This window comes from Pipistrellus hanaki, assembly GCF_964339955.1.
Source record: "Pipistrellus hanaki genome assembly, chromosome: 18".
NCBI classification, from domain to species: Eukaryota; Metazoa; Chordata; class Mammalia; order Chiroptera; family Vespertilionidae; genus Pipistrellus; species Pipistrellus hanaki.
In genome coordinates, this window is record NC_140520.1 from 11,157,523 (window position 1) to 11,228,861 (window position 71,339).

Genomic DNA, 71,339 nt, shown 5'->3' on the forward strand with positions numbered 1-71,339 from the left:
AGGCATGATGAGAACCTGGGATATTTTCAGAGTGACATGAGGAGCTACGGTACCCATTATGTTTTCTGACAAGTATCCCCCCTCTGGCTATGTGTGGCCACGTGACTTGTTTAGTCAACAAAATGGGAGCAGAGGTGATGTGGTCACTTTCAAGCAGAAGCTTTAAACAAGAAAACAAGGTTTGTTGGGTTAAGCCACTGAAATGTCGGTGCTGTTTGTTATCTCAGCACAACCTTGCCCAAACTGACTGATACAGATTCCAAGAAAGATTTTTTGGAAAGAGGAGTTCTGGTAGGACCGTTCTGACAGCTGCTGGTGTTCAGAATAGACCCAAAGCAGAAAGCAGAGAAAACAATTAAGGAAAGATTGCTTTGATCTAAGTGAGAGATTAAGATGATGGTCTAATACTGGAGGTAATGAAAAGTGGTCAGATTCTGGATACATCAAGTTGAACCACTAGCATTTGCTAATGAATTGAATACTGGATGGAACAGAAAGGTTTTTGATGTGGGCAACCAGAAGTTTTGAAAGAGCTGCCAGCCTTCCAAACCTCCCACCACCATGCAAGAAAAACACACTTCAAAAAAAGAACTAAGTTTTTTGTACGGCAGGCAGAATGCCTGAATTTTCACCGTGGAAGAGTTATTCCTCTTGGAAAATCAATGCCCCCTTTTCAAGGAGCTTATTTCACAATGGAAATGCCCACTAGAGAGGTTGCTTACTGTGGATTGAACTTACAACTCAAAGACACCCTTGAGACCTGGATGGTATGGCTCAGCGGTTGAGTGTTGACCCAGGAACCAAGAGGTCACCAGGTCAATTCCTAGGCAGGTTGCGGGCTTGATCCCTAGGAGGAGGCATGAAGGAGGCAGCCAATCAAGGATGTTCCTCTCTCATCGATGTTTTTATCGCTCTATCCCTCTCCCTTCCTCTCTCTCTAAAAATCAATACGAATGTTTAAAAAACAAACACATCCTTGAAATCATTTAGTCCAAGCCTCGTGTTTCACTTGAAGAGACTAAGGTCCAGAGGGGTAAGCGATCTTGCTCAAGGTCATGTAGAAAATTAGAGTTGAGCTGATATCTAAAGAGGACTCCTGCCTCCCAGTGTATCGCTTTCTCCCTGGCTCTTGTCCGGCCTGGGCAGGGGGCTCCTGGCAGTACTCGGGTCTTGGAGGGGATGCAGGGAGAAAAGGAGCAGCAGGTAAAAGGAGCGCTGTCTCCTTCAGTATTTTGTATGGACCAGTCCTGAGCCAGACTCCAGTCCACCTTCCTTCAAGGTTGCAAATCCTTCCATCATTTAACCTTGGCTATGCTTGTCCTGAACCCAAAAAACCAAACCCGGGAAGAAAAATTATTTTTAAAAATGAATAAAATGCAGTTCAACTGTGTGTGTGTGTGTGTGTGTGTGTGTGATGGGACACATTCCCTCTCTGGACCGCAGTTTCTTCGAATGAAACACGAGGCTTGGACTAGGTGATTCCAAGGGTGTGCTTGTTTTTATAAATATTTGTATTGATTTTTAGAGAGAGAGGAAGGGCGAGGGATAAAGAGAATGTGCTCCCTCCATCTTCTCTGTCGTCTTCCTGCCTGCCAGCTCTGTGCCACCCTCCTGCACAGCGTTCTTTGAGCTGCTCCCCATGGGTCGGGCACAGCTAAAAGCAGCCAGAGCCGGCACTCCTCTCCGCAGCCTGGCACACCGGCTCCTGGCATGCCAACCAGGACCGTTTGTATTACGCATTTTTAATGTCATGCTTCAAATCTACAAGCGCCTGACTATCATTTTTATTAGGTTTTTATTATTAGTTGTACCTTTTAAAACCGCTATTTGAAACCTTTCACACCGAACCCCTCTGTGGTTTCTGACAATCTTCGACAATGCCCATTTTTAGTGACTTTTGTCCTAGGCTTTTCCTCTGGGGTCCGGGAAAGCCACGCTGCCTTTTTAGGTCATTAGGGACCAGACCTTCCCCGTGAGTGGCAGAGGCAAGAGGCAACAGGAGGTGCAGACCTGGGTCCCCCCTTCTAACAAGAGGTAATGAATGATCTGCAGAGAAAAGCATTGCCGGAGAGATTTGCAGTCTCAGGGCCCGCATAGCAGCCCAGAGCCAGGCAGCCGAGTGGCAGTGGGCAATGGTTACCAGGCCTCAGTTTTGGAAAAATGCGCAGGATAAACCGAAATGGTGTTAGTTTTTTCTTCTGAAGTTTAGATGAATATTTGCATTACATAAAAGTGCCGAAAAGCATATCAACGCCTATAAAAATGTTAACTAAGACAGATGATTTTGCTTTCACGGGGGGAAAAAATGTCCCCATAAAAAGGCATAATCTGAGCCTCGTTCCCCCGCGGAGAGGTCTGTAGTGCTGTCCTCCATGTCCCGGGGGAACCTCCCTTTCTCCCGATGCACACGGCCCCTGTCTTTCCTCCCGCACATGAGACGAGCCTGGGACGCCTGCTGAAGCCGCACCCGGGACCATGTGACATTGTGCGCCGCTTCTCGGCCTGTTTGGTGTATTAACGTCTAAATCCCATTAATGACAATGCCAGATGGGCTACCTGCAGTCTTTCCCTGCCTCTATACCTAACAGATGCCAGCTATTATGAAAGAGCAGTGCTTATGTTTCATTAGAACAGAGATTTCTCTGGAACAAATATCCTGAACGATGGCCCATTGCTCAGAATAATCGCACATGCATCCATGTCATGACCACGATGGAAAAAAAATTCTGCCGGGTACTGTAGGGGCTCCGATCTGCCGATGCAGAGATGGAAAAAAGCCACAGAGCTGGTCTCAGGGGGCCCGATGTTTGAAATGACAAGATCCCAACACAACAAAAGAACTGTAGTTGGGACCTCATCTAGAATTCCAAGTGGGGATGGTAGGCTCACCCTATGGGGGTTTTTTTGGTTTTGTTTTTGTTTTTTTATATATATATTTTATTGATTTTTCACAGAGAGGAAGGGAGAGGGATAGATAGCTAGAAACATCAATGAAAAAGAATCATCCACCAGCTGCCTCCTGCATACCCCCTACTGGGGATGCGCCCGCAACCAATGTACATGCCCTTGACTGGAATCGAACCTGGGACCTTTCAGTCTGCAGACCAACACTCCATCCACTAAGTCAAACCGGTTTCGGAGGGATTTTAGTTTCGTTTTGTGTTTTTCATTTCTGCAGCTCTTTGGTCAGGAGCCTAATGGCTTCTAGGTCCTACCACAAGGATGACAAACAGTCCTCCAACAGTCTCCTTTTCTCTGTGACAGCGCAGACTCACGTCTAAGGCCTCCTCCTCACCTTCATCACGCCAACCGGATCTGACAAGGAGACCAATAGTGACACCACCGGGTGGACCAGGGCTTCCCTGCCCCGGAGCCACATCGGACACAGCGTTTCGGCCAGCTCTCTGCCCACCTGCGGACCCTTGTTGCGAAGCAGCTCTCTATTTCCTCTCGGTCCAGTGGGGCGACATCAAAGACAGGAGCTTTTCTTCGGGGGCCTCTTGTGCAGGCATTTTTTTTTTCCCCTCACCGCAAAAGGTTTTGTGGCTTTTTTTTAAAAAATGACCTTGTTGCTCCCACCGGCTTGGTCTCTGGCTCTGGGTCCAGAATGAGGGTAATGGTGAAGCTGAAATGTGTTTCTGGATTCTGCGGTTTCAAAGCAGTGACGCTTTCCAAACCAGAGCGGGCCCCGCACAGACTGTCAAGCTGGCGAGGTCGGCCCCTTCCCGGCTCGAGCTGAGCAGGAGGAGATGCGTCCATCCTGATCCCCGTACGGAGCACTCGCTGTGTATCGGGAAACGCCCCCAAAGTGCTTCGCCTGCCTGTTTCCGTGTTTCCAGGTGCACCTCTGATGGGGACCTGCCTCCTCTCAGGCATCTGATGCTCAGAGAGGGTAAGGAACTGGCCCAAGGTCACACAGAGAGTGACGGGATAAAGGACCACAGGATAAAAGAAACGTGAAGGCCACAGGCCCGATCTCTATGCCTCTACAGTCACGTTCTTTCTGCTACATAATGCAAAGGCATGCTGCTTTCTAAAAAAGGCAAGGAAGAACATTTCTTGGAAAAATATATAACTTAGCTTCAGCCAAGGTATTTCCAGTCCTCCCACCCCATCCCAGAAGCCCGGGACTCCCTTCCTTCCTTGCTGGAGGGGTTGCCACTCGGGGGCAGCGGGGCGAACACCTGCTCGGTGGCCAGGGCAGCCTGCCAGACATATGCCTTCCCTGACGCACGTCCTTCTTCATGGAGATGACGTTTTGAAAGTAAAATTGTACCCTGTGCAGAATACGCAGGACGGCCGTGGCTGTGATTAATCTGCCAGAGACTGTACATGTGATGCAAAGAGGAAGAAATACACTCCCGCTGAGGAGCAAGTAAAATGCTTGCCTCCAACCCCAAACAGGGGAGGCACTCAAGAAATGCTGTGGTTGCCGAAACCGGTTTGGCTCAGTGGTAGAGCGTCAGTCTGAGGACTGAAAGGTCCCGGGTTAGATTCCAGTCAAGGGCATGTACGTTGGCTGCAGGCACATCCCCGGTGGGGATGTGCAGGAGGCGGCTGGTCGATATTTCTCTTTCATCGACGTTTCTGGCTCTCTATCTCTCTCCTTCTCTGTAAAAAAATCAATAAAATATATTTAAAAAAAAAAAAAAAGAAAAGAAAGAAAGAAATGCTGTGGTTCTGATGCTGATGATTACACATTGGTGGTCCTGATGTTATTGCAACTGAGGAGGGCCACTGTTGCAATCAGCACGCCAGCAACCGGCCTCCATCTGGGACGCAGAGCGAGGGGGAAAGGGGCTGAGGACAGTCCAGCCCCAGAGCACCTGGGGACCTGGACAAGCCTGCTGCTTTGCAGCCTCGTCTCCTGTTGTCCCCAAGCATCTGCCAGTCCCTCCCTCTTTAGCCTGTATGTCACCCACGCACCGCTACAGACCCTCCAGCTCAGCCCCGGAGCGGCAGCAGGCTGCGCGGGCGCAGGAGGAGCTGAGGACTGACCGGCCCCAGTGGAAGAGCAGCGAGAACCGCAGAGGTGTCTGAAGACACCACCCGTGAAGACCCGATCTCACTGTCCACCTGGTGGGCCATCGTGTCATTGGAGGTCTTTGGGGGACAGCGTTGGATGAGTCTGAGAACTTGGAGGCTCACCCGTGCTCGGGTCGGGAGAGCGGAGGACAAACTCTGATCAACCAGCACCTGGGATCTCATCACCTGCCTCCTTCCCACACCGAGCTCACCGAAACCACTATTTTTTTTCTTTTTTTGCTCTGGGCCTGGCATACAGGGTGGGGCAAAAGTAGGTTTACAGTTGTGAGTATGCAGAGCACAAATTATGCTTGTATTATTAGTGAGGAATTATTGCATTATTTTCCATATGAACAACTCTAAACCTACTGTTGCCGCACCCTGTATAATGCACGCTACATTAATACTTATTAAATATTTCCATAAATAATGTCAGATGGAGGGAACAGCTTGAACTTTGGGCATGCACTTATTAGAACTTAAGCTGCTGTGGCTACAGGATGTTTCGTTCCCTTGCTGAGTCCCCAGAACCTAGAGAAGGCGCTCAAACCTATTTAGTTAATACAATGAGTAATACGATTGTAAGTAATCGTAGTCATTACAGCTCAACAAGGACACATCTTTCTCCCACGGCCACCCCACCTCAGAGGACAGATGAGTTAGGTGAGCTACATCTTCCCCCCTCCACGCTGATGGCTTTCCTGGGCTGCGGCGCCCCTGCTGGAGAAGAGCGGAACTGCCCTGGGCCCAAGGAGACAGGACCCTTTCCAGAGATGAGAACCACAGGCTGCTGAGTTAAGACGGAGGTCAGAGGTGAAGCTGGGGGTGGAATCATAAGCATAGGAGGAATCTCCAGGAAGACTGAGAGTGGAAAAGAATGCAGACTGAGCCACAGAAACTTGACGGAAGTTTCTCCCTGCAGGCCGTCCTCAGGAAGGAAGCTGAGGGCTGGCAACGTCTCGCTGAGCTTGGCTGGAAGAAGGCTCAGTGTTGGACAGCCAGAGCCTCATAGGCACCATCCGAGTCTCTGCCCCGCCATTGATGGCCGCCAGCCAGCCATCTCAGTGGCTTTTGCTGCGTTAAGAGACTTTCCCCTCAATCAGGACTTCAGTTTCCTTATTTACAAATAAATGGGCACTACCTGTTTATAGGGCAGGTAAAATGCTTACCCCCAACCCCACACAGGGAAGGCACTCAAGAAATGCTGTGGTTCTTATGCTGATGATTACGTTGGTGGTCTTGATGTTATTGCAACTGGTGACCTTTAAGAAGAAAATATCCCTTCGGTGGGAAGGGGAGATGAAAAAGATGGGACTCAGATAGCAGGAAGCTAAGGGGCCCCAAAGAAACGGTGGGCGCTGAGGAGTTGAATAGTGCAAGCAGGTGAGAGGTCCAGGGGCTGGGCAGCGGGAGGGCTCCTAGTTTCTTTAAGAGAAAAGACAAGCCGAAACCGGTTTGGCTCAGTGGATAGAGCGTTGGTCTGCGGACTGAAAGGTCCCAGGTTCGATTCTGGTCAAGGGCATGTACGTAGGCTGCGGGCACATCCCCAGTAGCAGGTGTGCAAGAGGCAGCTGATCGATGATTCTCTCTCATCGATGTTTCTAACTCTCTATCCCTCTCTCTTCCTCTCTGTAAGAAATCAATAAAAATATATTTAAAAAAAAAAAAAAAGAGGAGAGAGAGAGAGAGAAAAGACAAGTGAATGGGCGCAGCAAAGGGGAGGGACTCTGTAACGGTGAGAAACGGAAGCTGTCAAGGAGAGGCAGAGCCAGGAGCAGGCAGAGATGGCCCCGAGAGGAGAGGGGGAGCCGTGTTCTGCACCCCGCCTGCCTTTGCTCCTTTACCAGCCGCACCAAAGACCGCGGTTGGAGGTCTTTTTGTTGCCTCTTCCAGAGAGTGAGGCCAAGAGCGGGCTTGCCTGCAAGTCAGTAGGCTCCAGTTCTGCTCTGACTGTGGCCACTGGCACTTGGCTGAGCCCCAGTCCTTCCTGAGCTCTTGTGTCCTCCTCCTGGTGGCCGGAATGATTATCTGGGTGACTCTGCAGCCATGTCATCACTCTGAGCTTTATAAAATATTTCCTCTTCTGAAGTTTTTCTCCACTCTGATTAGGAGGGAGGAAAAACAATTTTTGTGCTGAAGCTATTCCTTCTTTCAGCAACTGAGACAATATTTCTGTTTTCAGACATACTGCCAGCAGACCCGGCCACAGCGTCTGCACTGGCGGATCGCGGCTGAGCCTCCGGGCGGGTGACATAGCATGAGCACTTGGCCTTGGCTTCTGGGACGAAGCAAGAGCTTTGTGCTGGGCTGCATGCTGCTGTGGCTGCAGGCTCCGGATCCTCGGAAATAACAATTCCTCTGCACCCCACGCTCTGTCCACCATGGAAGCGAATGCAGCGGCGGCCGGTTATTTTGATACCCCGGATAAAAAGCTCTTTCGAGAAAATCCTGTTCAGAAAAACATCCTTATCCTCTGCTTGTCTGCACCATTCCCTCCGCCCGCTGCCCTCCCAGCTGCTTCTCATTCCTATAAACGCAGCTGGTCCAAGCTTTCAGGTCCTTCTCTCGGTGCCCCAGGAGAGGGACGTTCCTGCTTGGACCCATCATGCACGTGGAAGAGGCAAGAGGAGAGACCCCTGGCTGTGGGCTCTGTACTATGCCGGCCTTATCCGGAACCCGCTGGAAACCATGCCAGTGTGGATGGGCTGCTTGACAGTCACAGATCGGCTCTGATCTTTATTGGATTCACTAAGCATTTACTAAACACCTACTGTGCGCCAGGTCCGGTGCTAGGACCTGGGGAGACCCTAATACACATGGCCAGGGCCTCATAATTAGCCTCCACTCTCTGAGAACAGGCACCTCAGCCATCTCACAGTACCTGGCACATAGTAGGTTCTCGTAATTAATCTTTGGAGTATTTGTTTGTTGCCTACATATTCTTATGTTCATGTTCTTATTTAAGTTCCTTAAAATTCGGGGACAGAAACAGAGCTAGTCACGGATGGCAAGGAGCTCTTATTAAGCCAGCATGTGCCGCTAGAATACAGTCAAGAATTTGAGGAGGGCGTCTAGGCTTATAGTCTGCTTACATCATTTCTACATTTCCCTCTTATACACCACCTAAAAAGAAAAGCCACAAGTGCCCTGAATCCTTTTGTCCTTCTAGGTGATGCCACAAGGGCATATACCAAAGCTCTGCAATCAACAACTACGTTCTCTATTATTGTAAAATTTTAAACTTCATCCCTAAACTTCTCAGGCAGCTGTTATGCCAGGCTTACGGCTAGTGCTTTCCAACAAGTTTATACATGACATGACTGATGAGTGAATTTGTCCTATTGTCTGGACATTTCTTCGTTTGATTGACGATGATGAATTTCCTAACCAGTCACCCCGACTCTGGGACTGCTTCTGCACTCACCTCCAAAGGGTGCTCACCCGCCAGTCTGTACTGAACGACTCAGAAGTGGCCAAGCCTTTGCTGCAAAGGAATGAGGCCATGCCCAAGCCAAAACTGACCTCCAGTTCCGGGGCGTTCTTCCTGCCTCATCCTTCGCAGACCAGGCACAAGTGGGGTGAACTTGGGGCAAAGGGGAAATGAGGAAGAAGTGGTGGCCTCAGACCAATCTGTGTCCAGGGCCTCGGAAGTGCCTAAGAGGAGCCTCAGCTTGCTCCAGTGCCTTCCGCTGGGACTTACCACAGGAATCCCTGAGCCCACTACACCCAGGTGCCCGAGGGTGCCCTTCTCCCTCTCTGCCTCCCTCCCCACATCCCGTTCTGCCAGGTGCACCTGGCACAGGGCAGGGGCTCAGCACACAGTGTGCCAGGGAAGATGCAAAGACATCAGAGTTCAACACCAGAAAAAGTGGGCTGCGACTCTGAAAGACCTGAGTCCCCCAGAACATGATTACAGTTGGTGAAATATCCGACTTCAGGGGTATTTCTGACTTGCTAGTGTGGGGCTGGGGCAGGAGAGGGCAGGCTCTGAATCCTTCTAGCCCATCCGGTTCTAGGAGCCACTGCCCTCCAGTCACAGGAGCGCCCGCACCTGCATCTTATGGGGCTCCTCTGGGTGCTTGCTGGCTTCTACCGGGGTTACTGGAGGTGTCCCAGGTAACAAGCCCCCTGGCTTCTCTCTCTACGGTGAGGAATAACCATGCCTAAGGCAGACCCCCAGACACTGGCTGCAGGCAGAGTCGGTGGGGGCGGGGGCGGGGGCAGCTCCTGGGCCCATTGGCCACCTTGGCCAGCACCCCTGCCTGGTGCCCCAGAAAACCCCCGCCTGCGCTCAGGATGCGAGGGCCCTTCACCCCCCACCCCCGTGCGTTTCCATTTGACCTCTGGGGTTTGCACCTTCCCTGGCTGAGCGGAGCAGCCCTTTGGGGAAGGACTGATTGCTCGTCCCCAAGACCATCTAACGCCGGGCCTCACCTTGGGGCCCAGACAGGTGTGGGGCTCCGCTGGCTCGAGCAGCGATGGAGTCGGGACGGATTTGGAGTGAGGAGGAGTCTGGGAGGAGGGGCTAAGGGTTTCAGACAGTGAGTGTAAAAGCTGCTCGGGAGGCGCTCCCGCTCGGCAGAGAGCGCCGGGACGGAGCGGAGCGCAGGGTGAGTGCACGGCGAGCCCCGCGGGGGCGCAGCGCGGGGACCCGGGGGGCGGGCCGGGGCCCGTGGGGCTGAGCTCCCGGGACGTCCAGGCCGAACGGAGGAGACGAGACCTCCGTGCACCCGGAGGCTCTTCAGAAGAGCGTCCCCAGTGGGAGCTGGAGCGCAGGAGTCTCGACAGGCGGGCGGGCAAGTCGCGGGGAGCTGCTGGGTCTCTCTGGCGGCGGAGCTCGCGGTCTCCCAATGGCCCGGAGTGCGGAGGCCACCCCGGTGCCTGCAGGAGCCGCGTGGCGGGGCCGGGGACTCTCAGCTCCGAGGCCAGGAGGGGACAGCGCGCCAGTGAGGGAGAGGAATGAGCGGCGTGGCGGGAGCGACAGGGATGCGCGGGCGGGAGGGGGAGCGCCTGGACCAGCGGAACTCGGTCTGCACCGGAGGGAGGGCGAGTGCACGGCGCCGGCTGGGTTGTGCACCGAGTCTGCAAATCCCCCAGGTGAGGGGGCCAGAGGGGCCGTGCCAGGAACTGAGCAAGTGTCTGTGGGCTCTTCCGCTCGTAGCAGAAGGGCTGGGATTCATGAGGTAGATCCCCCGGAGCTTTTTTGGAAGCCTGCATGCCAAGGGGCCTCCATCAAGCAGTCCCGACTGACCCGGGCTCCTGGGTCCGAGGCCCCCTCTCCCCCCAAGCTGTCTGCTGCTGCCAGGTGTGTGAGAAGCTGGCCTGGAGGGGTGGGCGGGCAGCGCCTTGGTCCAGGCATCAAAGACCCAGAGGACTCAGGGGGCAGAGAGCGGCATCTCTCAGCCAACGCCAACAAAAGCCTCTGCACTTTTCTCATGGAAGGTGTTTTCTGCTTGAACTTCTCTCTTCTCCTGTGAATTGGGATTGGAGAGGAGCCTGCTTGCTCGGCTGGTTTTTCCAAGTTGCTCCAGGTTGGAAGTTGTGAGAGGACGGAGGATAATTTATGGGTGTTCCGTGCGCCGAGGAGTATCGCGGCGCAGCCTTTTGGGTGCTGTGGGTATTCCAGAACAGCTTAGCGCGCGCGTGTTCCCAGCTGGAAAGGGAAAGCAGTGCTCTCCGGGGTGCCTGCGCCCTGTCTGTCATCCTGGGGAAAAGGCACTTGATTAATGGCCTGGCTCCATCCTCTGGGCGGTGCGCACCCTCTGCCCGTGCCAGCCCCTCCTCCCCCACATGTGCCGCCAGCTGCCTTCTGCAGAGCCAGAATCCTGCTGGAGGGCCCCCCCGTAGCTCATCTCCAGGGTCTTCACACGCGGGAAGCCGTCAGTGAAGGCTGCCGGTGGGGAAGTTTTTTGCACCTGAAACTCTGCCTCTGCGGAGAGAGCCGCAGGAGAGAGTCTGGAGAGTCCACCTGAGGTCTGGATGGGTCTCTTCTGTGGACTGAGTCGCATGTCAGCCTGGGCAACCCCACTGTCACTCCATGACGGGAAGCGTTCCCAGAGGTGTTTTTTTTTGGGGGGGGGGAGGGGCGGCAGTGAGAGTGGTCTGGGGGCTGAGACTGGCCCTGCAGGCAAGAACACACTGAAGAAATGAGTGTTCCCCGCATTTGCGTCCTTGGAGAGGGGCGGGACTAACAGCACATGCAACCAAACCTCTCCCCCTCGCTTCCCCATGTTTGTATGCAGGTGAAGAAAAGGGCAGCTTCGAGGGGGACAGTGTTAGGAGGCACCAGGTCAATGGGCATGGGGATACGAGCTTGAGAGAACCGTAGGAGTAACAGAGGATTTTATAACCAGCTGCTGCTGCCACACCTTCCCCCTGCAGCAGCCCAGCCCCACCACAGAATTGGGAAATGGGTCCACTCGGGGCAGGCACCCTAACACTGTACCCCCCTTAGCCGTCCTCAGAGCTCCTCCCACTGCCCTCCCACATCTACCCAGAGCACCAGAGGGAGAGGAGATGGAGCTTCACACTCCCCTCGCTCCCATGGAGAGATCTGTGCCTCGGCCAGGAAGGGAGCCAGCTGCAGACACCAGCAGGGAGGGCAGGGCAGGGCAGGGCTGCAGCCTCGGGGAAGTTTCTCATCCTGCTGAGATAGAACTGATGAGAATGAGCATTCCACTTTCAAATGCATCTGAGCAGCGCTCCTGCTGCACATCCCAGGAGCGCCCCTCGCCATGGGCTGATTGAGCCGCAGAGAAACTACAAAGGAGACTCACTCCTGCTCCTCCGGACCCAGCATGGAGCCATGCAGGTGCCACACCAGGCACCAGAGCCCGGCCATTTGTCTTCTCCCAAAAAGACCTTGTAGAGGCGTCAGGGCCCAGAGCAGGTAAGTCTTGGAGACCTCTGCTGGCAGCCAGCACTTCCTGCTCTCAGGAGGCAGTGGCCGGCTTGCTGGGGATTCGCTTAAAAATGCCTGGACATCCCTGAGCAAACAGCCCGTGTTCCCAGAGGGTCTGTGTTTCTGTGACTGGAGCCTCTGATCTTCAAACCATCAGCTAACCGTCAGCTCGCAGGCTTAGCTGGTCTGAGAAGCCAGCTCCGTGATGGGCCAGTCTTACAGAACAGCATGCGGTGGTGGCGTGAAGCAAACGCATGGAGATGGAAGACCCTACCCCAACCTGCTCCCAGGAAACTTGCTTCCTGACAGCAGAGACACAGTTAACATCCTCATCCCAAAGAGCAGCACGGCCAAGATGGTCCTGAGGCAGGAGCGCGGCTGGAGAAACAGAGGCGCTGGGGCCCCCCGGCCTGTGGGTGGATGTGCCCCAGGATGGTCACTGTTGGAGCCGAGGAGGAGAGCTCTTCAGCCACAAAGTTTGGCCAAGACCAGAATAATGGCGGCTGCGATAAAGAAGAGCTTCTCGTGCCCCGCGATGCTGCCCGTATTCTCCTAAGGGCTACGTTACCTGCCTTTAAGAAGTCTCTATAGACTGCTGGCCTCCGGCACAGTAAGAATCAGACTGAAACATCGGGATGGTCTCTTGATATTTTCCTCCCGTATGTTAGGTGACTTTCTGTGGTAGTTTCCTGAGTTTTGAAACAGGAGGGAAAGTAGCTTTGTGACTTTTTGAACGAGTCACTAAGCTTCTCAGGCTTCTGTGTCCCAATCTGCAGGACCCGTGCATTGAATTACTAGTGTTCCTCCATGGGGCTAGTGGCAGTTGGGGGCGACTCTTGGGTACGTGTGACCTACTTACCTAGTGCGGGGAGTGTAGTGTCCCTACCTTCTCTACTACATGATGGAAGTCAGGGTGACAACCAAAGGTCTCCCCCTCCCCGCCATGCCATATATGGTTACATGCTTATTAAAAGGATATTTTGCTCCCAGTTGAGAACTCCCTTGGAAATTACCCACAAGGCCCTTCCTTCCAGGCCTTAATGTTGGGCATCTATTTATCACCGAGGACGGAGCCGGCCTGGGCTCCGCTCTCGGAAGCCACTGGCAGGAACGGCAGTGCTGTCACCCCACCAGGCCTCCTCCTTTGCCTCTGTCAGTGGAGTGTGACTACAAATGACCCCCATGAACACAAAACCGAAGGGAATGGGGAGAAAGGGCCAGGGGCTTTTAGAGCGTGGCAGCCTCTGTCTGTGCCATCTGCTACTAAAAACACAGGCAGGCTGTTTGCCCGGGGTGCCCACAGCTCTGGGCAGAGACCCTTCTCGCCTTCCCTAAGTGGATCACCCTGTGGCACCAGGAGGTTCCTCCCCCAAATGAGAGGATGAGGCGGCAGACCCGCCCAAGTGCGGACAGCACTTCATACCACGTGGGTACATGCTGCTATCAACTTAATACCACTGGGCCCACGCTGTGAGAATAAGTGGGAACCGATCATGTGACGTTTGAGCGAAAAGGGGAGGCTAGCAATGCTACCTGAGGGACGGTGCTTCTAGCGCTGGGCTTATCCTCCAGGAGAACAGCTCCCATGATCCTCACCTCTGACCCAGCCTCTCGCTGGAGGGCAACAGTTAGAACCCTTTGGTTATTCCTAGTGCCAAGGGCCAAAAGGAGTGTCTTAGGGGATATTACAGGGACACCTACTGGCTACTCACTCCCAAGTGGAAGGAGAGAAAACTACCAAAGGGGGAGGGCTGATAGAGTTTGGAGAGTTGACTTCTAATGAAGTAAAAAAATAATAATAAAATAAAATAAAACAATTAAAAGGCTGGGAGGCCTAATGAGATTCCCAGGGAGGAGACTGGCTGATACCGTGGTCTGTCACAGGGGAGTAGCAGGTGCTTTTTGAATTGCCCATGAGTTTGGCCAGCCCCGTTCCCTTGTGGAACATCCTTTTCTTTTCATGAGCAGCAGTAAGTCAGAGTCAGTCAGGGTTTCCCTGCAAACCCACCACCAGGCTCAGCAGAGGCGATGTGTGGGCAGCGCGTGTGGTGGCCTCTGCAGGGGGAGAGGGTCTGGCTCTGGACGCCGTGGGAAGGGACGCCCCTCACTTCACACAGAAGCCCTGCCACGTGGAGGGAGTCACAGCCCATGGCGACGGGACCCTTTCCCAGGAGCCACAGAGCATCTGCTGTTGGGTCCCGAGGGGCTGCCGGGCCGTTTTCCTTCGGCTCTTGGGTCAGTAGCCAGGGTCCATGGTGCGTATCACCTGTCTGCTTGCGGCTTGCTGCTCCAGGGTGAGCCCAGGAGGACTGCCTGGTGGAAACCTGGTGTGCTCAGCCCAGGTAGGGGGACAGGGAGGTGCTGTCTCAGGCTCTCATCGCTGAGGATGGAAGGTGTGGTTACAGTGACCCGAGGGTCTCATTTGCCCCGTCTGTGAAATGCCATCACATGGTAGGGCCTGAGCTGACCTGGCTCGGAGGGGAACACACGGGGTACCACAGCCTTGTGTCAAGTCCCCACGGAGATGGGAGATGCCAAGGGCGTCAGGCCCCCTGTGGCCTGAGCTTTGGAAGGGAGGAGCAGTCATGCTGGGCTCTGACCACAGGGAGGATGTTGGACCAGGTGAGCAGAGAGAAGAGATGAGCACCAGGGGACAGAGATGCAGGAGAGCATCTCTCGATCCCAGTTCCTCTTCTGGAAAAGAGAGAACAGTAGTACCTTCTCTGCCGGGCCGCAGTGCACAGTGGGGATGCTGCCGGCGGGACTCCAGCCCGGGCCCGGCGCACAGTGGGCACTCCGTAACCCGCCATCCTACCCCTCTCGGCAGAGCTGATCTGAGGGGGGCCTTTCTTGATGCCTTTTCACTTCAGGTCAGACAATACCACCTTTGCCTTCTTTAAGTCTACACGTTGACCTTCCGTGATGGGCATTCTCATTTAGACAGAATTTTAACCGAATTCTTCATCTGCGTTTCCTTTGCCTCATAACGTCCGGGTGAAAGGGGACCCGTGGACACTCCGGCGGCTTTCTTTCTGAGGCAGCTTCTCCTCAGGCTCTCACTTCAGAGAACGTTACGCAACGCTCTCTAAATAAGGCTCTTCCCGAGTGGGGCCGTTCGTCCTGGCAGCATTCAGAGTGTTTGGTTCCTTCCCCGCATCACGGCTCCTCCTCCTCCTCCAACGACTGGTGGCTTTAGGACTTGCTGTGTGTCTTATGGACTTTCCAGGAGAAGGAAGGAGGCGGCTGTGGACTTTTCCACGAGAGCAGGGCATCCGCACTCTCCAGGCCAAGGTCAGGGGCTGAGCAGCTGCTGCTGAATGGCATATCGCTGTGGCTGTGGTTAATGCGGGGACAGTCCCACCCCCTGGGGAGGGAGGTCCCCCCAGCTATCAGGCCCCTATGGCTTCCCTTCTCCCAATTAGCATCTTTATCACTGTCCTCACCAGGGGAGGCATGACAAATATAAATCGTGATCCTGCCCAAGGAGCTTGCAGTGGAGCTAAAATTAAAAGACCGTTAGGGCCGCTCAGGTCACGTGACTGAGGCAAGGCCACGGGCTGGTGTGGTGAGTGCAGTAAACTACAAGTGGGATGGCCATGGAAAGGGGACAGGCCCTGTGTCCCCTTTGCTTTGCAGGGTGCTAAGTCCAGTGTGGCCAGATCTTCCAACCTTTTGAGAGAAATCAAAACTCTGAGGTTGGATGCATAATTTCTTCACTTTCCAAACATCTGCGCGGCGCAAACAGAACCTGTCAGCAGCCTTTATTGCCGTCTCTTCTAGACTCGGAGCAATTGAGAGCAGTATCGGGGGAGCGAGCTGAAGAGGTGCTGACGGTGTGGCCATAAGACCTCAGAGCAGGGAGAGGTCTGAAGGAGGAGGCACCCTCTAGGAAGGCTTCCGGGGGGAGGGGCCGTGAGTGCCCTTAACAGGAGGAGCCAAAATCAGATTGTATCAGTACTAGGACACATACCATAACCCTTCTGAGCCTCAGTTTCCTCGTCTGTAAAAGGGAATCATAGGTCAGGCTCGGCGGTCATGGGTTAGGGTGAGTGAGAGAGCGCTGAAAAGCCCCTACTAAGCCCAGAGATCGATGGAGCAAGTGCCTGAGCTCACCTGCCTTTCCCTGCCCCGGGAAACGGACAGAAGGTGTAGGTGACCTTTCTCCTCCCCAGCCCTCTCCCTGCTCCTCCCAAGACCTGCGTCCATGTGCCCACTGGTCGGAAGCCTGGTACCCCTTTAAAAATCTGGCCTGGGCCTCCGCAGAGAAACACAGCTCCTCTCAGTAAGAAGGAAAAGTACTCCAGGAGGCTGTATAGACACGCACGGCAACTATTCCAGGAATTCTTAGGAATTAAAAAAAAAAGTCGTAACTGGATTTTTGCATGAGGCCATCCCGGGAACATGTTTTCTCAATTAGTGTGCACATTGCTCTCCGTGAAGTCACCGTGGCTGTGGCTCCTCGGGGCCGGCACACGCCGGGCCACCTGATCCGGGCTTCACTTTCCATGACCCACATCTGATTCGGCCAGGCCTGGCACTGCCCCCCGCCGTCAAAACCACATCACTCCCCGAATCCACGGGCAGAGTGGGGGCACACGCACCCCCCTGAATGATAATCTGGTTTCAGGTCCTGGGCACGCTCACCAGAAACTGAGAAAGACAGCCCTAGTGTTGGCGGCCGGTTGGCCGGTCTCTCGTCCTTTGGCATTTGTGTCAGATGGTGACTGTGCGTTGCCCCATCAGAACAGAGGAGACCGTTAGGTTCTGGAAACAGCAGAGGGAATAGTTGCTTTTGCGAAAGCATGCATCCACCGCCTAAAATATTACTCGTCGGGGTCTGAGATCAGCGATTATGTTTTCTGGATGGTTTCCTGGACTGACTCTTTTCCAAGCGAGCAAGTCTCTGTCAGATATTTGTAATTTCGGAGATATTTGATTGATGATGGCCCCTGACCAGAGGGACGGTCCAGAGTGCACAATTAGCAACATGCCTCAGAAGCAAAGGTGCTGCCCAGCATCCAACGAGATCTTGAAAACATTTCAACTCGGCTGTCAGAGGCCAGAGGAAAGGAAAATGTTGTTCAAAGGCCCATATGGAGATGTGGAATCAATTTACTCATCTCTCTCTCTAAATGAAAGAAAGGAGAGTATGATTTTCAACAATTAGTGGGCCCTGCATGCAGCAAGGGAAAGTATTCATGAACCTTGCTTTAGTTGTGTTTATGTTACACATATACATGTGCACACTGGATCGGGATGGAAATGTATTTTTTCACTCGGAGTCCTGGTTTTAAAAAAAAAAAAAAGCTTACAAGCTACCGGTCTAGATGACAGCATGGTTTAGGGAAAGGCGTGGCTCTGAAGCCGGGGTGAAGGGCCAGCTCTGTGGTTCCTAGTCGTATGACCTTGGGTAACACATTCTCGAAGCCTCAGTGTATAAGGTCAGAACGATGACCCCTCACAGGGCTGGTGTGTAGAGTCACTGACCAAGTTGTGCAATGTGGCTGGTACTGTGCCTGCCACCAAGGAGGCCCTGAACCAGTGAGAGCTGCTATCCTTGCCTGTCCTCCCCTCGGCCTTGTCCTCCGTCTCCTCTCTCCCTCTATCTTCTTTCGGACAAACTCAACATCATCACAAACGTGACTGCCCCAAACGCTTTCATCCCTGCGGTTTGGTGTTCTCTGGCAAGCCCAGTCATCACATCTGGTCTCTGTCCCCACCTTCCATATCATCTTCCTCCCACTTCATTCCTGCAGAGACATCTTTCTGCGATTCTGGCCCCTGGACGCGACCGTGACAGCAGTTGTCCACGGGGCACAAGACATCCTCCTCCCGCCACTGGAGTGGCACCATGGCCCTTCCTGGCCTGGGACGGGATAATCGTGTTGGTGCTCCTGTGGGTGCAGTTGCTCGGGGAGGAGCTTCTGTCCCCGCAAATGGCATCCCTTCCCCCTCAGTATATTTTTGTAAGGACGGCAGAGCTAAGATGCCATTAAAATGTTGACATTGTCAGATTCTCAAGCAGTCCCTGCCCAGAGCAGAGAGCCTGGCATTTTCTCACGAGGGAGGCTCCAGGCTGCTGCAGCGTCGGGGGCTGGGGGTCGGGGTCAGGGGGCGGTTTAGGCTTCTCCCCTCCTGTAAAAAGCTTTAGGCTCCTGGCGTGGACCCTGGACCTGACACCTTCAGGGAAACCAAACCCTAATCCTAACTCCAGCCCTCAACCCAGCTGCAGTCTGTCAGCGACCCCAGGCCTGACCTTCCCTCCCCAGAGGAGGGCGTGCGAAAGAGTGACGCACACCCAGCGCGGGGCCACAGAGGTGACCTGTCCCAATTTTCTGAGAGCCCGGCTCACACAGCCCCTGCAGGCAGATCAGTAGTGACAATCCATCGCCTCTTTTTGGAACAAGGAAGCTTCACCTTCTCCCCTCTTCTGCATTTCCCATGCTCCCCTGGGGCTCATTCCAATCCTTCGCTGGTAAACCCTTCCCCCCCCCCCCACACCCGGCCCCATGCTCACCACCGCGCCTCAGAGAGGATTACTAGTGACATCTCCTCAAATGCTGAATTCCAGTCCAACCAAAGTACAAACGCTCCTCTCTAGGCAGCTAAGGCTTCTCTATGTGAGGTTACCGGGCGGTGGGCCCCAAGGGGAGAAAACAGATTTGTTTCCAGTGTGATTTTCGTCTCTCTTGAGTATCCCTTTCTCCTAGCCACCGCTCAGGCCACTGCTCCCCATAACACAGTCATCAGGCCAGTTGCACCTTCCAGTAACTGTTTACAGCCCTTTGTCCATCACACCCAGGCCCCGCCCCTCCACGCGGGGGACTGTATTGAACCTGAGTGGAGCGCACGCAAAGCAGCCAAGAGGCTGTTTGAATTCATCTCTGTTGCACCTTGGTGGTGTTGGGGTTTTTTTTGGTTTGTTTTGCTTTAAAGGGAAAAGCAAATGCCAACTTAGGTTTTCTGTGCCCAAAAGGGGTGGGGAGAGAGGGGAAAGTGTATTTCCACTTTCTGAAACTCATCATGACAAATGGAATCAATTGTCCCCGGACACGACACACCACCAAGAATGCCTCCTAGGCATGCAACGCATTACCTTCTTTTCTCCCTGGCTGGAGAGTGCGGTGTCTGCCCTTTGATAGGGAAAGTGTGAACACTTAGCAATGTTTTTCTGTTCCTTTGTGAGGCGGCCACACAGCAAACCGAGTCCAGATTTCATGGCCGCGTGTCAGCATCTCTCTCTGTGATTTAGAAATGGAAGGAACTATTTGGGGGTGGGGCTTTTAAGCAAGCATTGGTGTTTTTCATTATTTCTGAAAAAGAACTGGACGTGTCAGAAAGTGGATGACTTAATAGAGCAACAAATATGTCTCAAAGGTTCTTTTTAAAGCACCTTCATGATTAAGGGGGGAGAAGCAATCTTAAAATTTTAAACTTTCAACTCTAGTCATTTCAACTTCTTAAATGATTATGGACAGAACTTGGACTAGCCATGCTCGGGCTTGGGAAAATTCCACGAGCCTGTCTGAAGCTTATTTCTTTTATGGATTGGGAAAGTTGTATGTAAGACAGAATAACGGTTAAGTCAGGGATGGGTTATTTATTTCGACACAGGAATACTGCAATCCAGGAAAACAGTGATTTATTTCTGGCTCAGCCTTCTCCTCACTGTGTAATGCGGGCAAGTCACAGAACCCCTCTGAGCCTGTTTCTTAATCTGTAAAATAAGACTGACCATATCGCCCCGGCCTACCGAATGGGCTGCTGCACTGACTGTGGTTTGAGCTGGGGAAACACCTCGGCTGTAGACAAGAGGTACGATGTGAGAGCCCTGGGAGAGGAATGTCAGACTCCAGGTGCCAATGCTGGACCTTGGTGGCTGAGGGGCCTAAGCAGTCACTTGCCCTACATGAGGGATCCACGCTCCTGCCTGCCCATCCCGTGCAAGAGGTCTGTGCTAGGCACTGAGTGGGCCCCTGGCCAAGGACACCATGGACAGAGTCTGAACATGGAATCAGACTCCCCACGGTGCCAGGCCCAGGAGTGATGGGGGGTGAGGTACCACAACTCTCTGGGTGTCTGTTTCCTCGACTATCAAACGGGATGAATAGCGCTTGTTAGTGTCAGGATTAAGCCAGGTGGTGTCTGTGAAGTCTTCCAGTGGCTTGGATCCTGGCTTTGGAATGGCCAATGATGTTGAACATGAACGCATGCCCAGGATCTGCCCAATTGCGTGGTACCTGGCTGAGGACAGTCCAAGGCAGACGGAGTTATAGGGCCAGGATGCCTTGGGGATGTGGGGCTTTCCTACCGTCCCTCTTTCTCACTGGCCTCCTCCACCACCTCCTTTGCTAGCTTCTTCTTCTCCTGACCTCAAAATAGAGGGGTGCCCTGGAGCCACTCCGAATCCTTTCTTTTCTGTGTCACTCTTTTTGTAGATGACTTCATGCTCCACAGGCATCAAACACGACCTACAACTTCTAGATCTCCATCCGAATGTCCATGGCCACTTGGATACTTAATAGACCTCTACAATGTAGGATTTCTGACCCCCAAACTATTTTTCAAGTCTCAGTTCAGTCTTAATGACATCATTATTCCCACGGTTGGTCCAACCCCAAATCTAAAAAGCATTCTTGGTTCTGCCTTCCTCATCACCTTTCATAGCTAAATCATGGGCAAGTTCTGGCGGCTTCATAAGAAATTCTGAATCCAGTCACTTCTCCCCATCCCACTACTGCTTCTTAGTCCAAACCAGTGTCCCCTCTCTTCCGACAACAATGACCACAGGAACCTCCTCCTGGGTCTCCCTGCCTCCGTCCTTGTTCCCTCACAGCCTTTCAGCCCAACAGCTGTCAGAGTGCCCTTCCAAAACCGTAAGTCACGTCACGTTATTTCCCGGCTCCCCACCCTCCAACGGCTTTCCATTACACATAGAATAAAATCCACATTTTTATCATGGACTTAGTTCAGTGTTTCTTAACTAGGAGTGAATTTTGCCCCCAGGGGACATTTGCAACAGCTGGAGACATTTGTGTGTGTGTGTGGGGGGGGGGGGGGGGGCGGGATGCAGTGATACTGGCATCTTATGAGTGGAGTCCAGGGCTGCAGCTAAACATTATACAACGCACGGGGCCATAACCACCCCCCACCCGTGCCAACAAAGAATTGGCTCAAAGTGTCAGCAGGGTTGCGGTAGAGAAGCCCTGCCTTTGTATGACTTGGTGCCGACTCCCGCTCCAACAGTCTGTATCATGCCTGCCTGCTCTGCGGCAGCCACGCTGACCTTCTTGCTATGTCTTCCACACACGGGTCTTGTGACTATCTCAGGGTCTTGCATGTGCTGTTTCCTCTGTTTAGGACATTCCTACCCACAGATCTGCTTCACCACTAAGTCTGCTCAGATGACCCCCTAGTTTAAAACGTCTGTCCCCATCCCCACCAAACCCTGCCACCAGTAGACTCTGTTCCCTAACCCAACTTTATTTATTGCTTAGTACTCCATTCGATTATGTGGTTTCTTGTGTTAAGAATGAGGGTGGGAACTTCTGTGTTCACCATGCGCTTCATCAGGTAGTGGGAGCTCAGTGAGTGTGTGCTGAACGAATGGATAAGCATGGCGCAGACAAAGACTACAGAGGTTAGAAAAGGAGATTAGTAGGGTGCAGCATTGCGGGGAAGGCTTCCTGGAGGAGGCATGCCATGGGTTGCATTGCAAGTTTTTGGAGTCCCTGCCCCTACAGCTAAGCTAGCCCCAAAGCGGAGCCGGGCTTTGGATGTGCAGCTTCCTCTCAAGCATGAGCGTACCTTTGGGCCGGCCGTCTTGTAGATTAGAGCCAGCTGTGGACTTTAGTATTCGGTTTAAAGAGCAAAGCTGGAGGACTCAGAGGCCCCAAGATGTGTGATGGAGCAGAGGAGTTGGGAAAGAGAGGTGAGTTGGAGTTGGTTCAGTAGGGAAGGAGGGGCCTGGGAGGGAAGAGCAGCCGCCTCCAGGGGAGAATCTCTGAGCCAGCTCATCCTGAGGGGCTCACGGTAGTTCCTGGGGAAGGAACTGGGAGGTCTTTCACCATCATTTTCCAGGAGTGAGCGAGGGTCCAGGAGCATGAGTAAGGCCAGGCAGAGACTGACCTGAACAGAGATACTGACCTATATTGAGTTGGGTCTATGTGAGATCATTAGGAAAAGCATGGTTCCCTATGAGAGAGTCTTGATTCCAAACACTCTGATCCAGTGTCAAACATTGGCCCTTTGCTTCAGTCTAAAAAAGTAATGCCACCTGTGATAATATATAGTTGATGTTCAGCATGTGCCAGGCAATGAGTGGGTACACAGCCCATCCCAGGTCAGCCCCCAGTGCCATCTCACAGAACTGATGTCCAGTTCTTGAGCAAGATTGATGGGGGAGGGGGCTAGCCATGGCTCGTTTTCCCAAGGCCTCAGATTTCCAGGGGATGCAGATCGCTGAGCCTCTCTTGAGAGGGGAATGCCTGGTCCAGAGACACAGGTCTAGTCATGCCCACACCTCCTACGAATGACACAGTGTGGGTATTTTAGGGTCTGTGCCCACAGGGCTACCTCAGGACACTTACTCATAACCCTGGTTCATTTTGCTGCCTGGATACTCATGAGGGTATGACTATAGGAGACGAGCTGGCCAATGCCTCATTTTATTAGTCTATAAATGTAGATTTAAAGTAATACACCTCAGATGTAGACGGCTTACTCCAACCTACCAAAAATATCATTACAAACATTTACAAGGTCTGAAGAATGATATAATGGCGATGAAATTCAGATGTGGTGGATTACCCTAATGTTTAATTTAGCCCTGACTCAGTCCATGAAAATACAGATTTTCCCGCAAACGCCTTCTCATAGCTGCCGAGGGGCCCTGTGTGCCTCGTAGGGCTGAGGTGATGAGGCTGTCCATCACACAGCCTCGGAAGTCACACCCCTCGCTGACCATCTCTCCTCTGCTTCCTCAGAGAGCTGCTGGCATGCCCCTGTGGCTTTCTGTTCACAAAACCTGCCTGCCAACTTGTCACCAGGCCCACTTTGATCATCAGGGCCTCTGCTTGGTACACAGAAGTTTAATGTCGTCCAACTTCTACTCCATCAAAATGTGACCTCTGACCCTTCATTCATAAGCAATGCATAGCTGATTGTGACTCAGCTGCTGCTTCTCCCAGTGGCGACTGCTTTCAGTAGCCATCGAATTCGGTCAGAAGGCGGCGGACAACGGAGCAAGCAACAGGCTAGCCTTGGGCCTTCCTTCCTACTGACTGTGAGACTTCAAATACATTATATAAACGCCCCCTGATTCTCAGTTTCCTGAACTATAAAATCAGAATAATAGTGATACATCCTTACAGAGTACAGGCAGTCTTTGGGTTACATCAGACTCAACATACGTCGTTTGGTGGTTAGTTTGCCATCTCCCATTTATTTATTTAAAAAAAGAAGTTCCATCATTTCGATGTATGTACATATGTGCTTTATGTGTTTTATTATTTATTTACCACAAGGAAAGGTCAGGAGTTGTTAGCTTTCTTTTAAATTTTCTGTACTGTTTCACTTCGTTACTGCGGTGGATGGGCTCCATGTGAGTGACATGGGTGCTTATGTAGGTGGGTTCCAACTTTCAGCGAAAATCGCATTACATCACCGTAGGAATGGATCTCCGACATAACCAAGGACCTACTGTAGTGCTTAAATGAGAGAGTGTAAGTAGCAGCATAGTACCTGACACATGAAAGTCATTCAACAAATGGCAGCCGTCCTCATTATATTAATACAGCCTTGGAGGCAACTTTCCAACATCAGTCAATGACTCAAGGGGATGTTTTAGAGTGTGAGGTCCTTGTACAGTGAGAGGAAAGGGAAATGAGGTTTAAGACACTGGAAGGAAATCTCTAGACAAGGAAGGTACAGGTTCAATGTCATAGTATCACTGTGATCTACCGCTCATTGGTGGGATAACTCAGTGAAGCCACGTATAATTAGGTGGCTGTGTTGATTAAACATAATAATGGTTATAAAACGAGTAACACTGCACCAGGCACATAAACCTCGAAACTGTTAGTGTTCTCGTCATTATTGCTGGCATTGCCACAACCCATCTCTCATGCTAGTTCCTCTACAGCTCCTTACACAGGTCAGCAGCTTGTGCACAGACAGATCCAACCCGGGTTCCTGAGCACTGACCCAGGACTGAGGCCGGGACAGCTCCCCCCACCTCCAGCGTCTGTTCCCGTCACGGGGCATTCACAGGCAGCGGAAACTCCCTCGCACACATGTCTGGGATTCTCTCCACGCTGCCTCCATGTGGCTTTGCCACGTGGAAAGGCAATGTCAATGTCATGCTTTGCACGATCAGGGCTCCTTTCCTTTCTTCCATGGTCTCTGAGATGAACTTACGCCGCCCAAGGGAAAGGGTCCAGAGCTTTGCTTTTGCCGTTGGCCTGGCCAACAAGAGCTGGACCGGGATGGAAGAGAAACACCAGAGAAAAGAGCCCTCTAGCTCGGCTGGACTCGGGGAGAGATAATTGCAGGGTTGTCTCATTTGTGATCAAAGCTACCAAACTTATAAAACGTTCTGAAGCCGTGTCTGCCCATATGTCCCTAAGTAAACACATAAAAATGGAGGAACTTTTGGGCCCACCAAAGTTCTTAATGAGAACCAGTTCTGACTGCCAGAGTGAGGTCTGTCTCAAGGCTCTCTCTTCAGTGGTTTTTACTGAGTTCTCCCTGCCCTGCACTGCCCTGGCCATTAGCTGCATTTAGGACATTTACGACTTAGACCTGCCTGCAGGGGACCTACAAGCTGACTAGTCCTTTTCACAGTCCATTTTAACTCTGAGGAAGCCTTCAGCCTTTCGGGGAAAGAATCACTGGGATGGGTCTAATACCACAGGGTCAGGAGGATTCTGCTATGACCTGGTAGCCTTGGCCATAAAAAGGGAATGAAGGTCTTTCATTATAAAATGCTCTTCTCCCCCTTCCGCAGGCTTCTTCTGACTGCCCCTGTCTACCCTCCACCATACGCACACACTCACACTCCACCACCCCCCCACACGCACATGTAACCACACGCACACATAACCACACACACAAAAATAAAGACATTGCTGAGGCAGCTGCAAATATTCAAGACCTGCACAATCATTCTGATTCAAAGATCCATAGAATCCTAGCATCGAGAGAATCATGGGAAACCTGCATGGGGAAGATTTTAAATTATCATGGGGAGATGGGGAAATAAAGAAAAGAAGACAAAAAACTAGTGGATGAAGTGCCTCACCTAAAATCAGAGTTAGCAGCAAAGCCCAGCTCAGGTTCCTTCCTTCCTACTTCCTTCCTTCCTTCCTTCCTTCCTTCCTTCCTTCCTTCCTCCCGTTCTCCCTTCCTTTCTTTCTATTTTACTCACCAGCTATTTCTCAAGCACCAGCGTTGTGGCCGGAGCTGTGCTAGGCACTGGTGAGACAGGTGGACAAAAACCATACACAGTTCCCTCCCGCACGGGGCTTGCAGGCTGGTCAGGAAGTCAGTGACAGAGGACCACGCAACGGAAGGGGAGGTCCCACTCCAATCAGGGCCCCGAGAGAGCCATTCCCTGTATGCTGTCTGAGAGGCATATCAGGCAGGCAGGGAGGGCTTCCTGGAGGAAGGCATGGTACTCCTGAGATCTGAAAGGTCGACAGGAGGAGGAGAGATGCTCCAAAGATACAGGAAGTCCTCTCTCCTCCCGGGCCATGTGGCAGACAGGACGGGCTAAAGCAGCTCCTGCAGGCTCACGCCTGCTCCACTAGGAACGTCTCTTCTCTCCACGCTCATGAGAAGCTTGAAACTGGCCACAGTGGGAGTACTTGCACCTCAGAAAGCAGCAATGCCTCAGAGCAGGCCTACGCTCCCAGTCAGCCTCCCTGCCTTGGGAGAGGGAATGACCAACTCTACGCAGGCTGAATGAACGTCACCTGCTTCCTAGTGGGCAGCACAGACCCTGCGTTAAGTCCAAGCCTAGTTTCCTGCAGAAATTCCATCAAGTACCTGTTCCCAGAAAGGCAAGGGCCTTGGGCCTTGGGGCTGTTTATTTCAGACCCTGGGCCACTTGGCTTCTCCCAGGACCCAGGACATCCCAGCAAGTGAGCAGCAAGCAACTAAGAAAGAGCCCTTTCTTGGGGTCTTCGTCACCCCTTGCCATCTCACGATATTTATCCACCGCCCACACCTGCCCAGCGCTGCGGGAGACACGCTTGGCCAGGCCGACCTCAAGTCAGGCTGTGACCCCTCAGGAATTCGGGGCCTGGCAGAGGCTGCCAGGCTGACACTGTTCTTCCTTAATATAACTCGGCTGCCCGGGGCACAGGAACCAGGGCGGTGAGCCCAGATGAGGGCACCGGATTAGGAGGTGGCCCCACGGCCGTTTCCCCCAGTCTGTGTCTAGGCTCAGGAAGCACCAGGTGAGTGGAGGGCAGAGCTCACGATATATACGATTTGATCAAGTTTAAAAACCATGGATTCCACTGACCTTGCCCTCCCACTGAGCCCCGGTTCTCTGAAGAGATTTGCCAAGCAAAAAAGTAAGTTTTGAGTTTTTACCAAGACGGGCAGGAAGCAAGGAGGGGTGGGCATCCCAGAGGAAGGGTGTTGCAATGGAAGCATCTTTGTTTCCAGGACATGTGCGTGTCTCTCTCTCTCTCTCTCTCTCTCTCTCTCTCTCTCTGTGTGTGTGTGTGTGTGTGTGTGTGTGTGTGTGTGTGTTTGGGGGGAGGGGTCTGCTGTGCACACAGAATGTTGGGGAACAAACAGTGACTGGACAGGGTACAGGGTATCATGAGGAAGCCAGGCAGGGCGGTGAGATGGGGAATCTTAAAGGCACAGAGCAGCCATGGGGTCTGGCTGGGAAGAGAACCTGAGCTCTCTAGATCAGTGTTTCCCAAAGTGTGGTACGCGTATCCCCAGGGGTACGGAAAGAGTTTGGTGGGGGTACACGTTGCACCAGAGTTTGGTGGGGATATGCACTGCACCGTGCTTAGCTGCACCTAATTCTACGTTCTCATGAGTATGAGGTGTACTCAGCGTTACGAAAATTATAGAAGGGGTACACATATGTCAAAAGTTTGGGAAATACTGCTCTAGATCAACAGACATATTCCTTTCCCTCTGATCACCTCTCGGCTCCTGGGCAGGCGCCGGGACTATTACTGACCAGGACTAGCTTTCCTGGCTGGGGAGGGCACCCCCTGGACGATAGAAGCTTAGTTGTCCTGGATTTGAAAGCTGGGTGACACCAGTCAGTCTTCCCACCAGGCTTCTTGGTGACAGCCAGGCATGAACATGCAGGGGCTGGTTTAGAGGTCCCGTGAAGCTCCCCGACATTCTGTGCCCAGGGCACCACTCTGGGCACTGCCACCTGGTGACAGTGAGTCTCCAGGAGGCGTCCCTTAAACGCAAACCCAGGAGCAATCAGGGTGGCACCGCCAGTTTCTCACAGCTGGACTGGAATCCACTTCTCGGGGGCTGGGGCTGAGCGCAGGGCTGGGAGAAGGGCTCCCCAGACACCTGTGGGAGGGCAGGAGGGAGAGACCAGCAGGTGGGCTGTGGTGGGGAGGCGGTGAGCGGGAGTGCCTGCTGTTTGCAGGTGCCTGTGAGTGGAGAGCGGAGGAGACAAAGGAGAGAGGGCGGCCGGAGACCACAGGTGTGGGAAAGAGGCTGGCACAGGGTGAGCCACCCACAGCACCGCAGACCAAAGCTGGGTGGGCGTGAAGATGGCCCCCAGCTGCCCTGCAGAGATGCTATAACCCTCCCTGTTCCTTTGCCGACACTGCCTGGGAGCCCAGGGCTACCTGTGGACCCTCTGGCCCCGGGCGGCAATTCAGGGGCCAGGGCCGGGCACTGTGAATAGTGAGGTGTCCGCAGCCAGCCTTGTCCAGTCATCGGGAGGGCGCTGTGGCGGTGGTACAGGTTGTATCCTGCACAGAGCATCTAGCCGAGGGGGTGAGTCAGGGCCACCGTCCCCCTGGCACAGAGCTGAATCTGCCTGAGAAAAGGGTTTTCGTTCTGCTAATTCACACGAGGGTTTTCATTCTGCTAATTCATGCGGCCCAGCTACAGCCCGACTCCGGGGAGCCCCCAAGGGTCCTGGGAGGGAGCCCCGAGAGAGGATGGAAAGCCCAGAGGAGCAGGGAGGCAGCACTAGGGAGGGCCAGAGGAGGGACAGAGGTTGAAGGAGGGCAAGGTGAAGTCTAGTGCTACCCACTTAACCCGGCCTGCAAGAGCCAGCCCGGGGTTACCCGCTCACGCCGCTGAAGTAAACGCATGCGGTCTGGAGATGAAGGGATGTTTTCCTTATTAACATTGAAATAATTCACTTGTTTATGTTCTTGTGTTCGTTGTCTAAATATTGTTAAATAAAGTATCTCATAGCTGATAAGTAGCCAAACATGGCAGTGAGCACGGGCCTGCTGCCAGCCGCAGGGCTGTGCTTCCCTTAGACAGTGAGCGCCACTTGCTGCCCCAGTCGCTGGGCTGGGTTCTGGCTGCGGCTGGGCTGGGTGATGGCTCTTTATCAGTCCCTGGCGAGGGGCACTGGGAGAACGTGCCAGTTATTCTCTGTGGTCACGTCCCCAAGCCCGTGGGTGACAAACACAGTGGCATTGTTTCCGTGAGTGAGTCTTGTTTTCCACGTGTGGGCGGAATTCCAGACTTGAGAATTCTGCATCCAGACTTCCATAGATTTCTTTATTCTAATTGAGACAACACAACTAATCATACAGAACAATGCCAGCCTGGCCTCTCTATGCTCCAGAAGGCTCCGGGTCAAGAGCTGACCTCGGCAGGGACTGGACAAGGTCCAACAGCAACCTCTGTCTTCTGTTGTCACGGGAGGAACCACGGCGCCACGAGGCCCACGTTCCGTGGGCGTGTGGGGTGTGGAGACAGAGCAGCTGTGCCCGCTGCCAATGTGCTATAGGACAGAGCCGCTCTCCGGGCTCATTGAAATCAGATGCCCAGCACTCGGAGCTGCCCTGCAGACAGATGGTGGCTCCGGGCAAGCACCACCCCATTGGAAAATTACAAGGCCCGTGACTCCACCTCCTCGCTGCCAGGCCAAACTCCATTTTTACCTACTGGGCAAGAGAGAGACCTCCCTTCTCCATTCACACGCTCCGAGGGGCCAGGCCTGTGTCAAAATAAGATCCTTTAGAAAACCAAAGCAAAGTATAGAAGGGTGCATTCTAAATGTAACATTAGTTATTCCTGAGTTAGCATTAGCTATCTCTGGATTGGAAAAAAACACGATAGAATATCTGGAATTTTGCATACTTGTTTGAGAAAGTCACACTCAATCCCAAAAAATATTCCATTTGTCATAAACAAATCTTGAGGTTATGGGGAAATTATGTGTGTGTGTGTGTGTGTGTGTGTGTGTGTGTGTGTGTTATCCGTTGATAAAAATTTGCCCTAAAATGCTAGTTAGGTAATAAACTATTTCAATTGCTCTAAGATATAGAAGTTTAATCTCAGTGTATTGACACTCTGAGATTTTCTAGGTTAAAATGATGTAATCCGGGTAAAGCACTATTAGAGTGTATCTGTTGGTTAGTTTGTTTATGAAATTCAGCAAGGCAAACATATATATTACCTCAGTTTCCTCCTCTGTGCAAGAAAACAACTGTACTCATAGAGCTAGCATGAGCATTAAGTGAGATCATCCATTTAAAGTATTTACCAAAATCCCTGGCATATACACAATATTTGATACATCTTAGTCATATTTGATAGCTATCATTAGTCATATGAAAATGAAATATATATATTCATTGAAATAAATATGTATATTTTAATTTTCTTTTAAAGATAAGAAAAAAGTGGGCAGATGAACAGATATCAATTGTCTTCTCTTCAGAATTCACCTGAGGTTGATGTGAGTGTGGAAGGAAGATCCAGGGTGAACTCAAGTCCTCCCACCCTAGCAGGTCTTAGATCTCTTCCCAGCCACCCTACAAGTGGTGCTTTATTTGGTGAGGCAGGGATCAGTGGCTCACGAGCCACATGCGGTTCTTTGGCCCCTTGAGTGTGGCTCTTCCACAAAATACCACGGCCTGGGCGAGTCTTTAAGAAGTGGCGTTAGAAGAAGTTTAAGTTTTAAAAAATTGGCTTTCAAAAGGAATTTCAATCGTGGCACTGTTGATATTTGGCTCTGTTGACTAATGAGTTTGCTGACCACTGGTCTAGACCATTGGACAGATGAGGAGACTGAAGCCAGAGATGTGGTGACATTACCCAGCGTCCCAGAGTAAGGGAGACAGGACTGGACCCTGAGGCCCTTGCCGCCTGTGAGTCTCTTTCCTGACAGATGGTCCCTCAGTTTCTCTGCTGGTTGATGTATGATGAGACTGACTCCCCACTGGTTCCTGATCCCACCCACAACATCACAGCATGAAGCACAGCCCTGGGTGTATGTATAGTAGGTGGCATTCCAACTTCGCCGTGGTTTGTGGGCTTTGATGTGACAGGTGCATGCATGGCCGTGTAAAGGTTTGGGAGCTAATTAAGACAGAGTCTCTGCTTTCAGGAACCTTCCAGAGACTTACCAGGGAAGGTGCAATGGCAGTTAAGGGGGGGGAATCTCATAGAGGGGAGACTTGTTCAATTTCATCTACAGAAGAATGAAGTCAGAAATGGAATCCCATAATAAACCTTGGTGCCCTCGTTCTGCAGGCTCCTTAACCAGATGAGTTCCAAAGCGAGGTATTTCCAAAATGTAGCCCTTGACCTCTCTGCCTGATCCAAATTTCTGTATTAACTGCCTACTCAGACTCTCCCCTTGTATGTCTAGGGATCTCAAATTTAAGATGTCTAAACCTAAACCTGTCATTCTGCTCTTTACAACGGCTTCCTCCCCAGTGTCTCCATCTCAGCAAAGCACACCTCCATCCAGCTGGATCCTAAAACCTTGGAGATCTTTGACTCTCCACTTCCCCACTTTTCTACATCACTTAGGGAACCCTATTCTTCCTGTTCCTCCCACCTACCCCCCTTACAATGTCCTTTCACCTCCTCGACACTGCCATCCTAGCCCAGACCGCCACCTCCTCTCACCCAGATTATGACAAGAGCCACCTAACCGATCTTCCTGCTTCCACTCTTATCTCCACCGTGTGGGCTCAGCCAGGGTGTTCCTTTAAAAGCGTATCAAGACAACTCATTTCCTGCTCAACACCATCTCATGGCTTCCTTTCTTCTTTAGAATAAAGCGCTCGCCAGGATCCCTAAGGTTCTACAACAGCTGGCTCTGTTTGAGTCTCAGATCTCAACTTCTGCTACTCTCCCCGGTGGCGATCATCTGCCCCAGCCTCAGGGACATGGCGGATGTTTCTGCCACACATGCTCCTGCCTCAGGACCTTTCCACTGGCCACCCTCAGCCACGTTTCTGCAGAGCTGTCTCCCATACTTCATTCAGGTCTCTTTATAAATACACCCCATCCGAAAGACCTTCCCTGACCAAATCAGCACATCCTCAACTTACAATTCCCAAATCCTCACCAGGCTGTGTTTTTTCCACCAACTAACTTTTGGTTGCTCATTCGTCCTGTGTTTTCTGTCCACCCCACTTAGAATGTAAGCTCCCTGGAAGCAGAGACTCTCCCCACGCTGTTCACTACTGTATCCCCACATCTGCAACAGGCTATTAACACACAGTAGGTGCTCACTATATATTTGCTAATCAAGTGAGTCGATAGTATACTTTCACTCTGATTCGGGTTAGTTGTTTGTGCTTCTCTTATTACCCCGCCCGGACCAGCCTCTTCCCCTCCTAACTCCTTCACTTCCCAGCATGCTGCACCTGCGAGGCCCAGGTGCTCATTACATGTTTGTTGAATTCAGTTGAACAGGTGCCAAGCACTAGCCATAAATTACGTGACTTAAGACCAGTTCGTATTGTCTACAAGAGGCATTGTGTCCAAAGGGCGTGTACATTCTCTGAGAGACGGTCTCTGTGTTTCGTTAGAACCCTGGACACAGGAGCAGCCCCAGCAGAGCAGTGCACAGTGACCTCCTGTCAGGCCTGAGCAGGCGGAGCCCAGCTCTGGGGATAGCAGCGAAGTAAATGTGACTAAAGAGCTGATGGGAGGGTCACAGGGGCCGTCTTAAAGGGGAGGGTGTGCCATACACCCACAATCGCAGCAAGTAGACAAATCTTGGTGAGTTAGACTTTTGCTCCTGCCTCATTCTGCCACATTCCTAAAGAAATTGACAACTTCATTCCTCAGCGTTGGAATCACATCCAATGATTCCCAGGAACGGACTGGGTGGAGTCTTTCTGTAATGCCATCCTCAGGACTCATGCCCCCAAGGCCCAGTACACAGGTGCTATAACTGGCTCTTTTGTCAGGGGTCCAGGTATAAAATTCATGGGCACAAGTTGGGATAGAACATGACACAATGTGCTAGGAATCATTTTACAAATTTATCTTAAAATCAAAGCTACTTTGCAAAAATGGGTTTAGCCCTGACTTCAACTGTACCCTCAGGCTCAAATGTTTAAATAGAAATAATTCATAAAATGTGTCACCGTCTGCTTCTATTTGCTCCTGATGGTAATAGAATGTTACTCAACTCCCCAGTTCACCATCAATTATTTTTAAACTGCTTTGTCTCTTAATAAAAACCCTTTTGGGGTCTGGAAGACTTATTTCAGAAAGGAAAAATAACTGTACGTTTGAAAGATATATTTAAAAAGGAAAGCATTTTTAACAAAGGAACACCATCAGACCTGTATTTTTTGCTTTTACCTTTCTAGAGGCTTGGTCCCATAAGGGATCCTCATAATGGGAAGCCATGGAAGGAAACCTACCCAAATCAAAGCAAGCGCAGACTTACCGAGAAACAAACAGCCGCTCTCTCTGCGGCCAGCAGCCTGCTGGGAAGTTATCAAGCCCCGTTGAGCAGTTCAGGGCAAAAGACATTTAAAAAATAAAAGTACAAGCCCAGTGGGAATATTAAGAAAAGACTCGTCCAAATTTTTAAAAAATGTGTGTCCCAGGCTCAAGCCATGGCCACAGGCCAAAGCAGGGCTCGCTAAGCCAGAGCTACAGAAGGGCCGTTGAGAAAAGCTACTTAGGGCGGCACAAAAAGTGCCCTGGTCCTTCCTTCATACAGGACTGGCCCCAAAGGACAGGCTTCCTTTGTACTCTCTCTAGAAGATCCCCAAATCGTAACTCTTTGAGCTCCGGCATACTAGTTTTCAAAGCATTAGTCAACTCAAGAAACTCTTTTCTTTGGATAGTTAGACTAATAATTCTCAACGTGGATTTCTTGGTATCTTAAGTCAAATTTATGTTACCAAATATTTAATAAGATATGTTTCCATGACCCCAAGTCCTTCTAGACCCATATTAGAATATGGGAAGCTCTGATTAAAGAGAGCTATTTCTAACCCAGCAATTCCCAAATCCATTTGGCCATGGAACCCTTGTTTTACCAAACCTCTTTGGACATCCCAGGAGTGGGAAACATCGGTCGAGACATTCCTGTGGCTTCAAGGCCAAGATCAGGTCCATTTCCCATTGAGATCATCCATTCACTTATTAAATGGGCATTTACTCTATTTGGCTTCCACAGGCCAGGCTCTGCCTAGACACCAAGACAGAGACAGAGAAGAAAGTGCCTTCTAGGTTCCTGCACTCAGGTCGCTGTCCTTGCAAGGGTTCAGGTACACAAGTGAACAAACATCAACGATCTTATGGGATACACCTTCTCTGAACCCCCATCAGTGCTGACAGTCTGCACAACACAATGTAGAACCCAAGTTATTCGCTAAATAAATACTTCCTGTGCACTTGACTTATCTCCTCCCCGTATTGTTTATTACTTGAAGGCAAAATTCATCTTTATACTTGCCTAGTATTCTCTATGGTACTGAGCACGGTGTTGGGCACATCGTAGGTCATCCAATGAATGCTACTTGATCGATTAAAGACTAAATTAGATGATCCCTGAGTCCTTCTCAGTTTTGCAGCGTTTCTAAGAGTCTTCCTCAAATACTGTTACAATTCTATGCCTCAAAATTATGGTGAACCACAAAAATATTGGCTAATTCATTAACTCCGGTTTTCCAGGGGCTGTCTTAATGACATGGAAGGAGCAAAATCAGTGCACGCGCCCCCTTCCAAATAAGCAAGCCACAGCAAACTAAAGCAATTTACACTCTGCGCATAGACACAGCTGAAGTGTTAAAACTTAGCGATTTGACCCTGTCATCGGAGAACAGCCAAGTTTCCGATTTTACATATGGGAATCCCGAGTGAGACTCCGCGAATGTTTAGCTGTTCATCGTAGAATTTAATACAGATTAGGGTTAGCCACAATTGGTAACACTTGGGGAGTTGTTAATTTCTCACTGGCAATTTCACTGTGAACTCCCCTCATAAATTTCAGAGTTAAACTTGGCACTGTCATGCAGATTTTATGCACACTTATTTGGTTTACATATGCTCAATGGTTCCTAATTGTATGGCCAAGAAACGATGCTTTCTATCTTTGAGGATTGTTCAGAGCCACGGAAACTTAACTTCACAAGTGAACAGAAGGTGACTTGAGTGGGGTGAGTTCCATTGGGTTCTATTACGATAGGATAAGCTTTCTCCACCTCAGCTCTATTCGCATGTTGGCCCAGATGATTCTTCACTGTGGTAGGCGGTCCTGTGCACAATAAGATGTTTAGCAGCATCCATGGCTTCTACCTACAAGATGCCAGTAGCACTCCCCATCCCCATCAAAAATGTCTCCAGATGTTGCCAAGTGTCTCCTGGGGTGGTGCGGGGGGTCAAAATCACTCCTCGTTGAGAACCACTGGTGGTAAAAGAATCCCCGGTGATTAAAGTCAGTTCTAGGCTAATGGCCAGTGATTTGTTTCACTTTGTGGGCTATCTGTCAGTCTGTGCTTTGGGCCTAGATCACTCCTTTTCCTCCTGTGTGGCCAGCCACAAGTTACCGTATCTCAGCATCTCAGTGCCCTTGTCTCTTGGACAAGTGTCAGTGAGCGACACCGTGAAAGGCCCCTGGTATATGGCTGGGCAAGTGGCAGGCACGGACTGAATGTTGGTGGTTCCCCTCCGCCTCCTCCCACTGCTCCTCCCACTGCTCTCCCCCAAAACTGGGGTGTACAAAACCAAGCGATATGCGCTACAAATAGCTTGGTGGTTTGTTTCCAATTTCTTCCTCCCATGTAACAGATAATCAGAAGCCGACATTATATCCAAACCTTATGTGAGCTTTGGAGTATGCAGCCGCCTCCGTCAACAATAGATAAAGGAGAATCTGGGTCCTCAACCCTTCACGTTCATGGCCAAGAACTGCCAAATGCAGGGAATGTGTCCGCAGACGTCCGAGCCGTCCAGCGGTTTCTCATTCTCTGTTCAACGTGATAAATCTGTAACTTGAGGAGACAAAGAGGCTGCTCGCAGGTTGAGCGCGTCCGCCACCTGCACCCGCCAAAAGCCACGGAGTAAACCTGGGGACTTAGTCAGCGGCGCTGGCCGAGCCGCTGCAGAACGAAGCAGCTTAGACCAGGCACCAAGGGGCGAGCCCTGACGTGGGAGGGTATCTGGTGTCGCCCGAAACCTGAAGGGTTTACAGAAAGAACATATGGAAAGGTTTATGGACTTTACTTTCATTATAAAGACATTATAACAACATTATGAACCACTTGGAAAATGAAGGCGAGGAGGCGATCGCCAGACCCTCTAACACTCCCTACAACTGGTTTCGTTTTATGTATTTACTTCCAGGCCTGGCTCCTAGGCGCATGTGATTTCCCTGGGCTGCAATGATTTCAGTCTTCCCGAACCTGCTTCTCCCTCACCTCACACTACAGCACAAGCGTGTCTCCTTGTCCCTATTGTCTTCACCGTGTTTCGTATTTAATGACTACAGAGAAGTTCCTGAGAATTTCCACAAAGTCACTAACTCACAATCCCATTATTGAAGAACACTGGGGGTCCGCTTTTGCAATTATAAATCGTTTACCAACACACACAAAAAAATCACGAGTGTATCTTTTTCCCTTTTAAGACTATTATATTAGGATAAAGTCTCAAAAGTGGAATTCATAGGTAAAATCTATGGGCATTTCAAGAGTTTTAGATAGAATAGTGTCAAAGTATTTTAAAATACATTGTTCTGATTATAAAAGCTATTCATGGATCATTGCAATAATTTAGAAAATATGGAAAAGAATAAACAAAAATTACCCATGATCCTCTAACTCAAGTACCGCTAACATTTGCTGCATTTTCTTCTAGTCTTCCTCCCCCCAACCCGTGTCTGCCTTTAACATATGCATCTACTTAAAATTAGCCTTATTATAATATTACCACGATGAGGCGTCCTGGATGAGCAGTTATGTATGGCACCAGCCTCAGTGAGGACAGTCAGGTGAGGAGCTTGAGTCTGCAGGTCTCCACCTCCCAGGCTCACTTTGTGGAACGTGAAGAATCACCCCCACGGCTGACGCTATGATGCATTTTCTCTTTCCCTCCTTTCCTTCTTCCTTTCCTGCCCCCTTTCCTCCTTTTAGTTGTCCTAGTTGCTTATGATTGAATAGACTTTTAGTTTAGTACTCTTTTATAAGAGGCCATTCTCCCACACTGAACAGGGCTCATGATGGAAATCCCAGCTCAGTAGGCAGTCCTTTTGCCGGATATTCTCAGATCCAGCCCTCATGTGCTGAAGACCCCAGTTCTGCTCATTCATCCCAGTTGTGTCTCCCAGAACGATGGAGAGCAGCTCTTCCCCCTCCCCATGTGAAAGCTTTCCTGCATCTGTACCATCCCTACTCCATCCTGTTATTACTGTTAGGGGGTGGTTTCCAGGTGCCCACCTTCCTGGTTTGCCCTTAATGCTTGCGGTGCCAGGAAGAGAAGGACTCACTCACTGGCCAGGCAGCAGTGCCAGGGAAATGGCAGTGGCGCAGGCAGGATGGAGACGCGGCCTGCACCCCAGACTTACGCATGGCACCTGGTGGAGCGATGATGCAAGCCCAAAGTGAAAGCCAAGTACATCACCATTTATCTGTGCTTGGCTTTGGTCTGGGGTTTTATTCATGACAGAGGACTTGATGGAACACAGTTTACACTCTAAGGAACTGCAGCTGGATCGGAGCATCAATGGGAAGCTCCAACACCCCTCGAGTTGTCTTTTTATCCTTTCCACTTGCCATTTCTTTCCGAGGAGTTTTCTCTGAATCTGATAACAGTGAGGTCATTTCATCTCATTTATCTTAAGCGCCAGTCTGGCACACCCAGCCCGGCGGCCCTGGGATGGAGGACTCTGAGATGAGCATGCTGCGTAGTATCCTGGGACGTGGCCTTGTCCTAACCTATGGAATGAAGTCACTATGTCACTCTGCCAAGCAATGTTATCACTGGGTTTGGGCTCACATGGAATTTTTCCAGTAAAAATCATATCCTAATAGACTGTTAATTGAAAAGTATCAGCAGGATTATCTGGTATGGTTTCCAGAAGCCAGTTTGACTAAATCGGGGTTCGTTGGGGGAGTTGTTAGTGGCTGTGTAGCTGTTGCTCAGGCTGGTTCTCTAGGGACACCCGTAGTCACATCTCAACACACAGACGATGATCTGTGCGAGGGTTTCTTCCACTTTCCTAAACTGAGGCCGAGGCCATCTTCAAGGTCCGTTCCCAACTCTGCCTTTGTTTTCCATTTCCTTCTCTTGCTTGTTCCTCTCTCGGCTGCTCCCCTCTCTTTCTGTTGCTCTTTTGCCTGTTGGGTCTCTCTCTTCACCCTCCTTTCCTTGATCATTCATTGTCATTTTGTTGCCCTCTCTCACCCCTCCTGTACTGTTCTTATTCTTTCTCCCACTCCACTCCTCTTCAATTGCTGTGTACTCTAGGCCCACCTTCCTTCCTCCACATCTTCAATTTCCCTCCACCATGACATCAGACTTCCCAACAGCAAGGCAAATCCCAGCTCAGTCAGCTCTCCCAGTGCCTCCCAGTGCCTCCCAGTGCCTGCAGGTGTTGGGCTGGTCTGAGTTCATCTGTTCAAGACTCATCCATTCATGCCACAAGCACTCAGCACACTCTAAACTGATCGGAAATGAGATAGGTTTCTCCCTCTGTCCCTGACCTGGGCTCAGCCCCAGGCTGGCCCCTAATTGGAAGCAACAGATCCAGCCCAGAGCCAGGGCCATCCTTGGTGCCAGCATTACTCAGATTCCATTGGTGCCCTGTGGGACGGGGCCAAGCCACATAATTCATGGCCAGTGTGTGCCCTTCTCATATGTCTGCCAAAATGTCACTGTGGTCCCATAGGTGACAGCCAGTGCTTCCTGGTGAAGAGCCTTCTGATGACTTGTCCCTTCCTGCTCACGCTATTCCTTAGACGTTCAAAGGCAGTGGCCCTGTCTCTTTCAAAGAGTGTCTGGTGGCAGTAGGCTGGTGGGCCAGGTTTTCACCCCAGACCTTAAAGCGGAAGTCACCATTCTGCTGCACTCAAAGCAGCATGATTCCTAATCTAAACCATCTCCTCGACTCAATATGACAAATCAGAAGGAACCGCTTCTCTTCTGTCTAGGTGTCCTGTCTCTTTCTCACAGTCTGAGATTCTCATTCTTCTAGAAAAGGACTATTTTCTAGATGATGAAACAATGCAAACAACTATGTCTTCCTGAAAAATACACAGATGGTAACTCAACTTTCTCCTCTTGCCTTTGACTCACTTCTGCTCTATGAAGTGCTCACTGCCGAGAGCACAGAGCCTGGATGAGGGAATCCTGACCGAGTGATTCACAGGGTCCTGGGAAATAAAGGCAACGATTCACCAACTGAACTCGCTTCTGAATGCCCGTCCACTGAGGCCCTTCGGCACTCCATCTCTTTGCATCGCTGCTCAGTGTTTATCACTTCCCTCCCATCCCTCAAACCAAACTCGTCGCTGGGTAATTTCTTGTTTTAGAAAGTGACAAACAGAGCAGGCAGAGAAAACACTGTATATTTTGGACTAAAGATGAAATCATTAGGGTAAGTTTCTATTCTCGGCGCCTGGAATTTTACTCTGGTTCTGATTAAACTCAACAAAGATATTACATTTGATGTTTGCCTGTGAATGCATGAGGTGGTTTTCTAGTGCATGTCCATGAATGGCAATAGTAACAGACCCCACTTGGCTCCACCAGCCTCAGGCTTGGTCTTCACGCCCAAAATGCCAACCAGCAGAGAATCCCACCCCAGTCCAGAGTGAACAGATCCTGTCTTGGCTGCCCCCCTCCCCAACCCTCTCCCTGGTCTCACAATTCACAGTAAGTCTTACCCAGAAAATGTAGGAGAGTAAATGGAATAGCCACATTCCTATGTTTACAAACTGCCCAGTAAGAAACAACCCCACGTTCTAAGCATCTCTCCTCTGTGCCTACATTTCTGCCAGAACCGTGGGTCTTCCAAGAAGCTGTTTCCGGGGGGATAGGGTATCTCGGTGAGGAGGGAGCATGGTCTGTGGTCACCCTCAAGGTTGTAAACGAGAAGGGTCTGGTGACAGACAAGTGGAGGAGTCAAGGCAAATTACAATTAGAAAATCGGTACTAGATTCTAAAAAGAAATGAGTCAAGTCAAGAATAGAAAACATGCAGAATCCTGTCCATACATTATCCATATCACAGAAGCAGAAATGGACCCTCGGTTGCAAAACCCAGAGAACACAGACATTGCTCCTTTGCCTGGTCAGATTTTGAACAGTCCAGAGCGGGGTGAAGGGGAGAGGACCAGAGAGTGAGAGACCTGGGCTTTTTCCATCCTCCCCTCCCCTAGGCAGGGTGGCTTTGCACTTCCCCTCTGCATGCTAAGTTGAAGCTCCTTACCTATAAAATGGGGATGATACTGACCTCAGAAGATTTTTAATAAGTATTTTAAAAGAGGATATATAGAAATCCCCCAGTATAGTGCCTGGCATGTACAACACAATAAATGTTGTTATCAGTGGTAGTAATTGCATTCACTTCTAGCCCACAGTTTATTCTAGGGAAGTTCTTAACATATATTTTAACACATCATATTACATTACATTGAACTTTACACCTAAAATATGGGGTAATTCTCTCCTAATCACTACCTCTCAGACAGCCTACGGGGGCTCCTTGGGGACTTCTATCCCACCCCTTCCCTTTCTCCCCCAAGTTCAAGCTCAAACTTCCAGTGTTGGCATACTCACCCTCATGGCCCTACAGGAAGAAGCTCCCCACTCAGTCTGAACAAGTGGCTGAGAAAGAAGCCTGCCTCCTGGGCCAGTTAGCTGGTGGGTCTATATCCCAGCTGGGACAGAAGGGCCAGGAGAGAGCCTGGCCTTTAACTCTCAGGAAACGCCCCTCTTTCAAATGGGAGCCAATCACTGCCAGGGAGTCAGTCTTGTCGGGGCCAAGGGGAGGGGTGAGAGAGAGCGTTCCTTCCTGCAGACCTAAGCACAAATCCACTTGTCTCCAGGGGCAAAGACGCAGAAAAACTCAAAAGTGATTGGCAGAAATTGTGCACTTCTCCTTAACTCATTGCATCAGGCAAACAAAAGAAGCTGCCTCGTTTTGGAGGACCAAGGCCCATAATTCCTCATTTACCTTCTGGAGTGTGTGTGTGTGTGTGTGTGTGTGTAAACATAATGTCCTTGTGACAGTCATAGATATTCCTCTTTGGAGATAATTGTATCAAGGTCTAAACTGAATAATGTTGACATCTACATTTTGGGAATACAAAGTTAACACAAAAATATATCAGGAGAAAGAAAATTTAAAAAAAAAAAAAAAAAAAAACACAGCTTCCAGAATGGTTTCTGCATGTACTATAACAGAATATATAGGAAAGCAATGCTTTCATGAATAGGCCCAGTTCAGTTGGGTGTTACATGGACCAAAACTGTTCATCTACCTACTCTGGAAGAGACTAAGTGACCCCCAGGCTTGCTCATTCTATTGACAGCTTAAGAGAAGGCCTTGGGGAACGAGTTCTCTAACTCCAGGAAGTTCTTTAATCCTTTGGTTGTGGTGGTGGTGGTGGTGGTGGTGATGGTAGTAATGGTGATGGTGGTTTTGAAGGTGGGAGTGGTAATGGTGATGGTAAAATGGTGCAAATGGTCATGTTGGTGGTGGTAACAAGTGGTGATAGCATGGTGGTGGGAGGAAGTGTTGGAGCAGATGATGGTGGTGATGATGGTGAGGCAATGATGGGGGTGGAGGTCATAGTCATGGTGATGGAAGTGGTTGATGGAGATAATGATACTATGCTCTATGGATCTGAACTGGGCGAGTATAAATGCTGTGGTAGATTTGAGGCGGCGGGGGGGGGGGGGAGACTCAGACTTACTGAGCACAGAGCAGTTGGCAGGAGGAATCTTGTCCGTAACTATAACATGTGCCTTTGGAGGTGATTCAGGGACATGACAAGCCAAACAGAGATGCTTTGGCAAATCTATCCTGTTCTACGGGTTGTGGGTTTTGGGGGTTTGTTTGTTGGAATTTTTGTTTGTTTGTTTTACTTTTAAATTTTTATTTTTGTTTCTTATCCTTAAAAAAAGTGTGAATCTATATTTTAGGATATGGAAACCAGGTCTGTGGGTTAGAAAGCAAAGTAAAAACAGTTAAAAAGAAAGCCGGGCTGCAAGTCCTGGACACGAGAGGTGGACAGGATGCAGACTAGAGAGGAGAGACCTTCCTACACAGTGAAAGGAAGTGTGGCTTAGGCAGAGCTTGGCAAGAACCGAGGTCAATGCACCATCACACAGGAGGGGGAGTGCCCTGGGTGAGACCGATGGTGAGAGCTGGAGATGGCCTGGTGGCTGTGGACGAGGTAGTTGGGGCAGTCAGTCAAGCCCCCTCCTTCCTGGGGACAGAGGGTGACACTCCTGACAAACAGGGTGGAGCGGGTCCCTGGAAGGCCCTGGAGGTGCAGCGCCCTCGCAGACAGAGGCCTGGTGCCAGCAGCTCGGCCGGTTCACAAAGGAAGGAGTGAAACACTAGCAACTGGTTTTCATTATCATCATGCAGCCTCCACCCTCTTCTGTATGTGTGAGCTCTGCTTTCTTTCTCGCTTTTTTTTTTCATCTTTCCAGGGGTGGTAACTAAACAATGAGGTGATTGCCATCCCAGTGGACCGCACATTACCAGCGGCTGCGCTGGAGCAGAGCTTGCTCCAGAGAAATTCTGGACAAGAAAAATAAGCAAACGGGAAACAGGAAGGAGTTGGCTTTGTCCAGCACCTGTGAGTGCTGTGTAGTGCCCGTGATGAAGGCGGAATGAGGATCTACTGAGCTCAGCCTCTTAGCACCTCAACAGTGCACCTGCCAGCCCATCGAGGGGGCGTGCTCCTTCAGTGAAATGGCACATTGCCAGGGTGGTGGGGGCTCACCCAGTTACCCAGGAAGATAAAGTAGGGCCACGTGTTCTTTCCCAAAATAATATGAAGTAGTAACTCGCTCTGAATAAGCTGGGTGCAGCTGTGTGAGGAGTCTTCAGTTTTGTTCAGTAAACAATCATTAAGTGCCCAGTCCAGGCCCATGATAGAAAAACACCAACGACCTCAAGAAGTCAACCATCCAGCTGCTGCCTAAATGTGTCCCAAGTCCCTGGACCGTTGAGCATACATTTGACAATGAGGACACTTTCCTGATGTATTTATTCCCTTGGAAGGCGGCAATTGCCTATGCTAAGATGCTGTTAACTCTATGGCTCCTGGCAAGTGTTTGCGTTACCCAAAGAACACTGTGCTGCCGCCATTACCCTTCCCCACACCCCCCTCCCCCCCATCTCCCCAACTAGCTATAGCGAGCAGCTTCCTCTGTTTGACTGCAACAGGGCTGAAGGAAATAGATCATTTCAAAGGCAACTGTTTCAGTTTCCTACTCAGCATCTCGGTTGGCAAATGATTGCCGATTATTGTCCTGCAGCTGCAGACGGGGCCACTGAGCATGTGCGCGGCCAGCCACTACGGCCACGACTGGGACGCGAAGCACAGAGACAGCCAGATGGGGACGCGGGCTGGGCACGGGCTTCACTTCTGCTCTGCGCCCAGCCTGCCAGGAGCTCGCTGCCTGATGACAGCTGACTGTCGTTAATGATATTAAGAATAATAGCTAATACAGGCTGTCCCCAAAAATGTTTACCCACTTTGATTATAAAGTCAGTGTCTAGTAACATACAGTTCACTGGAAACATTTAAAAGAATCCACAGAAAGGGATAATTTATTCCCAGTGTCTTCAAACGGATGACCGCTCTGGTCCAGGCACTGCTGCTGACGTGTAAAGCAGTGGAATCACAAGCATTGAGAATCACAGTGTTCAGTATGTGTGTGCCCTCGATTTGTGAACTGCTGCCGTTTTTGTCAATTTTATCTCTTATGTATCCCCATAAAAGAAGTCTAGTGCCAAAACCGGTTTGGCTCAGTGTATAGAGCACATGTGTCAAACACAAGGCCCGCGGGCCAAATCCAGCCCGCCAGGCCTTGCAATGTGGCCCGCACCGCGCTGTCATCACTGCACTCCGCTGTCAGTTTATGACATTGTCAGTTTATGACTGTTCAGTAAACCATTCGGCCCGCGATTTAGGCTGGATTTTAGATTTTGGCCCCTTCTCTGATTGAGTTCGACACCCCTAGTATAGAGTGTCTGCCTGTGGACTGAAAGGTCCCAGGTTCGATTCCGGTCAAGGGCATGTACATTGGTTGTGGGCACATCCCCAATAGGGGGTGTGCAGGAGGCAGCTGGTCGATGTTTCTCTCTCATTGATGTTTCTAGCTCTCTATCCCTTTCTCTTCCTCTCTGCAAAAAAAAAAAAAAAAATCAATAAAATATATTTTTTTAAAAAGAAGAAGTCTAGTGGCACTTTAAGATAAATTTTCTTTGTTTAAAGCTTAGCGTGGTTTCACCCATTATTTCAAACCAGTTAAACCTGAAAAGGAGTGAAAATTAAGGGAGTTGTCAGCTGTTAAAGTGTGTGTACATTTTGGGGGACACCCTGTATTTAAGTAGCACCAGCAAGGTGCCAAGCACTGGGCTAAATGCTTATCCTATTTCATCTTCTCAAGAGCCCAAGGTGGAAGGTATAATTCTTCTGATTTTTGAGTGGAGACATCGAGGCACAGAGAGGTTAAGTGACTTGCTAAAGGTCACCCAGCTGAAAACTGGTGGGGCTGGGATGAAACCAGCTCCAGGCCTCGAGCCTCCATTGGCCATCTGTCAGGGGGAACCAATGGACTGCAGAGTCATCAGTGCCCTTTCTTCACGGCTCAAATGTCTAATTATGTAAAAGAATAACGGAGGTTCTGAAGTTGGTTTCTATTCTTCTGAGTCTTAAACATCCAAGCTTACCTCTTTAGAAGCAACAGGGTGAGTGGCTGAGATTTCTCTCTCTCTCTCCCCGCCCCCCTCACTCTGTCTCTGTCTCTGTCTCTCTGTCTCTCCCCACCGCCCTCTGCCACCACCACCATCACTATCATGGTTGCGTGGGGAAAATTTCTGCCCACCCTGTGACTGTCTAATTGCCCACAGTGTGCCGGGACCCTGGGGACAGATGCACTCTGTGGGCCTCTTGTAGCTCCGGAGTGAATTTCCTAGTGTGGAGTGTTTATTCTGTTTATGTCACGGTCAAGTAAAACCTAAAGGGAGAAACACTAGAAGACTGGGAATGTTCTGAAATGTAATTATGTGAGACTCCAGTGACTTTAGAAGGGATGGCAGGATTCCACCGCCCCGACCTTTCCTCCCGATAGAGCGAGGTGAAACTCCCCGAGAGAAGCTTAAGGATGCCCATCAAACAGCCCTTCGGGGCAGCTAACCACATCGATGGCATTCTGACAGTATCTCTTCAGAGGTGTGTGTCCCTGTGTGGTAGGATCCCATTGGGACTGGGGTAGTTTCAAAGCCATCCACTGGGAGCAGGAGTCACGGTGGCATCTGGCGTGGCCTTGGGACTTGGTTTCCCCTGGGGATGTTTGGGGCTGGCTACTGTGGTCCTTGTCTTCTCGGAGGCAGGCTGGTTGAGATGCACCAGTTTTTGCAGTGACCCAGAAATGCCCTCGCCTCACGGACATTTTTTAAAAGTAAATGTGGGATTTTTCTGGAATCCTTATATTCGAGTCCCATAGCTTGTCCCGCATCCCTCTTTTATTGAAGGGTGGACTGCCTGTCTTTTTTGAAAAGCCCCAGAACACTGTGTCTGTGAAACCAGGATTTTCCCTGGTCTTCCTCAGGACTATGAACCTTCAGCTTGTCTGACCTTCTTAAATTACAATACATCTGAGTTGCATTATAGACTTATATGTTGTAACATGGCTTGACCCATTGCTTGGAAAACATACCGCACACTGAGAGGAAGAGGTTAGCTCAAGAAGAGCTGAGGACATTTAATCCTATAAAACAAATAGGATAAAGAGCTTGGGTCTGAGTTCACGTTCACTGGCAGCGTTGTGTTTTCATTCATGTACATATCCCATCCCAGGGGGTCCCCTGAGGTCCGCAGTGGGCTGGGGACCCCGATAGGTGCTGGTATTATTGGATAGACACTTTGACTCCAGCCAACCTGAGAGTCCGCTTTCCCCCCCAGTACTTCTGTGTGCGCCAAGTCCCAAATATGGGAACAACAGGCAGCGAGAGGCCAGAAGCAGAGCTGAAATGGATCTTTTTCGTGTGGTTTAAGGATCAGCCAGTTGGAACCAAGGAGATGTTTTCGGAGGGTCACAGACAAGTTTAAGAAACTATTGGGTTGTTTTGGATACTCCAATGGAGATTACAGATTTATTACTGGAATTCGCTAACTTGATGGGCTGCCCCACAATGACTGTTATTTAGCAGCATATTCCTGCAAAAAAAAATAAATAAAATACTGCCCTCAGCTCTAGAATAGAAGGTCGCTGTGTGTTTGATGTCTATTCTTCGACCACGTTAATGCTGTCAGGTACCCACACGGTGAAAGTCTTTCTGTGGTGCTGGCATTGCACAGCTCAGGAATTCAGCCAGGCAAGTGCCACACAGGCTGGCCCACCACACACCCCAGAGTGTCACACATAGTCCTAGCAAACGCTCTTCGATTCTGAAGCTCAAGGTCAACCAACCACGATAGCTTCTTCCTTGAGCTGCTGGACTCCCCTGGGAAATGGCAGGAAGGGTTTTGTACTTCATCCCAGAATCTCCGAGAGATCCATAGAACCTCTTTTTCAGGGAAGTGTGTGGCAAGGCCCTCTGGAACTGTGCTGATTGAAATTTCCAGTGAAAAGGAACGGTGGTTTTGCTGAACTTGACTGTCTTCCTAAGTCTTTGGTGCCAGGTGCACTATTTTCCTACTGGATGGGCCAAAACCACTAAATAGTTAAAACACATCAAATCATCTTGAAATGGCCAAAATTGAAATTTTTTTCCAAAAAAAAAAAAAGAGCTCCTACTCAGCAAACCTCACAGTCATAATCCATAATAGAAAACTTCTGATTAGGCTAAAAATTGGGAAAACAGACGTGCAGCGCAAAAGACTCCAAATGTTCTCTTTGTGTAGCGGCTCAGAATAAGGACTAACAGAGAGAGGAGCGAATTAGAGGGGATGGTTACAGCAATGAAAACCACAGCAACAGCACAAACAGTTAGGACGCTCTCCACAATGTGTGCTTAAGTGCAGCACGTTTAGTGAGTTTTCCAAGCTCACAGACCGCCAGCAGGTGGAAGCCGGAGAAAGGAGCCTGCACCTCACACCGGCGCTCTGGCACCTTCCGTGTGCTGTAAGCTGCGCCTGGAACTGGCCATGACTTCTGAAGAGTCATCCAAGAGATCTTTTTGGTCAAGCATTTTAATACCCACATCTTGTGTATTAAAAATGTCAGCCGATAATCCTCGGGCTTAATAATAAGCTAGCCGTAGCTCCAACATCAAACAGCATGTTAAATGGTGTGCAAGGAGTAAAGAGAAAACCTTCCAGTTCAAAAATGACAATTATCTCTAGACAATTGGGGGGGGGGGGGGGTTGGGGGGTTGGACCACAGGGGAGATAGGGACAGTATATCCCGCCCCCCCCCCCCAGGGAGTCTGCCAGCTGTATTCTCACACCTTGTTGCCAATAATGTGACCACACCAGACCTTTACATTTGCTGAGCCATGTTAATTTCTTGGCCATTTCTCTTAATTACTAGCTCATCAAAGTCAATGTCAAGCGTCCCATTCACCCTGAACAGCAGTGGTTCTCAGCCCTGGCTTTTCCTTGGGATTGCCTCTGGAGCTTTATAAATAACTGAGGCCCAGGGAGCCCTCCAGACCAGTTAAATCAGAATCTCTGGGGGCAGTACGGGTGTCAGGAGCTCCTAAAAATCCTGTGTCTCTCCCTCCCACCCCCCATGACTCCAGTGTGTGGCAGGGTTGAGAGCCACTGCTACAGAGGGTTTGGGGTGAGGGAGGGCAGCAGAAAGTGGGAGCCGAGAGGGAGGTAGAACCTAGCACAGGATGTGAGCATGGAGGGCTCTGGAGGGAGCTGATGGAAGACAGGCTGCCGTCTCTGAGCCAATCCCCTTCCCTCCCGATAAATCCATTCAATATGTAGTTTAAGGAAACTGACCAGCAGAGGGTCGGTTTCCTTAAACTACGTATTGAATGGATTTTGAACAACTCGCCATTAACCTAAGCTTCTTGGCTACAATTGACCAAAATATCGCTGAGGCCTTAAAAAAGTAGAAGGGATGCTGGGCACGCATCAACAGAGAGGACCGTACTAACAGGCTTAAACTCGGGGATGGGAGGTGCCTGAGAGTTTGCATTTCTAGCAAGTTCCTAGATATTGCCAACACTCCTACGTACACACCTTGAGAATCACTGCCGTAAAGCATGAGGCCCAGGAGAGGAGAGGGCTGTCCGAGTCTAGGCGCGGCACAGCGGTCCTCACCAGGATCCCTCTGTGCCTACAGGAATAGAGCGCTGTCCCGAGAGGAGCTGGGGTTTATTTTCGTGCGCGTATACAAGTGTGAGAGCCATCTGATGAAGTGATTACCTCATGAGAACAGACAGGCCTTTAAAAATAGATACGCCTTTGGGTTGTTTGTTCCTAATATTTTTTTGCATTAGAAACTGGTCATATTTAAATCAGGTTTAATTTTAGAGCCCCAACCTTTACTAGCAGGCGACTGAAAACAATGGCAGCCATGTCTGTGAGCATCACGTGATGTTTCTCACCACGTGATTCTCACAGACATGAGAGAAGACAGTGGACTTCTCTCCCCAGTGGCGAGCCACCTATGCATGCGCTGAACAAGAGAAGGCCAAAGGCCTGGGAGATGCTAGAATGGATCTCAGGTACAACACTCAGGCATGCACCCAGGCAGCATGGCCCAGAGAATGCTGAAATAGGGGCAGGGGACCTTTTGTGGTTGGTCTATAGCTGGCCTCCAGAAAAGCAGGTCTGCTTAGAGGTTGTCGTGTTTTTTATTTAGTTTGATCTTGGCTCTTCTAACCATCTAGATTGGAGGCCATCCTGGCATAGAGTGGAATATCCAGAATATTTCTGGTCACTCTTACTTCTCTGGGTGTTCCCTAGATAAAATGGGGAGGCTTTCTGTGAAATTGCGGTCAGTGGGCGGGTCACAGCAGTGAACTCTACAATCTCATAGGCACCTACTTCTGTATGAGCCCCATCACATACTCCTCTCACCTCCCCCGCCCTCTCCAACCTCCTGCTAAGTTACGTTGGACCTCTCGCCAGTTCTTGAATTCTAGGGCTCTGTGTTTCCTTTCCTTCCCATCTTTCCTCATGAGCTCCTATTCGTCCTTCAGAACCCTGCTCAGATCTTACTTCCTCTAGGAACATATATATGTCTCTGGCGAGTCTGGCCAGGTAAGACCAAGTCCTCCTTCCATCTCATGTCCACTACCCATCATGCTTATCACATTGTGCTAAGTATGTGACAAGTTCCTGTGCTGGCCTTTCCTCGCCTCTAGATTATTTGCTCTTGGAGGTTAAATGTTATATTGTATTATTTGTGTCCCTAACACCTAACCCAGGAGCTGGCATGACACTTGCAGGTTTCATGTTTAATGAATGGAATAAAGGAATTCCAGTGTTTGAATGGGGGGAAACGTTCGTCAAGTTCCCAGTAGGGACATGGGCTAGAAAACATTAACGCTCACAGAGTCGAGGACGATCAGAGCTGGAGGGGACCTTTGCTCTCACCTGTGGCAGTTCCTCGGCCGATGCCGGAGGAGGCTCCTTAAAGATACTGAGTGGCCTACCCTAGAAGGGGAGCGAACTGGACCAAAACGAAGCGTTTCCGGTACCCTGACGTATGTAATATTTTCAACAATAAAGAGTTTCTTAAAAGGAAACAAAGAGTTTGTGGACTAGATCAGATCCCCTTTCCCACAAGTGATGGAGCCAGAACCCATGGAGGCAACCTCTTAGCCTGGGCACAGGACACCCTCCCTGGCCTGTGCTAAATCCAGCCCTGAGAGAAGGGGAATATTCTTTGCTGCAGAATATAATCTTTTTTTGAGAGACTTGGAGTGAGTGTGCTTCTCTAGTAGGAAGGTTTTCCTGGTACTTCCACAGCCAAAAGGATACTTTGAGCAAAGTGGGTAAGAAAGAGGAATGGAAGCACCTCAGCTCGTGATTCTAGCAGCAGGAGAACCACTCAGGGGCCCTTCTACGTCTCTGTCCTCGGCTCCTCTATGGGAGGGACTTGGGGCCCCCTCCATTGGTATTTGCTTCTGTAGCACAAAATGAGAGGGGGTTGAAGGAAGGTGACTGATGGGGATCCACAGTAAAAAAAAAAGACTTGATGGGGAAAGGAGTTGGGGGTTGGAAAGAATATAGACAGGAAGAGTAATGATGTCATTCTTTGTTTTTTTCTTTTACTAGAGTTGCCATACCCTATAAATTCTGCACCAGACACAATAGTTTAGTCATCCATTCATTCATTCATTCATTGGAGTGCCATGTAACTCTCTTGCTTACACCCTTTCACGCCCTTTCCATGTCCCTTAGGGATAAAACCATAGTTCCCAGCTATGTCCCTGCAGACCTCGCTTCTTCTGCCTCATCCCAATTCATTTACTAGGTCTATTGCCCAAACAGTTTGGCTCAGTGGATAGAGCGTTGGTCTGCAGACTGAAAGGTCCCAGGTTCGATTCCGATCAAGGGCATGTACCTTGGTTGCAGGCACATCCCCGGTGGGGAGTGTGCAAGAGGCAGCTAATCGATGTTTCTCTCTCATCGATGTTTCTAGCTCTCTGTCCCTCTCCCTTACTCTCTGTAAAAAATCAATAAAATATATATTTTTTATTTTTTTTTTTTTAAAAAGAGTGAAAGACAGATGCAACCGTAGGTGTGGGCAAGGTCAGCCCCAAGCGGTTTGGGAAACTGGGCTCTAGCTCCTTCCTGAGCTCTGATGCTGACAAAATCCCAGAACTCAGGGAAACGGGGTTTGTCCTGTTGGCACCTCCCTCCCTTCCTGCCTGGGGCTCAGCTCTCCATCTGCCTGAGAATGCGGCAAAGGGCCCATCTAATGCCAGCTCTTCCCTCCCACAGAGTCCTGGCCCGTGGTCGTGCAGTCCAGGTGGCTGGATGGCATGCTGGACCCAAGCTCAGCTCAGCGTCCGGGCCCAATAACGGCTTTTCCAAGGAAGCAGCTTTCCGTCCTGGCCACACTGAGGTGAGCACCGAGCGTGTCCGTCTCACCACAGTTCCGGGCTCTGGAGCCGCCGGGAGGGCTGGAAATGAGCCCCAGGCTGAGGAAGGGGCGTTGGATCCCACTGCTGATCATGGGTTTCCAACACATGTGACTCTCCTGGCCCACGGGGGAGAGGAAGTCCCTGAGAGCTTCCAGGGACATGCTGGGAGTCTGAGCGTCCACCACTAAAGTGACGGGTCACGCACGGGGCCTCACACAGACAGACAGACCCTGCACGCAGCTCCCGGTCTCTCTGGGCAGGCCGCCTTGGTGGGATGCGAGGTCCTTGATCACTCCCATGCCTTTGGCCATGGGAAGGAGCGAGGGGAGAGCCCAGATCTGGAGGCCGAGACCCGGCTCTGAGTTCCTTTCCCTCCAGGTGTGTGCCCATGGTCCAGTCACTCTTACCGTGTCTGCTTCCTCCTCTACAAAATGGGAGCAATCCGGCCCACCTCCCCAGCTTGTGGTGGGGGTTAATGAGACAGTTAAGCCCAAGAGATGATGATAGGACCTCAACTCATTCATTTTAAGATGTGTCTCTAAGCACAAGGATCAGTAGATTCTGTTTCCATTCTGTCCCACAGTGCCCAATAAATCCACAGGTGCCCGCACGTGCCAGCGTGTCCTGGCTGCTTATTGCCACTGTGGGCATTTTAAGCACTTTCGGATCACGTTTACACGAGGTCCAGAAACCTGATAAACTAGATTTTAAAATAACTGAATATCCAAATGTTTCCGGTATCTGGGTTTGTGGCCTAAGGGGGGTAAGACTTATAGTCTGTGAAAAGGGATTTTCGCTTTGATGTTGGGGGGTTGAGTAAACCCAGCCCAGGACTCCAGTGATTACGACGCGTGTGGGGCGTCAGGTCTCTGTCCCCTGCAAAGTGCTGAGCAAAGTCAAGGGCGCACCTGTGGAGTCTGCCGCTCACGCGCTGCACAACCCCAAGTCACTAAGCCTTCAAGGCCCATTTCTCTGCTCCGAAAAGTTCAACGATTTAACTAGATGCGTGGTTCTCAGCATGTGGTCCCCGACCAGCAGCATCAGTATCCCCTGGGGACTTGGGAGAAATGAAGATTTTCGGGCCCCACCCCAGGCCTACGAATCAGAAACCGGGGGAGGGGCCCCGCAGTCTGTGGTTTAACAAATTCTCCGGGTAATTCCCAGGCACTGCACCTGTGGGCTTGAGACCCCCTGACGTCCCTCCCGGTGCCCCTGGGAAATGCTAGCCAAGGACTGGGTTTTCTCCCGTCAGTGCCTTTCTCCACAGCAGCCTCGGGGCTACCTCCCCGGGGAGCTGAGGAGCCAGAGAATCCCGCACACCCCACACAGGCCCCGACCACTGGGAGCGTCTGAGTCTACAACTGAAGACAGCAGCCGTTTACGTTTACGGCAGAGGCCGAGTGTAAAACAAGACATGGCCCTTGACCCACTGTCATAATGTGGCGAGTGAGATGGAGGAGGAGGAGGAGGAGTCTGGATTTCCTCAGCCACAAGCATTTCCTCTCTCACTAACACGCAGTGACCTTGGCTCCCTGATGCAATCTCTGGCCCAAGCATCGCTGAGCGCTCTTGGCACCAGCCTCTGGAGGCAGGGAGGATCTGACTCCCCTCTGCAGCGCACCTCCAGAGGCAGGTTGCCAAGCCTCTGGGGGCCATTGGCCCTCCTGTTTGGGCCAGTTACTTAGCTCTGTCCAGCAGTGTCATCCCCTATTCAGATGAGGCCAAAATCTACGCAAAGCTCCTTCACCTGGTGCCGGCGATGTCTCTTCTTATTGCCGTGGGTGAGGTACCCCTGGTCCAGGAAGGGACGAAGGAGTTGGGCAGCCTGTTAGGAGCTGGGTAAAAGGCACTGGTGGGTTCCCCCAAGCTGAGTGGTGTATCTTCCATTCTGGGAGGAGCAGGACAATCACGGAACATGCACACAGTCAGCCTGACTTCACCACCAATCCATCATCCAGCTCACGGGGCTCCGCTTAGTGGAGTCTGGTGAGGATTGTCATCATTTCAAAGGTTGTTATTAAAAATAATAGGATGAAAATCCTGCCAGGTTCACTCAGCTAAGAAGAGAATGTCCTTTTGTAAACTGTGCGTTGTTACATTGTATCACTAGAATAGAAAACACACCAGTTTCTTTCTTTCTTTCTTTTTTAGCTATTGATGATTTTTTAAAAGGAAGACTTTTTTAAAATTTAAAAAGATTATAGGGGCACACTATTGTAAATCAAATAAATACTTTAAAAAAAAACATTTATTCCTCTGAAATTCAAATGAGAGCATTTGCAAATCTTTATGAAACTATCTGTCCGAGATGGAAATCCCAGCCATGAGTGCACGCCACCAGGCCCACCACTATATGCTAACAGCAGACTGAGACGTAGCATCGGCCTGTGAGAGCTTTGCCAATTATACATTGTATTTTTAGACACAATGCTATTGCACACTTCGAGGACTGTAGCATAGTGTAAACATAATTTTCTATATGCACTGGGAAACCAAAAATTTGTGTTATTTGCTGGACCAGAATAATCCCTTTATGGTGGTAGTCTGAGACTAAACCCACCACATCTCCAAAGTGTGACTGTTTGCTTAAACTCAGAGTTGCAGTTGGAAGCCACCTTAAACATTACTACTCTGAAGGAGAGGTGAAGGAGCACTGAGGGGAGGAGATCCGTCCACACCCTCAGATTCTTAGAAGCAGAGCCAGCTGCGGGTGCGAGGTCACCTGTCACAGCAAAGAGGAGCAGGATGTGCTGCCTGCGGGAGTTTGCCTTCTAGAAGGAATGATAAGAGAACACACTGTGACAAGAGACTGGAGGAAATGCTTTCGGAGATGGAGGAGGGAGAAAGTTTGTCTCTTTGGAAACAGAAAGAGCGCCCCAGTGGAGGTGGCATCTCCGTTGGGTGTCAAAAGACAACAGGAAAGAGTCCAGCCAGCCGAGACGGGAGCAGGAAAGATGCCGAGAGGGGCAGCGGGGAGCACGCCTGGGACAGAAGAGGCTGAACAAGGCCAGTGGCAGGGGAGCGTGGAGCAGATGCTCCAGGAGGAGCTCTGTTTACCCGGAATGCCAAATGTGTGAGGCAGTGCAGGCGGGCAGGGCCTGCCGTGCGGCCGAGCAGTCCCACTGGCTCATGAGACAGCTGACTCACCGCTGGGCACTCTGAGTGGGCTGTGATCAGGGCAGCGCTTGAACAGGTGAACGGGAGGGCCAGGGGTAGCGGGCACTGGGAGAAGGGAGATGAGGGTCCAGGACTAGAGGGGAGATATTACAGTTTCAAGAGATGCTACTGAACCAGAATCTAAAGGGCTGGAGGGAGGGCACGAGGAAAGAGCAGAGTCCAGTGGTGAGCCAGGTCTGGGGCTGGAGAGGGAAGGAACGGTGGCCCAGGCACAGAGAGAGCGACACGCGGAGAAACACGCAGAGAAGGATGGGGAGAGGCGTCAGGAGAGAGTAGCTGTGGAATAGCTATGGAATCAGCTAGGGGCCCCCTCTAGGCTGCTGTTGTTGAGAAAAGAGGAGGTGATGGTCCTAGCTTTAAGGTGTCAGTCTCCAGGCACGGGCCACACAACAATCTCAGGTGACTCCTTAGAAGCGGGTGAGAGCACCAGCAGGGAGACTGAAGTGAGATGGGAACCCTTGGAAATGGGAAACAGGGAGCACTATGGCCCTCATTCCCATCAAAACCCTACAGTGTAGTCCTTTCTTTCGTTTCCTTATCCAAGTTCTAATTTGGATGGAGAGGGATGACTGTTTCAGTTCTTCTCCCTCCATCTACCCAAGGAGATACCGTGTGCTAAGAAGCAGAGAGGAGTGAAGCATGAAAAGGGGCAAAAGTAAACTCCGCTGCCACTTGAGTGATGAGCTTTCTCACAGCCGCTGGCGACTGGCCACTGAACCAGGCGTGGTCAGAAGCCCAGACGTGCCCCAACCCCCTGCACGGCCGGCTGGAGAACTGGAGCGAACACAAGTGTTTTCAAAGTGACCAAAGAGAAAAGAATGTGACGGTCTTGTTCTTGGTATCTGATCAAAGAGCTGTCTATTCCCAGCTGCAGAAAAGCACGGTGCCGAGCGGAATGCATCACTCACAGCATTGGGAACGCTGGGCTTGGCCACAGACACAAAATCCCAGCATGCACCTGGGTGCACAGAAGGCAGAGTGGGAGCTGCCCTGGCCATCTCCGTTCCCTCTTCCGTCCCTTCTCCGGACAGTTGTTGAGGACCTACTACCTGCCAGGCATTGCCCGTGGCCCCAGAATATTTAAATGCAAATGGCACTGCTTCTTACATGCTCTTGGGGAGGACAGGCGTGTACATGATTATCTACAGCACCAGGAGGGGGGCAGGGTTACACTCGGGGAGGTGACGAGGGTGGCGCACACCCAGCGATGGAATGACTAGCTGCCATGACACAGCGGTGGCACAGCCAGTATGGGGACAGGCTCAAAAAGAAGGCTGACGGCGGGAAAACAAGGTGCTATGACAAGATGGAGATGGAGTGAGCTCAGAAGTGAAGAAGCAGCTATGTGATTCAGAAAGATGGAATCTTTGCCCACAGGATCTGACAGGGACTCGGCGTTAACTCGGATTTTATGAGCGCCCAATGAATCCTGTCAGCAACCCTGTGAAATGGTGTTTATTGCCCCCTTGTATCAATGAGGAAACTAAGGCCCAGAAAGATTAGTGACTTCCTTCCGCTAACACGTAGCCAAACTCGAATCCAAACAAGGTTTTCTAACCCCAGGCCCAAAGCAGAGTTCTTCCCACTACGTTGATTTAGTAGGAGAGAACACATGAACATGAACACACAAACACACACACACACACACACACACACACACACGTGTGCGTGCGCTTCTCAAGTTGAGAATGGAAAGCGATCACTTTTGGTTGGGGTGACCTGAGAACATCTCAAAAGAAGGTGGTATCTGTGCCAGGCTGGGCAAGCAGGCAGGGAGCAGAAGGACCCGTGGGCTCGGGGAGGAGAGGTGGGGGAGGGATAGACTTAGACATTTGAACACCCTCTACAGGGGATGTTCTTACCCTACTAAGAACACCTGGGGAAGCTTCACAGCGGAGCTGACAGTTGATGTGAATCTGCGCGTGTGAACAGAGAAGAGAGCTAGTGCCACAGCTCACTGACCCAGGCATGAGGGTGGGCTGGTTACAGGTGGGCAACCGTATGCAGCTCGGAGTCCGTCTGGCTCATGCTCAGGGCTTGTGCTGCCTCTTGGGGAGAGCTAAGTTATGCTACTTGATCTATTCTTGTTAAGAACAAATAACAGAAAGCAAGGACACATTGAAGAATGAAAGAGAAAGTGAGGGAGGAAGGAAAGTATGGGAGGGTGGACTCACTCAGTCAAGGGCCAGGTTTGGATTCTATTTCTGTTCCAGTGTGTGTTAGTGACTTCCAGCCTCTTGGTTGGTTTTCTGTGGACCACTTTCCTCGTATATGGGAGAAAGAGGATACATCCTCACCTAACTCACAGACTAATGAGGAATTAGAAGTGCACATATTTGAAAAGTTTCACAACACACAGAAAGGAAATGTTATCAGTATCGCGTCATAGGCGAGGGCTGACCAGACGGGCCGGCTGACTAAGATGGTCTCGGAGCCACACAGCGTTTGGCAAACACAATGCTTCATGGATTCAGAGTAAGTGTTCAGAGTCACGGGAGGGCAGAGCTGACAGGGGTTCTGTGAGCGATGCTCCCACATTCACACCGGGCCACAGGGCAGGATGTCAGGGCCTCTGCCCCTTCCTGGAAAAGCCCGCCCCCGGGAGGATGACCTCATATCCGGGCGTCTGAGCCGGGCCTATTTATGCCGGGGGTCCCACTGTCATTGCTGCTGGCACCCTTTCACTCTTGAAAGTGTCTCTCCCGGCTGAAGGTCATTTCCAGGGTCCCCTTGCACGGGGCCTCCCGGGGGAAGCCTCTTTGGAATCCTCTTGGGAGGCCGATTCTGCACGACCCAGACCCTGCCTTTGTCCCACCGCGTCCTCCGTGGATGACCCGGTCTCTGCCTCGTTTCAGGTGCATAGCGTGATGTCCATGTTGTTCTACGCTCTGATCACAGCTCTTCTGATCGGCATCCAGGCGGAACCCCAGGCAGAGAGCGATGTCCCCCCAGCCCACTGGACAGGCCTGCAGCATTCCCTCGACACAGCCCTCCGCAGAGCCCGCAGCGCCCCGGCCCGGGCGATAGCCGCCAGGGTGTCCGGGCAGACCGGCAACATCACCGTGGACCCCAAGCTCTTCAAGAAGCGGCGGCTGCGCTCGCCCCGCGTGCTGTTCAGCACGCAGCCCCCGCCGGTGGCCGCCGACGCCCAGCAGCTGGACCCGGAGGCCGGCGGGGCCGCCTCCTTCAACAGGACCCACCGGAGCAAGCGCTCCGCGTCCCACCCCATCTTCCACAGGGGCGAGTTCTCGGTGTGCGACAGCATCAGCGTGTGGGTGGGGGACAAGACCACGGCCACGGACATCAAGGGCAAGGAGGTGATGGTGCTGGGCGAGGTGAACATCAACAACAGCGTGTTCAAGCAATACTTTTTCGAGACCAAGTGCCGGGCCCCCCACCCCGTGGACAGCGGGTGCCGGGGCATCGACGCCAAGCACTGGAACTCGTACTGCACCACGACGCACACCTTCGTCAAGGCGCTGACCATGGACGACAAGCAGGCCGCCTGGCGCTTCATCCGCATAGACACGGCCTGCGTGTGCGTGCTCAGCAGGAAGGCCGGGAGGAGAGCCTGACCGCACGCCAGCCCCGCCCCAGCTCCCGCCACTCTCTCCTGGGCCCCTCCCTACCTCAACCTGTAAATTATTTTAAATTATAAGGACTGCATGGTAATTTATAGTTTATACAGTTTTAAAAGAAATATCGTTATTTATTAAATTTTTTGGAAGCATCCTGTGTGCTGCCACTCGGGTCATTTCCCCCAGGGTGGCCATCTGCAAGTCTGGGGCTGGCCGGGGGTGGGGGTAGGGGGGAAAGAGGGGAGGGAAGGGGGGTGTTGCCCGCAGCCGCCCCTGGATCCCCTGAAAGGCCTGCCAGGAGCCCTCAGCCCCCCACCCCACCCCCCAGCCGGCACTACCGCTGCAGGGAAGGCGCACTGGTTTCAGATATTAGTCCGCATTGGGCGTGATTGGGAGGGAAGCCTGCTGCATTGCAACTTAGTTCTGCATTCCAGAGCCAAAGCTACCTAATCCTTGGATTACCTGCCCCCGGCCTGGATGCATGCGCCTTGATTGCTCCACTCGCGGAATCCGTGGAGCCTCATCAGAAGGCTCCGTCCTGGGGGGACCCACTCGCTCTGTAGGCAGGAGGAGACTTGCACCGAGGACCCGAGAGGCTGGCTGGCTTCTAGGGGAAGATCTGCAAAAGCTGGGGCGCTCTCCGGCAGAGCTGCAAGGAAATAACCACAGGAGGCCCGCCGCGGTGGGTCTGATTTCACATCCAGATTGCCTTAGCACTAACTAAGCTGATCCTCAGCTTCTCCTCCGGCAGCTTCTTTTGGAAAGACGTGGCTTCCCAAGGAAATCACAGGGTCTCAGACACTCTTGCTACCCACCGAGGGCCTCACGGCCACTTCCGATGGCAGCCTCCACTCAGGGGAGTCAGAGACCCGCCGTGAAAAAAACTTGAAAGTGTTTTCGTTCTCACTGGGTGGTTTTCTCAGGTGTCCGGAGGTGGGCAGGGTCATGGGGTCTCCGAGAGAGGGTGGGGGTAGAAAAGACACAAGTAAATGGAGCGAAGATGGACACAAATGCACCAGGCAAGGTGGGCGATGCCAGGGGCACAGTGCCTTCCCGTGGCTCCCGACAGGGGAGAGGAGAGCAGGAGGGTGTGAGGAGGGGGACGCAGAGCAGGAGGGGGAAGGTGCCATCTCACCTTTACCAGCCTCCCCTGCCTCCAAGAAACCCAGCGCCCTGGGGGGAGGTCTTCTTTTGTGGGGGGACAGGTGCTAATCAATGCTGTCAACATCAAGAGCATCTTGACTTAAGAGAGATGGAGGTGACAGAGATGGAGGTGACAGAGAGACTCCAGCTTACAGCCTAGAATAGCACTCCAACCAGCCTCAAGCTGCCACTTGGCCTTGTGATTTCTTTGTTTGTTTGTTTTGTTTTTTTCTCTGAAGGCATAACTGCCTCCCCTCAAGAGAGAGTTTACACTGAAATGGAGATTTTGTTTCCCAACCCTTCCCTGACCCCAGTTTTTATGAGAGCTGGCCCAGATTGTCCCTCTGATAGAAAAAGCAAATAACCATGCTTGTTCCTCTGTAACTCTCGGCGGCCCACCCCTCCCTCACCCCCACCCAAACGGGGCGCATTGGAAACATTGAGAGCGTTGGCACGAGAGGAATCTGATTAGGGTGAAAGCATGGTGAAATGTAGCCTGCTTTCCTATCAGGGCTACTGCCACTGGAATAAAGATTCATGTTAAAGAAACACCAACCAGCACATTCTGGCAGATAAAGCCTGCAGGGGTGAGGCCTACCACGGACCTGTGTCTGTGGCTTTTCGGTGGCACCAGTGCCAGGGCCTCAGCCATCCCGGCTCCTCTTAGCAAAGAGTTCCTGGGCCCTTTCTCCTAGCGCTGAGCAGGCCTGCTGGGCCCAGAGGCGATGAGAGAGGAGGGGGTGGGGTATTGGGAAGCTGGCTTGGTCTCTGCCAGCGTGGAGTCTGGAGAGCCACTCCACACCTCAGGACGTGGGTCCCCAAGACCTGGAGGGAAGACAGCCTCGAAGGAAGGATGAAGGCCGAGGGGTGTGTAACGGCGGGCCCCTGAGCTCACTCACCACGGCCCTCCCCAAAGGCAGCATCTGCTGTAGGCCTAGCCTGGAGCTGATGTGTTTACACACCACGTGGGATTATCAGTTTGCCTGAGCTGAGTGGTCCAAAAACAACCCTGAGCCTGGTGGTTTCTGCAACTTGGATTCTGCTCCCCACATACAGCCGGGAGCTCTGGCTTCCAGACCCACCCGGGCTGCCCCCAAGAGGCCGTCCTGAGTCGCCAGGCCCCAGACACTTGAACACATTGAAAAACAGCTCAAAACCACCACTGTGTTCTGCGCAAGAGCAGCCGTGGCAGGCGGGACTTAGAACCGTTTCTTTGACTGGCCTTACTGAGGTTTTCGTGCCCAGATCACAGAAAGCCCCGAGGTCAGAGCAGATGCCTTCCCCTCACCAGCTCCCTCCCCAGAAGCGTCCTCCCAGCAACCAAAGTCCCTGCTGCCTTGGCCTGACACAGCCCAGCTCTCCTAGCGACTCTGGGAGACAAAGCCTGACCTTAGTTTGTGTTCCAATCAGTCCTCTGACCCCCTCCCACCGCAGGCCCCAGCCTCCCCAGGACCTGCTTCCCCCTCACAGACATCCTGCAGCGGAAGACAGGTCTGCAACACAGCCAAGCAGCTATTTTCACTCCCATGAAACCAAGGACTGCCCGTCTGTCTCACCGCCGTCTCAGCACCATTGGCATCATGGGAGCGGGGGCCGCCCCCCACCCGGCGTGCAGAGGACAGAGGGGTTGCCCCTTCTGGGCCACATGGTCCCTGCTCCTTGGAGAAAAGGGACCAGTCGTTGGACAGGGGCCCCAGAACGATGGGACTCTAGGGAACACAGGACCCCAACTCAGGATTGAGCTCAGTCTTTGCTCCACTTTGCTCCGCGGCCTGAATGGGGCGGCGGGGAGCTGGGGCCCTGGTGCTGAGGAAGCCGTCCGTCCAATGTGAAGGTTCAAACGTGGGCTTGGTGTCAGCAGAGCCAGGGGCCAGGCCCAGCTCCCCATGCCTCTTTGCGAACGCTCAGCAAGCCACTGCCCCTCTCTGACCTCAGATCCTGCACTTGTGGAATGAAAATAAGTATTTCTATAGCCCAGAGTTAAAGCAAAGCCATGCATTTGAAAGCTAACAGTCAGGTGGCAGGCAAAGTGATTTGTTCTAAACTGACAGTCCTTGCAGTGATTGTAGGGGAGTAACAGCTATGAGGTGCTCACTAGGTATTTGTTTGCTGGCAGATGGAGAGATTGGGCATGGAAAACCGTCTGCTCATGGGCATTAAGAAATATGGACCTGGCATAGCCAGGCTCAGAAGGGCAAGAGTAAGACCAGCAGCTATTCTGCTTCAGATTCCGCTTGAATCTGGGCTCGGGAAGACCACCTAGATTCTGGAGAACTGACTGCGAGCATGGGCTCTGGAGCCAGACAAGCAAGATACTTCCACTGAGGCTGTGTGGCCTCAGGCAGGTTGCCTCACTTCTCTGAGCTCCAATTTCTTCATCTTTGTAATGAAAACAGAGGGTGGGGAGACAATAGAATGATATAAATTATATAATAGAAATATACACAAGTGTCTGGCATTTAAGAAGATGTAATACATTTTCGTTTTGAGAACTAAGTAGAGTTGGCTGAGAAACCCTGAAAGGATGTTGAAACGGGGTGGAACACCTTTCAACAAGGCAAGAGTGTTCGTGAGCAGAGAGTCCTATCAATGCATCACAGGTTTCCTCTGTGACTAACAGTCATAGCAAGCTGCCATGACTGTTAGCGTTTACTGAGCGTGTGCTGTGTGCCGCCCCGTAGGAAGCAGTGAACGTGGATTAGCCGGAGCAAGCCTCCGCGCTCTAATACTAGGAGCACCTCGCGAAGATGCCAGAGGCTGCCTTCCTGTGTTCACGCATCACTGCCAGCGAGCCTCTCCCCGGTTCTCTGGGGTGTGTTTTCTCTCTCGGCCCTTGGCAAGTTTATAAACCATTGGCGCTGAGAGTTTCCATGTGGCCAGCACGTGGGCTCTGTTCTGCTCCAATTACTCTGGGTCGGCAAAGAAAGAGCTCTGACCTTTTTAAAGTTCACCTGGGTGTGTGGAGATGGCTCGGGGGCCCGGGGCCAAGATTCGGTGGGGCGGGCCCTCCCACAGCAGCAGCCTGAGGAGAAAGAATCCCTTACGCCCAGGGCTGCAGACCCTGGGCCCAATCTTGCAGGTCACAGGCACTCAACCAGCCTCTTAGGGCGGGTAAGACAGAGTTAGTTTCCATCCTTTCCTCCTCAAACACCATCCCAGCCTGTCTGTGTCTACCCTGTGTCTGCAACAAGTGGGTTAGTGGTCTGAGTTGAAGGTAAGGTCCTTCCTGAGGCCACTGGGTGGGACTCATCCCAGCACTTTTCAGAGGCTGGTGTCATGGTGAAGAACACAATCAGACGGCGACAGTCAGACCCTAGCCTTACCACTAGCTTATCTGAGTGACATTGGACAAATGACCGATCTCTGTACTTCAGTTTTCTCACGTGGAAAACGTGGATGATAATAATGGGCCCTACTCTGTCGACTTGTAATGCACTTAGTCAGTGCTTGGCATATAGCAAGTTATTGTGTATAAAACATGCAAATATACACACAGCTACATGCACATACATCTATGCCCACATACACACAAAATATACGTATACACTCACAGAGCCGCAGAGCATTGAGAAGCAGCCTGGAAGTGTACATTCCACACTCACAACCACACACTGACCTCAAAACACAGAGCAACGCACAAATTATGCAGATGAGTATTCTGAGTGATGGCAATGCACAAATTATAAGAGGCAATCAGGTGGGAAGAGTAAAACCAGGAAGACTGCTCAAAGAAACAACTTCTGATCCGTGTTTAGGAGGAAAGGTTGAGTGAAATTATTCTCTGTGCTGGGACTTCTTCCAGATTTACAAACAAGGTAGAACCCAAACCAGAGGTTTCCCCGGTGTGACTCTCCACTATCCTCTCACCTCACTGTGAACCCCAAACTGGCAAAGGGACTACCTTCTCCTGCAAATACAGACCTCGGGGAAACTCAGAGAATAACCACGTAAGATCCTGCAGGTGGACACGGGTTATCTTTGCATTCAGACCAAATGCCGAAGAGCCTGACAGATAGCTTCCTGAAGATGGGGCTTCCCCATCTGTCCTGATCAGCTGGGATGGATCTCCTTGATCCCCCCAAAAATAAGTAGGAAAAAGGAAGGCCCTCATGTGCCCCGGATCCGGGGATGGACTTGAGTGTGAGGCCAGCTAGACGCCTCGGCTAACATTTGGTGCCACGGCTAAGTGCAGCCTCCAGCTCAGCAGGCCTCTCCCCCTTTATCTCGCCCTCACCATTCCTTTCACTTTGACATAATGAAAGTGCAACTTGCACACTGTCTCGAGATTGCATATGATAATTGGAAACATGTGTCCGAGCTGGCACCCCTTCAAAGGACTCTGGAACTCCGACTTGGGCCGTCTTCTGATTGCAAAAGCAATCCCTCGAGCTGGCTCTCCTGCCTTCACATTTTTTCAGCTGTACCTTAGCGTTAACTCTTGCCAGGAGGAGGGCTGATGCAAGCCGAACTCACTCCCGACCTTCTGCAGAGGCTGGCAGTAACAATCCCCCACAGCAAGGCTCTGAACTTGGCATCTAGGCGCCGACTTTTCAGCAGGAATCAGCAAGTCCGTTTTTCTTTTATGCAGAAATGGCAGGTTGATAGCTCAACACCCAGGTGGGGGCCCGGGCTTCCAGGGCACTGCCAGGACTTTCACCGAATAGAGGGCTGGATCTTCTCTGATCCAGCCAGGTGGCTTCTGGGAAAGAAAATTGCAAAGTGCCTTTATCTTACCAGGAGACTCCTGGGGAAAACCAGAATCAGTGGTAACTCTCCACTACAATCACCCTAGGCTGTGTGACACACAGGGGGGACTGAGGAAACCTATTCAGTTTATCTAACACCAGACACACATCTATGATATGCAAATGCCACCCAAGGTCCTGAGTGGATAGGGGACAAGATGGGCCTCCTGACCTCCAAAATCCGAATTGGAGGCTGAATAGAGAATTTTGGTCTTTCAGCTTCCAGTCTAGATGTATCTATATGTCACACACCCACAGCACAGGGAGGTGGGCTCTCACACTCCCTGGTGTTGGCAGCAACCATGCTGTCCCCTCACCTTGGCTTCTACCTGCTTGTTCCTGACCTGCTTTCACTTCCATTTTGTCCCTACTCAGTTTCAAACTCTTGGCCCCATGCCCCTGACCCTGACCCTGCCCTAGGTTTTCCAAAGAAGTGCTTCTCCATCTGTAATGTTCACCTGAATCGTTTGGGGACCTGATTCAGTAGAGGGGGGTGGGAAACTGAGGTCCTGCACTCCTAACAAGCATCCTGGGGAGGCCCCCCAATGCTGTACTGGGGACCACACCCTTGAGCAGCAGGGTCATAGACCACATATGGTCATCCCATGTCTAGACCTCAGTTCTCACTTGGGAACTTGAACCAGACTCATCTGTCCTGTTCTCAGAGTCCCAATTAGCCTTGGGTACAACAGTCCTGGCTCTAGGTCCAGCCACTGGGAATTCAACCTCTGCCTCACGCTCTTGGGCCAGAGTCCCGCATGGTAGGCTTTGTTGTCCTCCCTTGATGGGAAGAAGTCAGGAAGGGGAAGCCCTGCCTTACACAAATATGGGAAGAATGTGATGAGGGCTACAACTAAGTCTTGGGGATGTAGAAACTTATCCCAAAGGGAAGCTAGCCAGGGGCAGAGCCAAGGTCAGAGTCAGGCTTCTGGCAGCAAAGCAGAACAAGGGAAAGGCATCTGCCCCTTGGCACCAAGCTTGGTCCTATTCGTAAAAGAAGGGTCAGTGACAAGCAAAGCACCACGATGGAGGCCTGTACCATCTTTCAAGTCAAAATATTTCTGAGCAGGCTTTCTGTCTTCTCTGCCCCTCAGTCTGTTCATCTTGATAACAGTGGGATGGAAAGTCATCCTCATCATAGTCAGACATTCAGGGCTGTCCTAAAACTTCTCAGAGGGGCTGTTTTTACTGCACCCAGGACAGTTTACATGACACTTGATATAACTATTGGCAATGGCTTGTAAAAATGTCACAGTTAAGTGTGTAAAACAAGTAGTACCATCGGTCTCAGGGTTTGTCTTCCTTCAGCTTTAAGTAGATGCATTCCAAAGCCAAATCATGTCAGGAGTCATTGAAGCAGTTGAAAACCCCAAACTGTTCCCTTGATGGCCATATGTGGAGTTTCCACCTCTGGCTCTCACCCTTAAAGGACAATATACAGTTTATTTACAGTTTGTCATATTTGAAGAATGTCATTTAAAAATAACAACCAGTTCTATTCCTTTTCTATTTAGTTGGCTCCTTTCTGGATCTATAATGGATGCTGATGTGGTTACAATCTCTCTTTTATCCCTTAAGTAAAAATATCTCTATTTTAAGTAAAATATCATGGACATGCCAAAAAAAAAGGGGGGGGGGGGGAGGCTTTCAAATGCCCTAAAAGAAGCTTTGCTGGAAAAACATAGCAAAGAATTCAAGCCACCTAAAATTTATCAGAACAGATGGCTAGTTTTCTCTGAATTAATAGATGCTAGAAGCAATAAAACCAAATTAAATGTATGCGCATACCAAAAATCATCTATTCAGAATCTCTTTGGTTTACATCTAGGTATTCAATGCCACAGACTTGCAGCCTCAGGTGGTCAATATAAACTTATCTCTGAAAAATATTTTGTTTCAGGGACTGTTTGATTTTTTTTTTTTTTAACCACATGATCCTACACAGAATGAGAGCCAAAAGACCAAATTGTGGACAAAATTCCCCCTAAATGAGTCTTGCTATCTTATGCCAATAACCTCTGGATTCAGCACAAGCAAGAGTTCTAGCTGAGAAAGCTGTCTGATACCGCTGTTCTTTTGGACTTAACTTTCACTCGGTCGTTTTCCTGGATTCTCCCTACATGTTCCAGGAAGCCTCCCTCTGTACCTCCTGTCAGACAAGACTTCATCTCCACTGATAAAGCACAGTGACATAAGATTCACGGTGTGAAAAGTGATGATAGGACAGAGGTCTATGAGCAAGAAGGCCCAACATACATCAAAGGGTTTGGATGCCTTGTGGTAAGAGAATGCAAAACTCTACTCAGTGAGGAATTAAGTCTACATAGACTTTAATTATGGCTTCATTGGGTTGTGGGTTGTGTGTGTATTTGTTGAGTCATAGAAGTTCTTAAAATCAAAAAGCATTTCAATTTTCTTACTCATTATAAAAAGCTTTGTCCTATGTGAAGCAATAAAGACACAATTAGAATGGGATAACCAGATCCCAGTGGAATAAGGGGGTGTCAGAAAAGAAAGCAATATTGAAATCAGAATCCTGACTGTGCCACTGAACGGTGAAGGCTCAGCCTGGTGACCACGTGCAGACCATCTGGACGATGGGTGGATCTGAGTACTGGTTAACTGTGCACAGTTCGGGTGGCAAGGAGTGACAAGTCCAAAGAACACGTTGAGCCCCACTGTCCTCAACACACCACATGAGCTACACATGTATCTGTGCCCTACACGTGTGTCCCCTTATTCACTGGGGTGAGGGAGAAAGCTTACTCCATTAGTCCACATTCAGCCAAACTTCTGATCCACCTGGTTTGTTTTGTTTGTGAATTTATATATTAGCAGGTGGCTAAGGGAGTAAGCCATGGAAGTAGAATTCCTGGGTTCAAATTCTGACTCTTTCCTTTACAGCCTGTATCAGTCATTGAATGAGTGGCTTAAACAACATAAATTTATTTTTCTCACGGTTTTTAAGGCTGGGAAGTCTTTTTGGCCAATTTGGTTTTTGGTGAGGGCTCTCTTCTTGAGGGGAGAAGTAGGGAGAAAGAGCTCTTATAAAGACACTAACCCTATTGGATCAGAGCCCCATCCATATGACCTTATTTAATTTTAATTGCTTCGTTGGAGGCCCCATTTACAAATACAATCACATTGAGAGTTAGGGCTTCTGCACATGAATTTTAGGGACACACCGTTCAATCTATAAAACTAAGGTATGTGGCCGAAACTGGTTTGGCTCAGTGGTAGAGCGTCCGTCTGTGGACTGAAAGGTTCCAGGTTCGATTCCAGTCAAGAGCATGTATGTTGGTTGCGAGGGGCACATCCCGGGTAGGGGGTGTGCAAGAGGCAGCTGGTCGATGTTTCTCTCTCATCGACGTTTCTAGCTCTCTATCTCTCTCCCTTCCTCTCTGTAAAAAAAATAAATAAAATATATTTTTTTAAAAAAACAAAACTAAGGTATGTGACTCTGAGCAAGTTATGTAAACTTTGCCTCAGTAAAATGGAAAGAGAATTATATCTATCCTATACTTTGCATTCACTATGACCTCTGTAAGTGGTCAGCATAGTGTTAGTTATCAATATTACCTTTCACTCACATAGAAGTGAATTCTAGGGCTTCAATCCATTAGGGTGACCTAGAAGTATCAGAGACTTGAGATTATGAGGGAATAAAATGAAACCTGCAAACCAGCTCTTTACCCAGATGAGAAGAGGCAGAAAAGAGACAAGAAAGTGGCCCAGCTGGCATGACTCAGTGGTTGAGCATCAACCTATGAACCAGGATATCATGGTTCGATTCCCGGTCAGGGCATATGCCAGGGTTGTGGACTCCAACCCAGGGTAAGGCATGCAGGAGGAAGCCAATCAAATGATGTTTCTATCTCTCTTTCCCTCTCCTTTCCTCTCTGAAATCAATACAAATACTTTTAAAAGAGAGAGAGACAAGAAAGTGAAGTACTAAGAAAAGAGAACACATAGTCCCTGTTGGGTGGCCTGGATGCTGGAAAGTTCCTCCTCATGTTGAACTAAAAATCATTCCTCAACATTTCCACCTACTCACCCAAGTACTGTACCTAGGAAGTGTTCTGTGCTATAACATGAGGTGTTGGCCCGTGCCCTAATCCACATGAAAAATCTCCAAAAATAGCTATTATGTCCCCCACCCATGTTGTTTATTTCCCAACAGTCCAGGTCTTTCAATCATCCCATATAATAGAGTTTCCAGTCACTTGCTGTCCTGGTCAGCCCCCTCTGATACACTCTAATTTGTTCATGTTCCTCTTCAAATGTGGTGTCCAGAAGGAAACACAATACTCCAGATGTGGACTGACCAGCACTAATTACAATGGGAATATTAACCCCTTTGATCTGCATAGTATATTTCTATTAATGGAGCCTAACATTACAAAGACTTTTTCAGCTGCCACATCACTCTAGATTTTTATTTTGAGTATATGGAAAATTATAACTTGTTTTTTGTTTTGTCTTATTGTGATTTGTTTTCTTATTGTTATTAAGCCAGGACTCCTTCATCTTTCATTTTTGCCAGTGATTACTCAGGCTAAACATAGGCGTGTGGTTGGCTAAATGGTTAGACTTACAGTCTATGTGGGCAGGAACTAAGTCTAAGTCATCATGGTTTCCCGGAGCCTAGTAGAGTCCCCGGTTCACTGACATGTTAGTTATATCTTCTACCAACTACCTCCCACCATGATTAGAGCTTAAAGAATAAAATCACCAGGAAAAAGCTGGATCTTTATTCCTTGTAGGACTTTTGTGAACTCATTCAAACAACCCATCTAATGGCAAACACAGCAGAGAAGAAAAAGAATAGTGAACTGTGTGAAACATGGGGTGAATAAGAGAGTGTTTGCTCAGTCTGGCTCCATTTATAACTACATTATATTCCTCAGACTAAGAGTCCCATCTCTTCTATTTGGTCACCTTGTGAGAGGAGGGGGAAGTCTTGAGCTCCCCCTAGAGGTTAGAGCATGGGAATAATAAGAAATGCTCAATAATTTGAATGACCACTGATCTTTCCTATCTGAATCTTGATCTGGTAATCCAACGTACTGATCGTACTGATTGCTCTTCTCAATTGTCAGAGAATGGTGACTTGAGAAAGGGTCAGGCCAACTGAGACCTCTGGAGAGGACCACCAATGCCTGTGACCTTGGCCCAAGGAAATTATTACAAGCTTATTTTGTCTAAATACTAGCTCCCTCACCATGTTGGTTTGCTTGCTCTTGTCAGCTTTAGACCCCAGGCTGCCTCCCACAGATTTCCATATTTTGCATTTGCTTACCTTGGAGTTTATTGTTCCTATCATTCATTTGTTCATCTAAGCTGGGAATATACTCATAAGGAAAACCAGACATGAGACTTACAGTCTGATGAAGGAGAAAGATAACCTACAAGTAAGTGAAATTGCACCCATGATGAGAGAGAGCTACAAATAGAAGTATATGGGGCCATGAGCACAATAGAGGGATTTGACCTGGTGAGGAGGAGAAAGGCACAAGTGAGATGAGTGGGACCTACTGGAAGGAGGAAGGCAGAGATAATGGTCTTTTGCAAAAGGTACTGTGAGAGGAAGTTCTTATCTCTGCCTGTAGGGGCCAGGAAGGCCCTTTACAGAAGGGGCATTTGAGCTGAGGCTTGAAGGGTGAGTAGGAATAGACTTCAAAGGCAAAGGAAGTTCCAGGCCGAGAAACAGCATTTGTAAAGGCCTGGGTGCAAAGGAAAGTATGGCATGGTGGGTAACTGAAGGAAGCTGGCTTGGACAGACTCCAAGATGCCCTCAAGCATCAGGAGAAAGATGATGCTGGAAAAGCAAGCAAGAGTCACCCATGATGAGCTTTGAACACTGTTCTCTAGAATTTAGATCTCATCCTATGGGCGATGGCTAGCCTCTGAAGCTCCAATTTGTACTTTAGAAAGATCACCCAGACAGCATGTGAAGGATAATTTGTAATCGTGAAGAATCAAAGAGAATTTTAGCCCATCTGACATCAATGACTGGTTGGCCCATATACATTTGGCATTTTATATATAGTGTTACTTTGATTTGTTTGACAGAGGATCTAAAGCAATAGCAATCACAGAATCTCTGGGAAGACAGCTAAAGTTGGCTCCATTTTTCCAAGAGTGTGTTCTATAGAAGACTAATCCTATGGGGTATTAGTAGGTATTAAGTAAGGAAGAAATGTCTGCCCATTATAGTCTCAGAAATGATACTTTAGGTTATTACCCATAGGGAATAGAGTAGTCTTGTAGGTAAACCAAAGGAGATAAAGCAGAAAAAAGGGCATCCACGTCCCTTCAAAAAGCATCAAAGAAGACAAATAATGGGTAGCTACAGACAAAGACAGACAAATGGGTACCTGCTTCTCTTTCTGTTACTATTTTCCTTGGACTAGTAGTAAAATGGGCTGATGTGGGTACTTTTGAGCATTCAGATACTAATAGTAGGAAGAAAGCAACTTCAACTTCAGCTGGGCAGCAGAGAGAAATCAGTTTACTAGTATAATTCAAAAATTGGCTGTGCAGCTATCTAACCCTCCCCTGGAAAAGGAGCCAGACTGGGTAGGTGGGACCAGCCAGGATGATGGAGGTAAGGAGAGGTTAAGTCAGAAAGAGAAGTGACCCGGGGCAGAGAAGAGCAGGGAGAGGCAGGATAGGAATGTAAAACAATGCACGCATGCTTTAGTATCAAGATAAAGTAACTGAGTCTGACACCAGGCCTGGGCCTGAGAAGAGGATCCAGTGCAGGAGATCAGGTGCCAAGTAAAAGCAGAGACAAAGTAGGAATCTGGGATCGAGATGCAAGTGAAACAGAAAGGGCAGGCCTTTCTGGCCTGGGTAGAGATGGGTAGCTCAGAGCATCTTCTCATGAGATGCGACCATGTGGTGCCAGGGAGTGGGGGTCTCGCTACATTAAGCCACAGCATCTGGCTAGGCCAGGTCATCCATACACAGATAGACAGAGTCCTCCCCCAAAACTATAACCTACGGGGCAGGATTCATTTGATACGTCTTAGTGACTCCAGCGTCCCCACACAGAGCCTGGCACAATAGAAGGTACTTAAGATTTTCCTGAACAAATGGCTGAATTGAGCCTTTCTTGACCTCTAGATTCCAAAGGAAGTTCTGTTTGAATCCAGAATGTCTTTGCAGAGCAAATCTCTTTGGTACATCCCAATGGAAAGATGAGAAGGCCATATGCTTATTGAGTTTTCAACTCCCCATCTCAATAGTGAAATGACACAGTTGGCAAAGCAACCACGGTGAAACACCACGGCTGGCATGTGCCAACCTCTCCTCTCCCCTTTTCCTCTTCACTCCAACATTAGGCTGAACTACTAGTGAGCTGGGCGAGCAGGAAGCACAGGCCCCTGGGCTAACTTCCCAACAAGAGGCCTTAGGAAATTTGTAACGGTAATATTAATGAAGGCTTGTCAATCTGCAATTTTAGGAAAGAAACTTAAACCACAGAAATGTTATAGTGTGTTATTGCAAGGTTGTTGTTTTTTCTTCCAGCTTCTATAACCACAAAAGAGTTTTGGCATGAGTCTCCTCTCCCATAAGGGGAGGGCATTTCATGTCTTACATGGTGCCTGGGTCCACGTGATGAGGGGTCCATCCCCATACCAAGTGCCAAGGGGAGCAGGTATGGAATCGATAGGCAAAATGCCAGAGGCTCCAGAGGACAGGAAATGTGAGCGTGCCCGCTTCCTACAGAGCAGGGGATGGCGTATCAGGGCGATTGCCGTGGTGCCATCCTTCCTGCGGCCGGCATTCACCGGAAGGAAGGACGGAGGGCGCCACCAGATGCAGCTTTGTATACGCAGGAATGAAAAAAAGAGAGAGACCGGGGTCTTCAGGGTAAAAGCAAGTTGATTCCGTTGTACAACAATGTGAATGTACATAATGCCATGGAACTGTACATAAACATGGTTTAGATGGTGAATTTTATGTTACCCATATCTTACCAGAATAAAATATTTTTCATGAGCAAACAGAATGAGGGGGTGGGCCGGGAGCATCTTAGTTCATTGCATTTACTAGCTGTGCAAACTCAAACAA

General features: G+C 50.4%; 1 protein-coding gene across 1 annotated transcript; it reads left to right on the forward strand.

The window, feature by feature from the left end:
- The first annotated feature begins 9,395 nt into the window (after window positions 1–9,395).
- Window positions 9,396–57,524, forward strand: NGF (nerve growth factor). The gene is made up of 3 exons (XM_084865405.1): window positions 9,396–9,635; window positions 50,475–50,598; window positions 56,650–57,524. The coding sequence occupies exon 3, from the start codon at window positions 56,662–56,664 to the stop codon at window positions 57,367–57,369; it is 708 nt and encodes a 235-aa protein (XP_084721531.1). The 5' UTR covers window positions 9,396–9,635; window positions 50,475–50,598; window positions 56,650–56,661; the 3' UTR covers window positions 57,370–57,524.
- The last annotated feature ends 13,815 nt before the right edge of the window (window positions 57,525–71,339 follow it).

Excerpts from the sequence above, each read along its gene's own strand:
- NGF (XM_084865405.1), top strand. The coding sequence starts at position 56,662 with ATGTCCATGTTGTTCTACGCTCTGATCACAGCTCTTCTGATCGGCATC.